We start from the raw sequence: 72,089 nt of genomic DNA on the forward strand, positions 1-72,089 counted from the left end.
TGGTAAAAGATCGAACGAGAGCGAGTTTTCTCCGAAAACGAGGGACATCAAGGCAACAGCAGCTTCAACATTTCGCCTACGTAACTCTGGACCACTTCAATCTTTTCTTTTGTTGTTGCAACATGTATCGTCCACTTGCACGTCTTTTCTCAAATAATAGCTAGGTCTTCAGGCAATAAACACTGAGAAAGTATTGTAATGTTTAGAGCCGCTATCTGCTCCGCATCTGCACGATACGTGAACTCCAGTCACAGTTATGATTCGCCGTAGATTGCAAATACACTCCTGGAAATTGATATAAGAACACCGTGAATTCATTGTCCCAGGAAGGGGAAACTTTATTGACACATTCCTGGGGTCAGATACATCACATGATCACACTGACAGAACCACAGGCACATAGACACAGGCAACAGAGCATGCACAATGTCGGCTCTAGTACAGTGTATATCCACCATTCACAGCAATGCAGGCTGCTATTCTCCCATGGAGACGATCGTAGAGATGCTGGATGTAGTCCTGTGGAACGGCTTGCCATGCCATTTCCACCTGGCGCCTCAGTTGGACCAGCGTTCGTGCTGGACGTGCAGACCGCGTGAGACGACGCTTCATCCAGTCCCAAACATGCTCAATGGGGGACAGATCCGGAGATCTTGCTGGCCAGGGTAGTTGACTTACACCTTCTAGAGCACGTTGGGTGGCACGGGATACATGCGGACGTGCATTGTCCTGTTGGAACAGCAAGTTCCCTTGCCGGTCTAGGAATGGTAGAACGATGGGTTCGATGACGGTTTGGGTGTACCGTGCACTATTCAGTGTCCCCTCGACGATCACCAGTGGTGTACGGCCAGTGTATGAGATCGCTCCCCACACCATGATGCCGGGTGTTGGCCCTGTGTGCCTCGGTCGTATGCAGTCCTGATTGTGGCGCTCACCTGCACGGCGCCAAACACGCATACGACCATCATTGGCACCAAGGCAGAAGCGACTCTCATCGCTGAAGACGACACGTCTCCATTCGTCCCTCCATTCACGCCTGTCGCGACACCGCTGGAGGCGGGCTGCACGATGTTGGGGCGTGAGCGTAAGACGGCCTAACGGTGTGCGGGACCGTAGCCCAGCTTCATGGAGACGGTTGCGAAAGGTCCTCGCCGATACCCCAGGAGCAACAGTGTCCCTAATTTGCTGGGAAGTGGCGGTGCGGTCCCCTACGGCACTGCGTAGGATCCTACGGTCTTGGCGTGCATCCGTGCGTCGCTGCGGTCCGGTCCCAGGACGACGGGCACGTGCACCTTCCGCCGACCACTGGCGACAACATCGATGTACTGTGGAGACCTCACGCCCCACGTGTTGAGCAATTCGGCGGTACGTCCACCCGGCCTCCCGCATGCCCACTATACGACCTCGCTCAAAGTCCGTCAACTGCACATACGGTTCACGTCCACGCTGTCGCGGCATGCTACCAGTGTTAAAGACTGCGATGGAGCTCCGTATGCCACGGCAAACTGGCTGACACTGACGGCGGCGGTGCACAAATGCTGCGCAGCTAGCGCCATTCGACGGCCACCACTGCGGTTCCTGGTGTGTCCGCTGTGCCGTGCGTGTGATCATTGCTTGTACAGCCCTCTCGCAGTGTCCGGAGCAAGTATGGTGGGTCTGACACACCGGTGTCAATGTGTTCTTTTTTCCATTTCCAGGAGTGTACATTGCCACAGTGCCACTTCGCATAGTCCCCTGTTCGATATTTCGGAGAAATACAACGTTGCGAATGGCGTTTCCAATTGTAAATTACGAAGTACTGGCGTCTCATCATCGTGGTATGGAGGTAGGTTTCCGTATACCACTGGACATTCAAAGGCCATCGAGTAGTACATCGTAAATTACGATTGTGTACCCATTTCTGTTCCTCCGATTATAGCGCCATCTGACGAAACGAAGGAAATGCTTCAGACAAAACATGTCGACTTTGCCATAGGATTATAATCTGCAATAAAAAGTGGGGGTTACCATTGAAGATTTCAAAGTTGGCCTCCATCACCAACGCATGAGGTGGCGTGAAGGGTCGAGTGTGGTATTGTGGAATGTCCCCTTCGGTGACAAACAAATTGGAATTATAGCATTTTTTGATCCGATGTGTAGTTTTCGAGATATTTCAAGATATTTCAAAGTTTTCACCCTGAGTACATAAAATCAATTAACAGTGCAGTACGAAGCATTTCAATCAAATCTGGGACAAAATTAGCACTGCAGGTTTTATTATGCCCTAGTTCCAATAGGACTGGAGCTTTGTGCAAAAAAATGTTTTTCCTCCCTTTGGTATATAGGCTGCTCTGCATGACAGGCATGTTCTGAGGGAGCAGTATCAGCGTGCTAAGTAACCCTGCAGAGCAGCCTATGTGTCAGGGTCAGGAAATGGTTCTTTAAACTGGCTGGATGGAGATAAGCTACACATTTTTTTAAATATCTATCGTGTATGAATATATATCTGACAACATATAAATGGGAAAGGTTGTTGCAGAAACCTCAAAAAATTCATGAGCAATTTGCTTCAAATTTTTATATGATATATCTGATAGATGTTCGGATGGGCAGAGGCTACATTTTCTAAAAATATATATGATAAACATAAATAAATGATCTACACTACTATATAAAGGCGAGTAATTGATTAATGTTGTTACTAAAAATACTGGAAAGTTCTTGACTGGTTTTTCACAATATTGTAACAAACCTTTGGATGAACATAGGCTATAAATTTTTTAACCTGTATGTGGTATGTGCTCTGGAAAAGCATCTAATGTGTATGGAGTCTTTTAATCCAAAAGTGATTGTAACAACAATATTGTGATAAAATGTAAAATATTTAAACAAAATTAATAACGACTTAGTGTGAAATCCATAGACATTGTTGAAATTAAAGCTTAATTTTTGTATGTTATAATCAAGTTATGCAGAAGATGTAATTATGTATTAGCTATGTATGAAATATGAAAACATATACAGGATGTAATGGAAATAAGTTCAGATGCTTCTATTGATGACTTAGGATGGTGTGCTGAACAATATTACACCAGTATTTACGTAATTTTCAGAATAATAGCTGTAGCTATTACAAACTGTATGTTTGTAGGTTGTGTAATACCTCAAAGTACACGAGGCACATGGACTTCACTAATGTTCATTTTTTCCCACAGTGGCAGGTCAGATACTGAGGTGTAGACACAAGAATGCAAAATGGGCTGCCTACACTGCCAGGTATCATTCACTGCTGGCCCAGTTACCGCCATGCAGAAAACATGAGGTCGAAAACATCAGGTTGTGGGAAGACTGTTAGACACAGTAAAAACACCCAACGCACACATATTAAGCTACCACATACAAAAATATGTGCATTTATATCTGTTAATGGACTGTGTGGCTGGTCCCAGCAGAGGTTCGAGTGATTCCTCAGGCATGGGTGTGAGTGTTTGTCCTTAGGATAAAATGGTTCAAATGGCTCTGAGCACTATGGAACTCAACATCTGTGGTCATCAGTCCCTTAGAACTTAGAACTACTTAAACCTAACTAACCTAAGGACATAACACAAATCCATGCCCGACGCAGGATTCGCACCTGCGACCGTAGCAGTCGCGCAGTTCTGGACTGAAGTGCCTAGAACCTGTCCTTAGGATAATTTAGGTAAGTAGTGTGTAAGCTTAGGGACTGATGACCTTAGCAGTTGAGTCCCATAACGTTTCACACACATTTGAACATTTCTGTTACACACTGTGTATGTTTAGTTTGTTTACTTGCAAAAGGCATTCTAACACCGAAATATTCGTTTACCACTCACTATGTAACCATATTATAATTAGTTAGTTATCGCTTACAAAGAAGTGTGTTACAAATAAATTTCTACTCGCTCTCCGTCTCATATGATGACACCCATTACATAGCACAATCTGCATTGTTCTTTACAGACAACATTGTAACACTCGTCACATTGTTCATTCACTCTCCTGTCCTTTGACCTTGGACAGAAATCAGATCTTTTTTCCTGGTTACCATGCAGCTTGCCTTTCACAACAAGTAAAATTGTATTACTCCTCGATGATGCAATTCATTGCAAGCAGTGTATCTGCTGATGAAGTCCATACTGAATAGTCTGAGACACACAGCGCTGAGTGTTCAAGAATCTGTACATGTGAGTAGCTCTCTGGGACTCACGTACCTCCGTCCGTGCCAGCGAGGGGAAGAGTCCGGGGATATCTGAGGTGGGCGGTGGGTCCCCGCCTGCCTCGAGAAGCAGCACCTTCCAGTCGGCGTTCTCCGAGAGGCGAGCTGCCACCGCGGACCCGGCGGACCCGGCGCCGACCACCACGAAGTCGTACTCCGGCAGCGGGCTCAGTGTGTCAGGCGGGTAGGCCCCGCGGTCCGACAGCAGGCACTGCGCTTGCGCCAGGGTTGCCAACAGCTGCGCGAACAGCGCGCCGGCGCTGCCGCCCAGGTTGCACGTAGTCGCCTCCGCTGCCCACTGCGGGGCGGCTGCAGGGCCAGTGCACGCACTCATCAGAGGCGATGCTGCACCGAAAGCAAGAATTCGTAAACTTTACAGACTAATCGCTTCACAGATGTAAACAACTAAAAAAACATCATTTTCACGAAACACGTTTTATTGAATTACCTAAATAGTATACACTGCTGATGTCTTACAGATGTATTGTGCTGGTACACAGATTCGTTTCGTTTATCAGATGACAGAGAGTTCAGTCATCAGTAATATATTCTCCTTCAACAGTCTGCCAACATTAGGTTAACTTTTCGATTCCGTTCTGTAGAAATGCCGTGGTTTTGAGAACGAGGAATGGGTTGATCCTTATTCGGTCCGCATTTTCATCCGGATAGGAAGTTCCTTACAGGTAGAAAGTGGAGAAGATGAACATTTGAGGGCATAAGATCGGGGTAAAGAGACGGGTGCGGAATGATTTCCTAACCCATCTCCCGTATAGTGCTTCTTGTCAGTGTATCAGAATGCGGCCGGGCGTTACCGTGGTGTAGCATCACTTCAAGTAATCTTCCTGTTCGTCGCTCTTGTATTGCATCCGAAAGACATCTCAGTTGTTGGCTATAAATGTCAGCAGTGATGGTTACACCTCGAGGAAGTAATACGTAATATATCACACTGTCGCGGTTCCACCAGATGGGTAACATTATCTTTTCTGGATGCTCGATGGTCTTTTAGGCGGGAATTGCTGCTTTTCTCTTATCTTTACGTTAGCATAAAGACACCAATTGTCGTTGCCAGTAACGATACGGGAAACGAGTGGTCGGTGTTATTCACGAACTAATTGATGACGAGGGAGCAGAAATGCACATATTGATACCCGCTGACTTTTGTGATTTGGACATACAACATGCGGTGCTCATAAATCCGACTTTCGAACCTTCCCCAGTGCATGCAAATGTCGCAGGATGGCGCAATGATCACAGTTCATCGCATTTGCCACTTCTCGAATACACTGATATGGACCATAGTGCATTAATGCGCGTAAACGATCTTCATCAAACCCCGAAGGCCTTCCTAAACTTGGAGAGTCACCAATGTCAAAATGATCCTCCTGAAGACGAGAAAACCATTTTCTTGCCGTGCTCTGCCCAATGGTATTGTCCCCATGCACGGGACAAATGTTTCTGGCTGCCTCCGCTGCTGTCACCTCTCTATTGAACCCAAACAAAAGAATATGTCGTAAGTGTTCCAATTTCTCCACTTGGCACTCCATTTTCTAGCGTCCACTGCTCCGTCCACTATCTCCAAATGACAAAATGACGGTATGTATACTCAAATAGCAACAGTGAACCACACATACAAAATGACAATCGATAAATACGCCCATAGCAAGTGAAATACCAATACGCAAAACAAAAACGATACGAAGTTACGCAGCAACCTAATACATTCGACAAATGAACATCACATATGTAATACGACGCTGGAAAAACATTTTTATCAGTTTTCAGTTGCAAATAAAGAACATCTAAAAGTCATGAATCTTTCCCAAAGCTGAACATCTACAAATTAGTTATTTTATAGCAGTAATTTCCAGTTTATTTTAACCTACTGGACAAATAAGAATTTAATAAACTAGTTCAATCAGATACTGTGCTTCATTATTTTATTTCCCATGCTCATCAGAACGCTCCATGGCTCACCCATTGAACTCTCGGGCATCTTCTGATGATGAATCAAAATATGTCTTTAGTTTCATTACTTCAGTTTTTTTTTATACAATCGCTTGCCTTCTAGGTTCTTTTTCAGGTGATCGATTATTGTCCTTGAAATTGTGTTAGTTTTCTTCTCTTCAACAATCATTGGAGTGCAAAATATCTTGTTTCGACCTTGCAGATAAAATTATCTTTGTCTTTTTGCTTACAAATAATTCAGCTTCAGGGATTCTGAATGGTAGCTTCTTTTTCATTAATCTAATAGCAGTGGTCTTGAAATCGGACATATTCCAGTTCTTGTTCGAACCATGTAGGTGCCACAGTGACTCCGAACCTCATAGTAGTCTTATGGTATGGTTATGGTCTCAAGTTTTCTCAATTCCTTTCCAGTGGTATCAAATACCGTATCAGGGGGCATATAACCGTGATCCCCGAGTGGGAAGTAGTGAGCAACTTTGTCGAAAACATATTATAAATGTCTAGTACAGACAGTAGATGTTCGCCTTTAGGAAAGTTCGTTTTTTTCTCTATGTTGAGTTTAGAAAATTTCACCGTTTTACGTCCAAGATTAAACAGACACATAGTAAGTTTCGATAAAACCAGTATACTGAAAGGGATTTGTCCCAATTAGAAGTACACGAATACAAATATAATTCATTTTTGCAAATTTTGTAGTTACTGAGTTTTATAAAAACGGTCCTTAACTATTCTAATGAAGATGTTCACTAAGGGCCTTACTTGTTCTTGCTTTATATTCTGTACTGCCCCAGAATTTGTTCTCGAAGCACAACTCCCGCCACTGCACCGGGTTAGACGCTGTATTCAAGTCACGTATTGTCGTAAAACAGTTATATAAATGGTAGTGAACTATTACTTCCAGTATACGCTTTATTTTCTCATCACATCCTCTCCTCTGCGTAGTTTCTAACACTCAGCCATTGCAGCGATATGTAAAACGACTTAGAGAGTGGTGGTCGCATTACCGGTGTAGCAGGAGGCTTCCTTTCGGAGACTGATACTCCGGAGACCGTTGCATGTTCATCCAACTGGGATGGCCGTTAGTCCACCATATCAGTTTCATAGGCACTTTCTATCTTTTTATTGGAGCTTTAGTATGCCGTTTCGCTAATACAATCGTCATCTCACTTTCTGGAATTGGAGTTCTAGTTTGGAACTCTGCTTGTATGTATCAGTAGTGATTTACGCTCGCTTTACTGGCAGTTATAGATCTCACTCTTTATTGTGTTTTATCATTGGTGACATGAATTCGCGATAGCCGCTGCACTGTTAGATTGCCGGCAGGTGTGGCTGAGCGGTTCTAGGCGCTTCAGTCTGGAAACGCGCTACCGCTACGGTCGCAGGTTCGAATCCTTCCTCGGGCATGGATGTGTGTGATGTCTTTAGTTAGGTTTAAGTAGTTCTAGGTTCTAGGTGACTGATGACCTCGAATGTTAAGTCCCATAGTGCTCAGAGCCATTTGAACCACTTGAACCACTGTTAGATTCTTGATCGAAGTGTCCACAGGTGTACTGTCCGTTTATAGTGTCCAACGGGCGCAATGTTTCGGTGATCATACGTATTGCCACCGTCAGGGCCGCTGACGAACTGAGCTCCAGATAATTTTTATTTTCTTTTTCTTTTTTTTATTGTCGTGTCATATATTGGGGAACGGCCCATCAGTTTCGCCGATTCGCCATGTATGGCTGTGTGCGTAGGGTGTTTAGGTTTTTTGGATACTCTTTATTTGGCTTTAGGGGAACAGGATTGTTATTAGTTTTGGATACAGATGTCCGCCAATCCGCCTGCGTAGACCGTGGTTTCTTCTTCCTTCTTGAAATGTGGAATTCTTCTTCTTCTTCCGCAGATTGTTTCCATTTTTGCTAACATGTTGCAAGTTTCTCTTTCCGTTCCTGTCTTTGCTGGTCCACACGAGTTTACGATGATGTAAAAGCATGGGTGCCTATTGTAATATGCGCTCTATTTGTCTAACATATGAGGTTCATTTCTATCTAACATAAGAGTTTAACTGTCTATGTAGGTCTGCAATGTGTTATAATCCTAATACTACAGTCCTAATATTACAGTGTCTCTCCTAATCATGTAAGTCTAGAGAAGGCTAGTGGAACACTTATATATCATTAATAGCACCACGGTCTTAATGTTGCAATCCTATCTATCCTAATGGTTCGAATATAGGAGGACATTTATATATCAATGACCTATACTATTTGAGATGAGCCTATTCTACTGGGTCTTCTGTCAAGCAGCGTGGAACTCTTTTCTTGTGCCAGCGTGTATGTTTACTGGTTCCTATGCTTGTAAGTCTAGAGAAGGCTAGGGGGACATTTATATATCATTAATAGCGCCACAGTCTTAATGTTGCAATCCTATCTATCATAGTGGTTTGAATATAGGGGGACATTTATATATCAATGACTTATACTATTTGAGATGAGCCTATTCTACTGGGACTTCTTTCAAGCTGCGTGGAACTCTTTGCTTGTGCCAGCGTGTATGTTTACTAGTTCCTTTGCTGTCTATGTCTACAGTTCTTTCCAGTGTTGTCTAATTTATTAAAGACTTTAGCTGCACGTTTTCTGATTATATCGTCTAATAAGACCAGCTCCAATATCTCGTGGAGGCCTCTGTTTCGTGCCCAAGGTGGAGCTCTTGGTATACGGTGTACTACTTTATTTTGCACTATTTGTAGCTGGTATCGCGTTGTTCTACTTGCTGTGCCCCAGGACGTGCAGCCGTAATTCCTTGTGGGCAGAACTGTCTTTTTGTACGGAATTTTTTTGGTCTCTTGTTTGGCCTTGATCCTGCAGATAGAGAAGAGGGCTTTGGTGAGGTTTTGAGCTTTCACCTTACTTTCCTTGATGCCATGGTGGTAGAGGAGCTTCCTGTCCAGTATGATGCCAAGGTACTTGACTTAGTCCCTCCAAGGCAGTTCCTTTGCATTGAGTCGAAGTCTTTCTCCGAAGATGGGTCTTTCTCCAGTGATGGGTAGACTGCTGCTAATTACTTTCCATCGATTTTCACGACGAAGTTCCTATTGGACAGGAAGCTGTCTATTAGTTTTGTGTACGTGGCAGGAATGGTTGTCTGAGTAATTTCCAGATTAGGTATCCAACCCATACCTTATCGAAGCCGTTTTGCCAATCGAGGAACATGGCAGATGTTGAATTTTCGAGATTCATGTTTTGGGATGCGTATTCAGTTAACCGAAGCACTTGAAATTCTACTGAAACCTTCCGCTGAAAGCAGAACTATTCGTCTCTAAGGGCGTTCTCTTCATTTAGGGTCTTCTATATTCGGTTGAGTACAGCCATCTCCAGAATTTTTGCCATGGTTTGGAGGAGACTTTTAGGGCGGTTTTTGGCCAGGAGACTGGAGTCTTTCCCTAGTTTAGTAACAGTTATTAGTTTAGCTTTCTTCCAAGCTGCTGGATAGTAGCTTAGTGGCAGTCATTTGTTTATGATTCGGGTGAGAAATAGCAATGGTTTCCTTGGAACGTTTTTGAGGTGCATATATAGTTATTATCCAGGCCGCTCCGTTTATGTATTTATTTTCTGATTTCTGTGGGTGTGGCAAGTTTGGAGGTATGTCTGGTGTATTTCTGAGTACTTCGATTTCCTGCAATAACCTGTCATTCTTTTCCTGGTCGTCTCGGCTGCGGACCTCGAATTTCGGGAGGCAAGTTTGCTCCTCGAACCTATCCGGGACGAGTTCGGTCTTCGATAGGGTGTCAAATACAGTGCCTTGATTGCCCACAAGAGCCGTCTTCCCTGCCTGCTGACCTTTCAGTTTCTGGACTACTCTCCAGTCATCTAGCGATTGAAGCTTGCATGATTCCATTCTGTCATCCCAAATTTCTGATTTTCATTCTAGAAGGCGTGTTTGTTACTTCCTTGTCCAAGTTGTTGATTTCTGTGCGGTCCCTTGGGTTGCGGGTGTGTTGCCACCGTTTTCTCGCTTTAGTCTTGGGGTAACGCAGGTCTAGTAGAAAAGGGACAAAATCATCTGTGGATTTTGTATGCATCGTCGTCTTGGTGACGTTTTTGGCTGCCTTTTGTATGTCTCTCGTAAGTTTCTGTATTGCATCATATCTTCATATTGGTGGTGATGTCAGCGGTTGGTTGGGTTGAAGCAGTAAGCACCGATCTGTATTGCTCCCAGTTTATTTCTACGGGTTTGTTGCGTGAGTGAGGCGGTGGCACGACCTTTGGGTAGTGTGTGAGCACTAGGTGGTGGTCTGAGAATAGGTGGCTGCATGCTTCCATGACCATATGTCCATTTAGGCCTTTTGTTAGGACAATGTTCGCGACGTCTAGTCTGTGCTCAGGTAGAAGTGCCTCGGGATGTCAGGTCCTCGCTCGATGAACTGTGATGTGTCTTCGATAGCTTGAAACATATCACTTTTGGACTGGGTACTCGAGAGTTCCAAAACGGATGTTTCACATTTAGGGCTGCCCCGAGAAACACCATCGGGTGTAGCCCCAATATTGTTTGTAGATCGTCTTCTAAAAGTTGGCGATTTGTGGATATGGCTCCGATCAATACCATCCCATAACTGGTATCTATTTTCGCGAGTATTAGTTTGGCGGTTTCTATTGCCGCGTGGATTATCGTGTTCTTCAAAAAGATCGCTGTGACACTGTCACGTTAGTTCCGGCGGTCGGACCTGTAGCAGGTGATATTTCTGAGTCGGAATGCGGACGCGCCACAAACCAGAGATCATCATCACCTGAGTCGGAATCTGTCGGACGGCCGCAGATGTGTCTCCATTCCTCCCGCCGGAGGTTCGAGTCCTCTCTCGGGCATTGGTGTGTGTATGTTGGTCTTAGCATAAGCTAATTTAAGTAGTGTGTAAGTCTAGGAACCGGTGATTTCTGCAGTTTGGTCCTTTAGGAATTCACACACATTTTGAACAGAATTTAATACATACACACTTTCCTGCTAAGCGCGCGAATCGTCCGTGACGGGAGAGCTACCGCTGCTTAGTGCAAATATACAAAAATGGTTCAGATGGCTCTGAGCACTATGGGACTCAACTGCTGAGGTCATTAGTCCCCTAGAACTTAGAACTAGTTAAACCTAACTAACCTAAGGACATCACAAACATCCATGCCCGAGGCAGGATTCGAACCTGCGACCGTAGCGGTCTTGCGGTTCCAGACTGCAGCGCCTTTAACCGCACGGCCACTTCGGCCGGCGCAAATATACAGAATGATACATTTTTGACACCAAATTTAATGTTTCGAATAGCGGCCAGTTCATGTAGACAGCTCGACTGTCCCACATGTAATTGTTACAAAGGGGACTAGATGAGCAAAATAAAGGCGTTGTTTGATATTACATTACAGACGACTTCCATCAATCAGGACTTCAATTGTTGAAATGAAATATTTCTTATACATACGTCATTTTATAACAAAACCCGTAGTATAGTCATTATCCTAATTCCTGAATATTTTGTGACCGTACAGCTTTTTTTTCGGTTGGGGCTTGACTGACCCTACCCAAAGTACTTTCTTCTATACTAGATTCAATGCCGTTACCTTCTCGTAATGAAATAAAAGTATTCGGTCCTAAACTCGATGAATGTGTGCATTCAATGCCTGATGAAGTAGAGGGTGAGTTCAGCTTCAACGGTGACGCAGATCTTGATCAAAATTATAGAAGCAAGCATGACAGTGATTCAGTTAGACGAGTAAGAGGAAAATGAAAATGAAATGGAAAAGTTGTTAGAACCAACTAGATCAAAAAACAGGAAAACAAAAGTTTACCATTTTAGTTCAAATGGTTCACATGGCTCTGAGCACTATGGGAGTTAACTTTTGAGGTCTTCAGTCTCCTACAACTTAGAATTACTTAAACCTAACTAACCTAAAGACATCACACACATCCATGCCCGAGTAAGGATGAGAACCTGCGACCGTAGTGGTCACGCGGCTCCAGACTGTAGCGCCTAGAACCGCTCGGCCACCCCAGCTGGCTTACTATTTTAGTTGTAGCACACCAGTGAGCAGTGAATGTTGAAAGAAAGTTTGTAGGAACTGCGTATAAAACTCTTTCTTTTGTTTACTTCTTGACTGAAGAAGTTTACAATTTATATTATTTCATTGCTAAGTACCCTATTTTTATAATCCATTAATAATTTCTGACTCAACCATTTTGTGATGGTAAGAAACATTCCAATTCTTTGTACACAAAATTTTTGTTAGTTAAAGTATTTATTCAAGAAGAAAGTAAAGAAAATTCGGACCCGGAAACACTGGAGCTTAGTTCCTCAGCACACCTGACGATGGCGACATGTCTGATCATCGAATTTTTGTGCCCGGTGGACACTATAAACCGGCAGTACACACATGAATTGTTCCATCAACAGATACACTGGAGAAACTGAAAAATCACATCATACAGGTATACCTTGTTAGAGTCTTGGTCGATTTGACTCTGACTTACGTTTTTTAGTCATATACGATGAATCTAACTATATCTTTAATTTACTCCGTGTATTGAGCAACCAGTCTCAATATTCAGGCACTGAATTTAGACATTGAATTTGGAATTTAATGCCTGAAAGTGAAAGCTGAAAGCGTTAGAGTTTTTCCACATACCTCGAAAGGGAATGAAGTGTTACTCCTGGGCAGCTGTAGCTTTTTAGGTTTACATTAAATTACTTGTCCGACTGTGCACCTTAAGGGCGTAGAATGGTACCTTACAAAACAGAGATGTAGCTTAACCTAATACACACGCCCCATAGTAATAGTCGGTCTGTCTGTGTTTCCAGGCGGTTCGTCGACATCGTGTGCGATGCGGAAAAAGCTGCCTGTGTTCCAAAGTGACACTGTAAATGTAGTTAAGAGCGAAACACGGGGAAAAATATTAGGTAAATTGAAGGGGGAGAGGCATAAAGGAAAGAGAAGGAACTGATTTTGTAAGTTTCATCGGGAGTTCGTGCGGAACCAGCGGCGACGAATTAAAATGTATACTAGACTGGAACTCCAACCGGAGCTCTCCTGCCTACTACGCAGTTGTGTTAACAACTTTGTTACACAGGCGTTTACTGCAAATGCTCTCCAGCCACCTACCCACAGTTCTTGTCCAATGTGCTTCGTGCTCGCTAATTTTAGATTCCTGCTGGAGATCCAACGTAATTGTGCATCTCACTGAAGCTTGTCGATTCATTGCTCATCGAGGTGAATCGGATATGTGAATGCGTGATGCCTTTTCTTTTCGACGTTTCCGAAAAGACAGACACCACGAACTCGTGTAATTCATACACGGAAAAGTGTCTAGACGATTTACGTGCAGTCGCCAGAAGTCAAATTAAGGCTATATTTTGGGGTCGGGAAGGACGCCCTGCCTTCTGTGGAATTGCACCATTTGCATATACCAGATTCTGAATCTGACACACGCTGTTAGTAGGATTTGATTCTCTGCTGTTTTGCGCCAAATAATAACTTTAAAATGTTGTATGCACACCCCAGGAGTTGGACCTGCTGTGCAGCAACATTTTCAAATGTGAGGCACCGAAGTCTATTAGACGCCATTCACAGGATTTCAAAACAACAGGGTGCTTTTCGTACAATACAAGCATTTTGTCTAGGTTTGCTTGAATTGTTGAACGTCACGTCTCCGAACAAACCGTAACTTCTAGTTGGTACATGAATAATAAACTATACTGCAACCTTTCTCTCTGAGGACCAACAACTAAGCGAATGACCTATGTTTACTCCACACACGATAGTGCAAAGGAACACACCAGTGTGTCTGAGACAGTATAACGAGGTATTTTACACGCAGTAACTTGGAGTTGGACACTGCAGCGTTACCGGTAACCGCAGTCTGCATTCCTGGCAACAGTTCCTCGCCCAAATACAGACTCAGGAGTTGCGTCGGTCATGGAAGACTCATACAAAAACCATGAACCTCTTAACTGAAGTGCAAGAAATTAATTCACTGACGAGTTGGATAAACACCAAATGCTTTGTATCTGTGAACGCATTAGATATATTTGGTTCTGTTATGGTGATGTAGTTTGCTAAATGCAGTTGAACAACGAAAGAGAAAATTAAGGCTATTTCTTAACCTAAGAAAGTACCAGCTTGTGAGCCTGATCTCTGTTCACATACTTTTTCCTAATCACACTTCTTATACCATTCTAAACTTGTTTTTTTTTTAATGTTTTGCATTTTGAACTTTTCAAAATGAAAAAAAAAAACTGAACCTGGAGTGGTTTCCCAACTTATGGTCCAAATGGCTCTGAGCACTATGGGACTTAACATAAGAGGTCATCAATCCTCTAGAACTTAGAACTACTTAAACCTAACTAACCTAAGGACATCACATACATCCATGCCCGAGGCAGGATTCGAACCTGCCACCGTAGCAGTCTCGCGGTTCCATACTGAAGCGCCTAGAATCGCTCCGCCACCGCGGCCGGTTTCCTATCTTAAAAGTCGTGTGTCGGTCTTAACATCGCAAATGGTGTACTTGCGGAAGCGCTATCTAATGAAATGAGTCTGAAATTGTATAACTGTATTTGAACAGGCCTTTACCAATATCGTCAGAAAACTTAAAACTTCGCTACGGAAGCTGTGCTGTGAAATTCTGTATTGTGCATTGTAGTAAGCAGTGCTGCAATGCGCGACCCCACAAGCCAACACCTGGAATTCCGATAAATAAAACTTAACAGAATGAAAAATGCTACATAAAATTACAAATAGAATTTTGAAATAATAAATAACCAAAGCCGTGTTGGTTAGCAGTGCGGTCTCAGGCGCCTCGGCACAGTTCGCGCGGCTCTCCCCGTCGGAGGTTGGCGTCCTCCCTCGGCCATGGGTGAGTGTGTTGTCCTTAGTGTAAGTTAGTTTAAGGTGGATTAAGTAGTGTGTAAGCCTAGGGACCGATGACCTCAGCAGTTTGGTCCCATAGAACTTGCCACAAATTTACAAAATAACCAAATGTTGCTGTTAAAATGCCCTATGAATTTACGTTCGCCAGCTAATTGAAGAAAATTCCACACATTAGATAATACACAAGCACATTATGACTAACACTACTGTAAGAAAGACTATCTGACAAAGATATGTAATCTCGGTTGAATTTTATCTAAACTGAACTTGATAATTGTGATGTAAAATATTTCACTATGAATGATTTTATTATGTTCTCACTGTGCTGTAAAATTGACCGTAACAAATTTTCATGGACAACCTGTGGCAACTCCGTACTGCTCCAAATGCTGCGCATAAAAAATAGAGCAGCAGCAATATAGGTAAAAGGAGAGAAAACCTTGTGCAGTGCAGTGCAAGGAGATGCAACTTTTCTAAGTAGATCATGCAATTTAATTCCGCAGAGTGTAGCACATAGACACATATAAATGCAAAAATGAAATTTTTCGTGAGGAAACGGTGTTGGAATTTGAGCTTCCTAAATGTATGAAAAGAATCTCCTTAAAAAACTATTGTGAAAACTAAAACTCATATTTTGACAGTCACAGTGATCTTTGCAAAAATTACCACTAGAACCTTGTTGTGTGCTGATCATTGAAAGGAGAAAAATTAATAAACAAATATTAACAAAATGAATGGGCAAGTGTACGGTATCGCTAATTGCTGCATTTCATTGCCGAAAATTCCGTGTTTCGCGGGACATTTTCACTTTGGAGTACTAAGAGGCTACTGCGCAATTCCACCGCAGCATAGTTTGTTAAACCAGATACTAAGCGATAAGATCAAGTGCTGTAAGGAACGTAAAAAATAGTGTTGGCTAATGACTACCCCTTCCTTTCCTGTAATGAAAACAAAGTAGCGGCACTTGTCTAACGCATCTCTATACATCTAAATGCTGATTCCATAGATATACCTGATCTCTGCTCATAGACAACAAATATTACTCTGCCGTAAAATTAATTACTGCATTGGTAAAGGGGTGGTAAATCTGTAAGCTCTGAGAGCAAGCCATGTGAAGTGATAACTTTATCTAGTCTCGCCTGAACAAAGAAATTAAGTAACCCAAAACAATGAGGAAAAATGCTGCTGAAACATTTCATTATTGAACACAGCATAACTACGTGTAAGAAAGCAGTGTAGAAACGACATTACCTCAAATCTTCACTCGTCAAATTAATTTGGACCAAATCATATTTCTAACATTCATTATCCTCTGTATCTTTATCTCTGTGCTCTCAAGTTCTTTCCAGATCGTTCAGTAGAATGATCAACACCCGATTCCCTCGCAAGTTTCTCATAGAATGCTAAAATAACGACAATGCTGCTAGCAACCAAAGATCACATTTCATGAACTCAGAAACTCTGTGGCGTAACGTATCGACTATTGAAAATTTATGTTTGAAAAAATATCCGGTATCATATGGAGTACGCAACATCAAATGAAAATAGGGCTTACATCACTTTCCTTGAATACCAAAAATTAACTAGAAACCTTATAATATGTTATGACGTATTCTGTGAACAGAAGAGAAAAGATTGTTACCTTTAAGATATCTCTCACACCACCGACGTTCAACTGGTTGCCACCGCGAGGAACTCTCTTCAAAGCAGTGAATCGGTTGCACGCAGACCGCCCATACCTTACGTCGGGCGTACACAGTTTGTCACAGAGCCGCTATCTCGGTTCTTGGTTCCGTCATGCACGTCGGCGACAGGTTTTCGTCTCGCTTCGTCGTTGTTCCTTGTCGCTTCTGCAAACGGTTGCCTTATCACGTCTTGTTTTGTCTCACTATGTGCTGAGCCCGCTCCAGCCAGGTGCAGCGGCAGCCAAAATCACCACGTGATTTGAGTGAACCCGCACACAACTTGAGCAACTTGTGTTCCCAGAAAACTATTCAGAGCGTTTTTACACTATTGTTTGTCCTGGCAGCATCAGAAGATTCTTTTAGAAAAATAAAGTTAACACACAAAAATTTACTGCAAGCTTTTCTTTTTAGTAACTTTTTATTTATTTCCTGATTTTCCATCCGTTAGTACACAACTGAGAATGATTTATCAAATTCTGTATCATATTATCTTTCTAAATATTAATAGTTTTGACGTTATTAAAATTACCAGCTTCGAGCCTCTCATCCCAACAGAAAGACTGAAAAGTGAAGGAAAATTATCTTTATCCTTTTATTCATCTCTTTTTCCATGTAGAACCTACATCAAACTGCTTCGAAGACACCACAATGTGAAATGTCTCTACTTTACCTTATTTCACTGTACATACAGTCATACATTTACGTTAGGATTGCGAAAAGACCAGCAACAAGTCAATCATATTTTATGTGAATTATTTATAGCGTTTCAAAAGCATTTAGAAAATGTTCCATGCTAGACATGTGTTTCGGAAGTGGGTGTATGTTAGACTTCGTGTTCTTTAAAGGTTAAAAGACATTTTGAAGTTTTCTCCTCAGTTGTATTTTTGATAAATATTTACATTACGTGTCGCACAATTTGTCAATTACGGCCTTGCGGGTCATTTTCAAGCTCAGTAGGTGTCTGTGTGTTGTGCAACACATCAACTGTGCTTGCAAACCGCCTGTGATGCCGAAAAGCCGGCCGGGGTGGCCGAGCGGTTCTAGGCGCTACAGTCTGGAACCGCGCGACCGCTACGGTCGCAGGTTCGAATCCTGCCTCGGGCATGGATGTGTGTGACGTCCTTAGGTTAGTTAAGTTTAAGTAGTTCTAAGTTCTAGGGGACTGATGACCTCAGTAGTTAAGTCCCATAGTGCTCAGAGCGATTTGAACCATTTTTTTTATGCCGAAACGGAGAAATCGTGCAAGATGTAGTAAACTGCCTATCTGTAAAACAGTAGAGGTGGAAAACTTCAAAATGTGTGAGCAAGCATACGGCATGTGAATGTGGTACCTCACATGAAGAAAGTGATTGTTAAGGGATGATCATCAAATGCTTCAAATGGCTCGAACACTATGGGACTTAATAACTGAGGTCATCAGTCACCTAGACTTAGAACTACTTAAACCTAACTAACCTAAGGACATCACACACATCCATGCCCGAGGCAGGATTCGAACCTGCGACCGTAGCAGCCGCGCGGTTCCGGACTGAAGCGCCTAGAACCGCTCGGCCACAACGGCCCGCTGGATTATCATCACTTATGACTATATAAATGCGAGTACGGTATATTCGAAACAAGATTACTGTAGTGGTAGGGAACAGGTAGGCAGGTGCTGGCCGGAAATTAAATGTCATTTGGACAGAGAGTTTATTACATTCAGTTTCAAAACACAGTAAAGGAATCATGGAAACTGATAAGTTGATAGCTTTAAACATTTGCATAAAATGATCACGGACTCTACTCTAAACCATTAACCTGAACACTCAAGCTGTTTTGTTTACAAAGATAAACTTTGACAGTCTACTATGAAATAAGGTAAGGAAGTAAATTAAAACAATGTAATGTGGCCAAACACAGAGTGGAGCTTAAGGCCACAGCAGCAATACAAGCTCAAATTCACTTAAAATTTAAACATGTTTCTATAAAGCCAATCTTAATTAACTGTAATGATAGTTACGTAAGTTTTCTAGGTTTCCCAATTTTTGATAAAAGCCTGAACTAGTAACAATACAAAAACGTTCTGTTCATTTGTACCAAATTTAAATATCTACACTTTGCATAAAACTCAGTAATATATCATGGGAGTAACTCATAGTAGTTTATACAGCCCTTAACCAAAGGCTGCATCCCGAAGCAGAATCTTAATGCTTAAAGACAATATCAAGACTCAGGCTTGCAACAAACAGAAAATAGTTAATGACTATAGATTTACGTAAATAAATGAGGCGACTCTCAAGAGCATAAATAAAGTAAATAACAAAATATTCAATTTATGCGGAAGGTGTCTTATTCAGCCTTTAATAATACGCGGGCCACACACTGTCAGCGCGGCCAACGTCATGTGAGGTAGTCACTTCCTGTAGTTCAGGATGAACTTGCAAGATTTTCAACAGAGCACGTCAACTACACAACAAATATTTGTAAAATAAAGCTGTTACTACAAGCAGCTAACCGCACACAAAAACGCGCAAGGTATATCATTCACAGGTTTAAAACGGAATCTTTAGATATCCGTACTATTGCATTTACAACAATTCAATTTCTACATGAACAAAAAATTTCGTAACCAGCTGCGAGGTCACTGTAAAGTTAAGCACGACTTAGAACGCTGCAGGTTACTTAAGTACGTAGCAAATCGTTCTGAGTCTTCACATAAATAAACACTCTGTAACGAGGACGCAATGCACTGATCTACCAACATAGGACAGTCCCTCAGCGCTTTTTAGTGGATCCGAATACTTTGGAACACTACACTTTTTACTGATTGTAACGATAGCATAAAGGCGACAGACTACCGGAACCAGGAAGTACGACTACCATTCACATGATCAGCGTATCACAATGATAAGAACGTGGCGTAGTACTGATCAGATTTCAGCTCTGAACTACACCACTGGCCATTAAAATTGCTACGCCAAGAAGAAATGCAGATGATAGACGGGTATTCATTCGACAGGTATAGTATACCAGAACTGACATATTACATTTTCACGCAATTTGGGTGCATAGATCCTGAGAAATCAGTACCCAGAACAACCACCTCTGGCCGTAATAACTGCCTTGATACGCCTGGTCACTGAGACAAACAGAGCTTGGATGGCGTTTACAGGTACAGGTGCCCATGCAGCTTCAACACGATACCACAGTTCATCAAGAGTAGTAACTGGCGTATTGTGACGAGCCAGTTGCTCGGCCACCATTGACCAGACATTTTCAATTGGTGAGAGACCTGGAGAATGTGCTGGCCCGGGCAGCAGTTGAACATTTTCTGTATCCAGACCTGCAACTGCGACCGTGCATTATCCTGCTGAAATGTAGGGTTTCGCAGGGATCGAATAAAGGGTAGAGCAACGGGTAGTAACGCATCTGAAATGTAACGTCCACTGTTCAACGTGCCGTCAATGCGAACAAGAGGTGACCGAGACGTGTAACCAATGGCACCCCGTACCATCACGCCGGGTGATACGCCAGTATGGCGATAAGAATACAGGCTTCCAATGTGCGTTTACCGCGATGTCGCCAAACATGGATGCGACCATCACGATGCTGTAAACAGAACCTTGATTCATCCGAAAAAATGAAGTTTTGCCATTCGTGCACCCATGTTCGTCGTTGAGTACACCATCGCAGGCGCTCCTGTCTGTGATGCAGCGTCAAAGATAACCGCAGCCATGGTCTCCGAGCTGATAGTCCATGCTGCTGCAAATGTCGTCGAGCTGTTCGTGCAGATGGTTGCTGTCTTGCAAACGTCCCCATCTGTTGACTCAGAGATCGAAACGTGGCTGCACGATCCGTTACAGCCATGCAGATACGATGCCTGTCATCTCGACTGCTAGTGATACGATGCCGTTGGGATCCAGCACGGCGTTCCTTATTATCCTCCTGAACCCACCGGTTCGATATTCTGCTAACAGTCATTGGATCTCTACCACCGGGAGCAGCAACGTCGCTATACGATAAACCGCAATCGCGATAGGCTACAATCCGACCTTTATCAAAGTCGCAAACGTGATGGTACGCGTTTCTCCTCCTCACACGAGGCATCACAACAACGTTTCACCAGGCAACGCCGGTCAACTGCTGTTTGTGTATGAGAAATCGGCTGGAAACTTTCCTCATGTCAGCACGTTGTATGTGTCGCCACCGGCGCCCACCTTGTGTAAGTGCTATGAAAAGCTAATCATTTGCATATCACAGCATCTTCTTCCTGTCAGTCAAATTTCGCGTCTGTAGCACGCCATCTTCGTGGTGTAGCAATTTAAATGGCCAGTATTGTACATTCCAGAGTGATGGGTGAACCGCACAAATGGAGCTCCCTGCATTAACAGGGTACCACCAACACACGCCCACCACTCGAACAGTTGTAGACTGCCCCCGCTACCACAGCTGATACCCGCAGGCACCGCCCTTTACTTGACACACAAATGGCGAGCCGGCTGTCCCGACACCTGTAGCAAACATGAGGCCTCAGCCACAGGAAACACGACGTCGTGCCTCTGGTCTGGTGATTGCCTACAACTCGGCTAATCTCCGGTGTCATCGTGCACGCACGTAAATAGCAGATCTCTCTGTCCCCGATACCATCTGGAGGCAAAACTAAAAACCACAACTTAACAAACCGTAGAAGGAGCGAGGCATGGCAAGTGCGACAAGGACGAATGGATGCCAAAATTGCTGGCCCACGTCTCGCTTGCTATCTGGCCTCTGTCCACTCATACATCCTTCGTTAATTTCTCGCTCTTACGGCTCAGAAAACAAGTATTTGTAACTTAAATAAAGTTTGCAATGTTGTCTGATGCCACCTTTACTTTAGCAGCCTTAGTAAAATTTTTAGCTGAAAACGAATGCAGAGTGCTGTAGCGACTTGCAACACGTTTTGTTTTACTTGTTAACATATTCTCTTTTCCTGAATACCCTAGGCCATGTTAAGACAAGTGCTCGTACATCGAACATCAAGGTTAATTACGGTCCTTGACAAAATCGTCGCCGCCCGAGGTGGCCGAGCGGTTCTAGGCGCTACAGTCTGGAACAGCGCGACCGCTGCGGTCGCAGGTTCGAATCCTGCGTCGGGCATGGATGTGTGTGATGTCCTTAGGTTAGTTAGGTTTAAGTAGTTCTAAGTTCTAGGGGACTGATGACCTTTTAAGTCCCATAGTGCTCAGAGCCCAGCCACAAAATCGTCAAAAAAGAAAACAATTAAATGTTTGTAACTTAATAATACGTTCGATGGTAACTCAGTTGAAAAAATCACCCACTCTATCTTTTACAATCACGTACCCAGACAGAGATGGAAATATGACCGTCCTGAAAATATGACAAAAATGTCCAGATCAACAATGCAAACTACTCATTTGCTACCTTCGTTACAGTACATTGTGTCAAAAGTGACGAGATGACATGGATATTGATGAAATCTCTGTTTTTGCGTCGTTGGTAGATATTAGGCAACAGCTAGACGTTAAGGTTCTCGTTCATCTATGAGCAGAAATCAGGTATATCTATGGAATCAGCATTTACATGTGTAGAGATGCATTAGACAAGTGCCGCTAATTTGTTATCATTAAAGGAAAGGAAGGGGTAGTCATTAGCCAACACTGTTTTTTACGTTTCTTACAGCAATTGATCTTATCGCTTAGTATCTGCTTTAACAAACTATGCTGCGGCGGAATTGTGCAGTGGCCTCGTAGTACTCCAAAGTGAAAATGCCCCGCGAAACACGGAATTTTCGACAATGAAGTGCACCAGTTAGCGATACCGTACACTTGCCCATTCATTTTGTTAATATTTGTTTATTAATTTTTCTCTTTTCAATGGGCAGCCCACAACAAGGTTTTAGTGGTTTTATCTGGCGCATTCTATGTATAAGTGTGCACTACATTACAGAATAAATGTTCCTGGTAAAAAGGGAACTAAAAATTCAACTAGATGCTAGATACTAGAAGTACTGCCTCGTTTGGGCACTACTTTAAGACAACCACAGTAGTTTGCAAATTGATGTAATGCGGAGGAAATATCTGAGCCTGTCATTTATAATTCTTACCTGCAAATTAACATTGCTCGAAGCGAGCAATTATTCGACGCATTAACTGGCAGTAAACTCGCATGTTACCGATTTTACACATCGCTTCTCTCATATATATATTATATGACAGTACATTCATGTAAATTAGTCTTTTGGTATGAACGATTTATTGAAATGTGTCAGTCAACTGTGTTAGCTTAAGAGATAGTCTTTTGTATGTTTGCGAGAAGTCTCGCTTAAACGGCTTTTTAAACAATCCTCGTTTTGTGCTTACCGTCTACATCTACATCTACATCTACGTCCATACTCCGCAAGCCACCTGACGGTGTGTGGCGGAGGGTACCTTCAGTACCTCTATCGGTTCTCCCTTCTATTCCAGTCTCGTATTGTTCGTGGAAAGAAGGACTGTCGGTATGCCTCTGTGTGGGCTCTAATCTCTCTGGTTTTATCCTCATGGTCTCTTCGCGAGATATACGTAGGAGGGAGCAATATACTGCTTGACTCTTCGGTGAAGGTATGTTCTCGAAACTTCAATAAAAGCCCGTACCGAGCTACTGAGCGTCTCTCCTGCAGAGTCTTCCACTGGAGTTTATCTATCATCTCCGTAACGCTTTCGCGATTACTAAATGATCCTGTAACGAAGCGCGCTGCTCTCCGTTGGATCTTCTCTATCTCTTCTATCAACCCTATCTGGTACGGATCCCACACTGCTGAGCAGTATTCAAGCAGTGGGCGAACAAGCGTACTGTAACCTACTTCCTTTGTTTTCGGATTGCATTTCCTTAGGATTCTTCCAATGAATCTCAGTCTGGCATCTGCTTTACCGACGATCAACATTATATGATCATTCCATTTTAAATCACTCCTAATGCGTACTCCCAGATAATTTATGGTATTAACTGCTTCCAGTTGCTGACCTGCTATTTTGTAGCTAAATGATAAAGGATCTATCTTTCTGTATATTCGCAGCACATTACACTTGTCTACATTGAGATTCAATTGCCATTCCCTGCACCATGCGTCAATTCGCTGCAGATCCTCCTGCATTTCAATACAATTTTCCATTGTTACAACCTCTCGGTACACCACAGCATCATCTGCAAAAAGCCTCAGTGAACTTCCGATGTCATCCACCAGGTCATTTATGTATATTGTGAATAGCAACGGTCCTATGACACTCCCCTGCGGCACACCTGAAATCACTCTTACTTCGGAAGACTTCTCTCCATTGAGAATAACATGCTGCGTCCTGTTATCTAGGAACTCCTCAATCCAATCACACAATTGGTCTGATAGTCCATATGCTCTTACTTTGTTCATTAAACGACTGTGGGGAACTGTATCGAACGCCTTGCGGAAGTCAAGAAATACGGCATCTACCTGTGAACCCGTGTCTATGGCCCTCTGAGTCTCGTGGACGAATAGCGCGAGCTGGGTTTCACATGACCGTCTTTTTCGAAACCCATGCTGATTCCTACAGAGTAGATTTCTAGTCTCCAGAAAAGTCATTATACTCGAACACAATACGTGTTCCAAAATTCTGCAACTGATCGACGTTAGAGATATAGGTCTATAGTTCTGCACATCTGTTCGACGTCCCTTCTTGAAAACGGGGATGACCTGTGCCCTTTTCCAATCCTTTGGAACGCTACGCTCTTCTAGAGACCTACGGTACACCGCTGCAAGAAGGGGGGCAAGTTCCTTCGCGTACTCTGCGTAAAATTGAACTGGTATCCCATCAGGTCCAGAGGCCTTTCCTCTTTTGACCGATTTTAATTGTTTCTCTATCCCTCTGTCGTCTATTTCGATATCTACCATTTTGTCATCTGTGCGACAATCTAGAGAAGGAACTACAGTGCAATCTTCCTCTGTGAAACAACTTTGGAAAAAGACATTTAGTATTTCGGCCTTTAGTCTGTCATCCTCTGTTTCAGTACCATTTTGGTCACAGAGTGTCTGGACATTTTGTTTTGATCCACCTACCGCTTTGACATAAGACCAAAATTTCTTAGGATTTTCTGCCAAGTCAGTACATAGAACTTTACTTTCGAATTCATTGAACGCCTCTCGCATAGACCTCCTCACACTACATTTCGCTTCGCGTAATTTTTGTTTGTCTGCAAGGCTTTGGCTATGTTTATGTTTGCTGTGAGGTTCCCTTTGCTTCCGCAGCAGTTTTCTAACTCGGTTATTGTACCACGGTGGCTCTTTCCCATCTCTTACGATCTTGCTTGGCACATACTCATCTAACGCATAATGTACGACGGTTTTGAACTTCGTCCACTGATCCTCAACACTATCTGTACTTGAGACAAAACTTTTGTGTTGAGCCAACAGGTACTCTGAAATCTGCTTTTTGTCACTTTTTCTAAACAGAAAAATCTTCCTACCCTTTTTAATATTCCTATTTACGGCTGAAATCATCGATGCCGTAACCGCTTTATGATCGCTGATTCCCTGTTCTGCGTTAACTTTTTCAAATAGTTCGGGTCTGTTTGTCACCAGAAGGTCTAATATGTTATCCCCACGAGTCGGTTCTCTGTTTAACTGCTCAAGGTAGTTTTCAGATAAAGCACTTAAAAAAATTTCACAGGATTCTTTGTCCCTGCCACCCGTTATGAACGTTTGAGTCTCCCAGTCTATATCTGGCAAATTAAAATCTCCACCCAGAACTATAACATGGTGGGGAAATCTACTCGAAATATTTTCCAAATTATCCTTCAGGTGCTCAGCCACAACAGCTGTTGAGCCAGGGGGCCTATAGAGACATCCAATTACCATGTCTGAGCCTGCTTTAACCGTGACCTTCACCCAAATCATTTCACATTTCGGATCTCCGTCAATTTCCTTCGATACTATTGCACTTCTTATCGCTATAAACACGCCTCCCCCTTCACTGTTCAGCCTGTCTCTACGGTATACATTCCAATCTGAGTTTAGGATTTCATTACTGTTTACGTCAGGTTTCAGCCAACTTTCTGTCCCTAGTACTATATGGGCATTGTGACCGTTTATTAATGAGAGCAGTTCTGGGACCTTTCTATAGACGCTCCTGCAGTTTACTATTAGCACATTAATATTGTTATTCCCTGTTGCATTTTGCCTACTCCTACCTTGCCGCGTCTCAGGAGGCGTCTTGTCGGGCCTAGGGAGGGGATTCTCTAACCTAAAAAACCCCCATGTGCACTCCACACGTACTCCGCTACCCTTGTAGCCGCTTCCGGCGTGTAGTGCACGCCTGACCTATTCAGGGGGACCCTACATTTCTCCACCCGATAGCGGAGGTCGAGAAATTTGCACCCCAGATCTCCGCAGAATCGTCTGAGCCTCTGGTTTAAGCCTTCCACTCGGCTCCAAACCAGAGGACCGCGATCGGTTCTGGGAACGATACTACAAATTGTTAGCTCTGATTCCACCCCGCGAGCGAGGCTTTCCGCCTTCACCAATTCCGCCAACCGCCTGTACGAACTGAGGATGACCTCTGAACCCAGACGGCAGGAGTCATTGGTGCCGACATGAGCAACAATTTGCAGTCGGGTGCACCCAGTGCTCTCTATCGCCGCCGGTAGGGCCTCCTCCACATCTCGGATGAGGCCCCCCGGCAAGCAGACAGAGTGAACACTGGCCTTCTTCCCCGACCTTCCCGCTATTTCCCTAAGGGGCTCCATCACCCGCCTAACGTTGGAGCTCCCAATAACTAATAAACCCCTCCCCCCGTGTGCCTGCTCGGACCTTGCTGAAGGAGCAGCCACATGTCCACTCACAGGCAGAGCGGGTGATGCCACACGGCCAGCCTCCACATTTACCCTCCGCCTCGTGCGCCGCGAACGCCGCTGAACCCGCCACTCCCCTTGGGGAGAGGGTGGCCCAACCGCGCCCTGTACCGGCGAAGATGTCTCGACAGCAGGGACAGTGTGTGAAGCATGTAACACCTGGGGTGTACCCTGCGACGCACCAGACTCTCCACTGCCGCTACACTCCGAGGCAGCAGCCTGAAGACGGCTGACCGCGGCCATCAACACGCTCAGCTGTTCGCGAACAGTGGCCAGCTCCTCCTGCGTCCGTACACAGCAGTCACACATCCTATCCATCCTAAGGAATCAATTTACTGAAGAGAGTTGTTCAAACTTTAACTAGACTGCTAATTCACTAAAGGCGGCTGTTTATTCACTAAACTGGGGTTGCTAGCCACTTCTTGTAGAAAACAATGAAAATTGCACTACCTGTCTCTGGACTGTATTGAAAACAAGCACTAGCACTACTGGCACTATGGTTGACTAAAGGGACTCTCTCTGACTGTATTCAAAACAATCACGAAATCTATGGAACACTATTAATAGCACCAGACAATTAAAGCTTCCTAAAAGCAAATACACACGGAAGAAGAAGTGACAAGTAAGAAAAATGCAGTTAATACTTAAATTAAGGTAGCTCGCTGCACAGCAGACGTGAAGCAGACGGCAGTTACGACGACACTGACTCTACTGGCACTAAGGCTGACTAAAGGGACTCTCTGACTGTATTCAAAACAAACACGAAATCTATGGAACACTATTAATAGCACCAGACAATTAAAGCTTCCTAAAAGCAAATACACACGGAAGAAGAAGTGACAAGTAAAAAAAATACAGTTAATACTTAAATTAAGGTAGCTCGCTGCACAGCAGACGTGAAGCAGACGGCGGTTACGACGACACTGACTCTACTGGCACTATGGCTGACTAAAGGGACTCTCTCTGACTGTATTCAAAACAATCACGAAATCTATGGAACACTATTACTAGCACTCGACAATTAAAGCTTCCTAAAAGCAAAAACACACGGAAGAAGAAGTGACAAGTAAGAAAAATACAGTTAATACTTAAATTAAGGTAGCTCGCTGCACAGCAGACGTGAAGCAGACGGCGGTTACGACGACACTGACTCCAGTGGATAAATTGCAATACCGACACAGCAATAAAATTCTTTGCTTTGTCCAGTTTTTCAAAGACAGAAATTTTTCCAAAGTTCAGAGAGATTTATAAAGCGTCTACTCGTACACTTTTGATGGTTCACATATTGTCAACCCAGTTGAATACACTAGCGTCATTTTTGTCCGCTCCATTATCTTCTGTACACGGTAGCAGTTTTTCCTATTTATGGTACAAGTCACATCGAACTGTGTTACTTTGCAGTGATTCATCATGCGAAAGATACTTTCGTCCTTAAATTGTACGCGCCAGTGTACGAACGCACTCCAGAGGAAGCTTAACCAGGTGGGGGAAAAGTTGATAATGTTAACAACTAGCGATACAGATGTGATTTGCGTTGAGATCGATCTGGCTAGATCTTTAATCGAACAATAGTGAGCATTGCCTCAATTTTTAAATGTAGTAAAGTGATACTTTTATCGTTCGCAGTTGCTGTGGTTGTATTGCAGCACAGCGCAGTACCCTCGCTGAGAAGGTTGCAGGTCCAATCTCGGGTAGGAACAGCGATTTTTCCTCGTTCCAGTCCCTCCAGTACGGCCCCAGGTACACTGAACCTGCTATCAGGCTGATTACCGGCTGTCTTTTCCTTTGAGTAATAGGCGTCCAGGGCGACGGGCTCGTCCGTCTCCCTCTGCTAGTGCTGGGGTGGGCGATACGTGCACCTTACCAGCTATCAGACCAACAGCCACGTCACGCTTTCAGTGCCACAGACTTTCCTCCTACTTTCTTTCTCTTTCGCATCTTTTGTTAACTGCCAAGCATATATCTCTTGTGCTTTATCATATGTGTATACATCGACTCATCTCTCGAGTTTGCTCTCTATTTTTGCTGCAATACCAGTCTCAACTGGGTACACAGATTTACTCATTTAGATGTGACCGGAAAACATCACACGCTGTAGAGGTGGATGTGTTACAGACTTGTGAGTAAGACGCGTGACTTTCTACTACTCTGTGCTCTGACCGACAGCCACAGCCACAGGCCAGAGAGGACATGTCCGCTGAAACACAGCGAACTACTTAGGTTGAAATGTCAGACTCTGATAAGTACTGTTGAGGTGCCTCCTGGTACAAATTCTGACTCGAACCAGCGACGAGAGCATGTGTCCACTTTGCGAATCGAAGCGAAACCGTAATGCAAGTACAGCGTAATCGTGTTCGAAGCGAAATCTGTACAATCAGTAACCCACAGAAAGCCAGCCCTATTGTCATTGTCAAAAAAATAAAGCAAGTCATTCTCAGCTTTGTACAAGTGAACTAACGAAATACCCGCTGCATGTGGAAATTCATCAACCCCTGGTGAGGGAGAATTTTGAATCCTGCCGTAACGCCTTTTCCTTATGTTCCGACGCCACATTTCTTTCATTTCTTATTGTGGTTCCTTCAATCTCCCTCCATATTAAATCTCTAGTCCCACATTTTTCGACCTTACCGCTTAATTTAGTGTCATGCGTTGGGAGTTACATTTGAGAAATACGGATAGTGGTGACCTAAATCTTCCCGAGAAATAAATAAACAGATACCTCTGGCAACGAGGCTGGAGGCTATCGTACGCCTTACTGGCGAAACCTCCGTGTGCGAGAGCCTGTAAAGCTCAAGTACTGGCGTTAGCATTCCTTCTACAACAAGAAATCTTCAATATCGTTGCTTTGTTAACTAACCATAGAGTGACACTTGCTTCTCATACTCGACTGCACAGTGACTGGAGCAGTTCTCAGTAGTTAAACAATAAACAACACTATACAGAGAGCGTGAACTGCCATGACTGTGTTGTCCGGACCATCTCTCAACACAGACTGCGCTCTTCAGTTAAACTTGTTAGTAGTTCAGACTTCGAACAGTATTCGTATAACTTCATACTTGTTTGGGGATTTCGTTTACTAACTTCAATTGTTTTCGTTATCAGTGGTGTGCTAATGTTCACATTTCATTGTGGAATGACAAACAAACAGTTTCTGAAGGATCGGAATGTTTAACTATCATACACATTTGGTAATAACAAATACTTAGTCTCGCCGTTTTGGCACCTAAATCCTTGGTAACTTCCCACCACAGTGTCCTGTCAATCGTACACCTTCAGCTGTGACCCTCCCCCCTGCCACTACTCCTGATTCAACCGAGGATGACCAGCGATGAACGGACCAGCTGACACGGTTCAGTGTGTGGACAAGATATGAGGCCTAGGTGTTAGCGAACCGACCTACTGCGAATCTTTGATGACACTGTATTCCCTGTGTCTGAGGTGCACAATATTACGAAAACAAAGTATGTTTCATGAAAGCTCATCATGGAGGACAAACCTTACCTGAAATCTAATAACAGGTTTAAATTATGATGATTCGAAAAATCATCAATTGGGCCATCACCAGGTACAGATGATATCTAGATGTTGTAGCAGTCTCAAACACTGGTCCATCACCGGGTTTGGGTGAAGTCAAGGTGACCCCATCACCAGGTATGGGTGATGCCTAGACATCGCGGGAGCTTGGGGCTCGCATTTGTTACCACATACCCAGTGACGGGATGGCGGACTGCTCTGGAGTACAAGTCGATGCCGTCCTGGCTCCATGTCAAGCACTTTTCCAGTGTCTCACTTATGTAGCACGCAGTATTTGGCCATGGGTCTTCAATGTGAATCTGCTGCAAGTTCTCAACGATGCGAAAGCACGTGGGAATGCTCATCATCTCAGCACTATTACAGTTGAGCCACCATTTGTCATCCTGGAGGATGTTGTAAGAACCTAATAGTGGGTGAAGGCCCAAAACGCAAGTGACCACCGCGTACAGTGCCTGCTGGACCCGGTTTCCAGCTAGTGCCAATGGCTGTCTGCACGGATCGACATCAGGTCTCTTGCATCTGATCGTACAGCGTCCGACCGGCCAGGTAGGTTGCTCCCAGGGTCAATGGCAGCTTCTGCCCCAGGAGCTGGCATCACGTAGTACGCCATAGCTTTACAGACAGTCCATTGCACTACAAATATCCAGGTCCCAACAGGGAGGGGTTGGCTCCTGTCAGGCTCTCAGAAGCCCTGGGGAACGACAGCAGATGGATTTTACGTTCCTACACTTGCCTTAGTGGATAGCACCTTGGGCCATAAGATATACAGAACGGAAACATGCACTGATTGATAGCTATACAATGAATCAAACCATCATACTAGACAAGGGGAAGTGTCATTAAAACCTTGGTGGCCCGAGCTAACAAAATCTGCTAGCCAGTTTACTTGCAGGATCAATTAAAACACTTATGGTTGAGCTTCAAGAGAAATGGATATGCTATTAAGGAGATTGACTGAGCACTCACTCCATCAAAAAAGAAAAGAAGCTGGGACTACGGAGCAACAACGACCGCCATCTGGAAAAGTTTTTCTCCCGTTCATTAATTAAATTACGGACCGCTTGGGGCAAGTTTTTGCCAAGTATGGAATCGAAACAAATTTCAGACCCAATAATAAGATATATTTAATAATGGAAAAAGATGCACAGCAAGCCCTAGCAACTAGTGGGGTATATAAAATTCTGTGCAGTTGGAGACAAGATTATGCTGAAACCACGAAAAAAAGCGTCAACACCCGCTCAGCCGAACACAAAATGCGTGTTATTGTGATTTTATTTGGGCAGGCAGCGCTGAGTCGGAAGAGGCCGTTTGCAAGTTGTTTCTATCAAATAAGCTGTTAAATCTTCTGCCACTCAGATGAAGGAGCTTTTAATAGGGGATTGGTATTGACAATGGCGACACTCCTATATCTTGAGAGAGCGATCTGTATTTTTTGAGTGATTATGACAATCACGTCACTCCAGTTTTTTTTATTCTGCTCGACGATAGGGGGTAAGGTGTTACTGTTTACCTCACTGTTTGATGTGTTATGTGGAGACACTGTGATTAGATTTTCCTGCGAGCCGTGTAGCAGAGTGAAGATTAGACTAAGATCAATATATAGCATTTTGATTACGTTCGCGTCCCATGTTTAGCCCGCGATGAGCAGTTAGTATGTGGACATCTTGGGTTGTCGGGTGTTCTGCCGGATATCAGCGTCGTACTTGCACGATATTTCGGTCACGTAGCTCGTAACCTTCATCAGGTGCGACCTGAGACTGCTCCTCGAGTGGACCTGGTCCAGTATTTATGCCTGTGGCCTTCCCCCTCCACCAACGGCTGCAGGCGCTTCCTCTGTGGTCCGCGCCTATTCCCTGAGACCTGCTGGAGCGCTGCTGCTCCGTTTTCCGTCCGCTGCGGTTCTGTGTGTCCCCTCTGCGGTCCGCGCCCACCAAACCAGTGGACCAGGTCCACTCGAGGAGCAGTCTCAGGTCGCACCTGATGAAGGTTACGAGCTACGTGACCGAAATATCGTGCAAGTACGACGCTGATATCCGGCAGAACACCCGACAACCCAAGATGTCATTAGATCGCCGGGAAAGCCTGAAGAGTTACAGTTAGTATGTCGTTACTTCATTCTACAGACTGGTAATATTTCTACATTTTCTTCAATATTGCCGATTCAAAATTTGACTGTATCAAGAGTAGCAGATAGTTCGAATTGTATTAACCTGTGTGAGGGTCCGTCATAGTAATTATCCTTTTGAATTTTCATTTTCATTATGTTTGTCAGACTTATGTTCACATCTCATGCGTTTCTGAAGTAACAGCATATAAACATTTTGTGATTAATGCTAGTTTGGATTTTAACTTATTTCTCCCTAAACAAGTTGTCTATGAGAAGTCACTCTTATGCAGTAGGGTCAATTTTTTAAGTGTGTGATAAATCACGCCACAGAACGACGAAACTGCGCTTGCCGAGTCCTTATGTCATTCTTTTCAGATGGCGTTGCACTGTCAGTCCGTCTTTGATCAAAGTGATGATAGAATGTACCATTGCGCAATATTTGTACCAGTATCTTTTTCAACGTGATTGTATAACAGATATATATCACTACGATTACTAGACTAGTACACTTGACTGTTAACAGACGCCATACATGCTACGATTTTGTTTTCCACGATTGAATTGAGCATTACTGTGAATCTTCTTGAAGCTTCGTGCAATGATCTGATGCAAATTTTTCAACAGGGAGTACTAATAATAGTTTTCAGAGCTGAAAATTGGCTTTTTCAAGTTCATATATTTAAAAAATTTGTAAGTTGTGGTTTATGAGATAATTTTGAGAGTATGGCTTTTTTGCTTTTTGTTGAAGTTTTTCATCAGTTTAACATAGAAAATGAATAACTGATCTGAATGAGACAAGGAGAATCCACTGTGAAGAAGATAGAGGAAGACGTTCGAAGTCTACATATCTTTCTGATTCAGAAGATTTTTCAATTGATTTGATTAGTCGAATCAACGATCAGTTAGAATGCATTACAGCTAGTGATCTTGCTACTGATAGTCAGGGTATCAGTAGGACAGAAAAAGTAGTAATGATGTGGTTCAACAGTCGGAAAGTAACAAAAAACATGAAGCAAACGGAGATGATTCTCAAGCTTGACAGTTTGTTTTCACTACAGAGTAAACAACGGAGTGTTAGTATAGATAAAGAACTATCATAGTTAATCTACATGTGAATTACTACTAGGCTTCAGGAAGGATCCCAGAGCAACCACCAGAATAATGGAGTGTTATGACAATCAGTTTTAAAAAATAGGGGAATATCATAGGGAACAAATAAAGGTAATTGAAGCTATTAGCGAAAGTAGTAGTGCAGATTTAGCGAAGTATCTATCACAAAAAACAGAAACTGGTACAAAGAAGTTTGATGAGAAATTAAAAGACAAAGTTAAGGCCATTGGAAGACACTTGACTGAAAAAGTAAGGACTTTCTAAGGACAGATAAGTAGTCATGAACAAAGGTATGAGTCCATGAGGGAAAACATCATACAAAGATTTACTGAAATGAATGTGCTTTCAGGGGGAGAGCTCGAAAGAGAGTTCGACAGTAGAATGTCTAGTGCTGAGAATAAGTCTGCCACTATTGAAAAATGCAAAAACAATACCAGTTAGGTTTTAAGGAAGAGGTTAAACATCTGCAAAATAATTTTCAAGATGTAAGACAGGAAAGTGAGGAAACAAAGTTAGAGGTATCACAAAGAACAGAGATTATGCCAGGTCAACTGGCTGTCATTCAAATAAGAGGATAAGTTTTGGATCTTATCATGTTTACACAAGGATTATAAGAGAATTTGAAGGAATTGAATCTTGCTGAAAAGGAGATGTGAACAAACGAGGAAAATGTAGATCATCAAGGTCATTTATTTCCTCACTTCGGGAATAATTCAAATCTGTCTTCGTAATATGCTCACATTCAGGAATGATGAACTGGAGAAAATAAAATCATTATTGATATTTAAGGTTAGGCAAATGTAAATCAGTAAGAGGAGTGGGGATTAGTGAAAGAACGTCAGACTATCAGAAACTGAAACGAAGACTGGAAAATGTGTTGGTGAAGAGCTGTAAAGTATTTCAGGTCAAATATCTGATGAAGGTATGAATTCATACAACGTAAGTGTGCCTAATTCTAGACGTCATTTTGAAAGGAATAGACTACAATCTACTAGTGGAAATTCTTATAGAAACGAGGTACATAGTGAAAAAATATCTAGTTTTCATTATAATCACTTTTCAATAATAAAGAAGTTTCAAGTGTTTAGAAATTCGCCCAGTGTCATTCATAATCATCTTGGTTGGAACAATTTGATTATTCCCTTTCATCTTCTTGGTTGGAGTAATAAGGTTGAATTAATGTGTGGCTACCTACAGAGTGAAATCACAGTATAAATCCATACATTAATATGAAGATGTGAATTATTTGTAGATCTTACAAAAAATATTTATCTGCATACTGGTCTGAAACAGCACAGACAGAATTAAATATAGGATCCTGATGATAAAAAATTTTAACAGTTCTGGTTTCAGCAATCCTACTAAATTCTTTGAACATATGTTGCAGAAGAATTGGTTTTTACATAATCCTATTAGTCCTGCTTCTGTTGATTCACGTCTGTCTTACGAAATTGCCACGACGCTTACACCACTGTGAATGACGATATACACAATTTTAAGAGTTTATTACAGGTATTGGAATATGACATCATGGAGCAATATTTTCAGAATAGCTGTATCAATAAATCTGAATTCTCAGATTCAGGGTTTCATCATGGAAGAAGTTGTGATAACAGGGGACATAATTCACGACATGTCAAATATTGGAATGACAAATGGAGGTGAGGAAATCATGGATACATGATGAATAAGAATGATTAAAGAGGAAGTAGGAACAACTGATGTGGCACATACATCAGCAATCAAGGTAATGGAGGTGGCATTGGAGCCAAGCACCGCAGTGATAAAAATTCTGGTCCAGAGATAGTGGATGTCATATAATCTGCTCCCAGGAATAATGTACGAACAGAGACTATGCCGCCACATGGTTGTCAACTGGATTCTGCAGCTGCACTGGGTTCTGCCAGCCATACGAATCATGACTATAAACTGGTGAAAATTTTGAACTGTGGGGATATGAGGGATACATTATTTGACGAGGTAAATGACTAGGTGAAAAGACTAGCGAGTTCACTATTTCAGTAAAATGGCAATGGAACGGTTCCCACATATGCGCTCAACACTGGTAGCCAAGTTTCTGTGTTGAGTGAAGCTGCATTTCGAAAGTGTAGCAGGGTAAGTTCCTTGCTGATGCTTTCTTTGCAGTGAACTAAGGTCAAAGGGTCGATTCACAGAACAAAACAGATGTGTGTAAGAGAAAATGTCTTTTTTTTTTTTTTTGCAAAGTTCATGACTTTGCTAAACCCAGTAATTTATTCTACAGTAGGTATCGACTTCTTGTCCATGTTCAAATCACTAATGGACTTCAATCTTGGTAAAGTGTTGCCAGGCTATAATAGATTGACACTGATGATATGCTTTGATAATTTTTCTATTAGAGAAAATAGACTAACTGATAAATTTTAATGAAGTCAAGATTATCATTTGAATGGAGATCTGGTGCGAAAGAGAACGTGTCTAATGCTAATCTATTACTGTATAGCAACAAATATCTTAATGCTGAACAAGGGATTCTAAAGAGGGTTGAACATTTAGAAGAGGCTGATTAAGTAGCGAAAAGAAATTTGTATAAGCTTCCATACCATCACTCTTCTTCAAAGAATATCCATGCTGTTACGGGTTTTTCATATCAAATCAAGTCAGATAATATAAGAGAGGTTTCGTTAAACCATATTCAATATCAATAATTTACAAAAAGAAAGTTGAAGCTTGAATTGAGAAACTGTTACAGCAAGGGGTGATTTAGCCAGAAGTTTGCTCTTACAATAATCCACTACTAGTTTTGGACAAGAGAGAAGGTGAAATCAGACTAGTATTAGAGTCGAGACCAGTTAATACAATAACAGTGCAAGAAACCGATAAACTGTTGACATTAGAAATTTCATGATGTTAAGGAATTGTCTGCAGCTGATCTACAACTAGCTACTGGCAGGTAGAATCGCATCCCTCATACGGGGTATATACAAGATTCTTATGTTGTGGTTGCTGTTACCATTTCCATGCAATACCATTCAGCTTGTATGTTAATTCAGCTGCATTTATTAGAGGTTGTAATACTATTCTTCCACTGGATCTAAAGAAAAGATTTGCAACATATTTTGATGACATGTTAATTACAGAAGAGGGCGGTGAGAATCATAATAGGGGTGTTGTAAAGGCTGCTAGGTGTTTTAAAGATTGAATATTAACTTAAGAATTTTGACAGAATCAAGTAAGGTTTCTTATTCATGTTGTAATATTAGAAAGGTTACCTAATCCAGAAGAAGTAGAAGCCATTAGTGACTTGCCAGTAATTAAGAAAAGGAAACATGTTCATGATTTCTTGCAGTTAATCAAATTCCACAAAAGTCACAAATTTGACTTTTTGCCACAACATGTTAGTGCACACTGACAAGTAAGAAAACCACTTGGGATTGCGATACACATTCACAGATAGAATTTGAAAGTATAAACCAGATTCTTATCATGGCACATCTTCTGACACGTCCAGACTTGGCTAAAGATTTTCGCTTAAGCCAGACAGTTCCAAGGTAGATCTTCGTGTTGATATGTAGCACTAGAGGCCTTAGCTAATTTGTGCACTTTCCTGGGTATCGTGATACATTAGTGTGATTATAATCTCTGATCTCTATGACCTGTTTAATTCTCATGACTTGTTGGCTGCGATACCCATAACACAGCACAGAATTTTGACTGGAGAAACATTCATCTATGACGTGATGTCAACGTCCTGTAAATAATAACATGGAAACGAGATTCTATAATACACCTGTCTGTCACCTCTAAAACTCCGCTCTGCACACTTATGGATTATATCTGATCCTATGTGGTACTCAGCTAACAGGGATAGATCATTTGGATGACTGCTGTAGGCGTTGGTATGTGGGCACTGAATCTTTTTTACGTTAATATTGTCACTTTGCACAATATGCTGTTACATCTTTGATGTTTTGCTATTTTTTAACACAGCCAAGATGGGACTACATTGTAATAGTAATAATAGGCTCTGACTGCAGGTGGGAAGAGAGAGTGATGTGTAATGAATTTATGTTTTTCTTTAGATAAATACCAATTTGAAAAACTCCACTTAACACGGAAAGACTGCTGCCTACACCTTCTGTAGCTTCACACAGGTATAAATGCTGCTCAAATAAGACTATCAAAACGATTGTTTCGATTGTGCTTGGAGCTCGTAAAATTCACCGTCTACTTCTTCCACCAAAAGCGTGTTATGCATTCTCTTCAATATCTGGTGTTTCTGACATGAAAAGACCCAGCTACTGTCCGTAAGTGATCATCTCAGTATAGCTTTGTTATGTGTAGCTATACAGTCGCGTTCAGAACCTGCATCTGGAAAACTTTTCTTTAAGCGAGTTATATATCACTAGTGTGGAAATTAGCAGGAGACAGGATGAAAAGAAGAGTAAATAAATGTACCCGAAACGAAAGCAGCTTCTAATATGTATTATTATTAAAGTCCATTACTTGCTTATTATGTAATAAATGGTGCCGCACTGACAGAAGCAGCAAGGGGTTTCTAGCATCAAGCTACATGGCTTAAGCAGTTGACATCTGTTTCCTTACGAATCTTGCTCCTCCCACCACCATGTGCCGCCATCATGGTGCTTACAACCCGAATATGATCTAAATTATAGACCAAAACCGGTTACCACTCAAAATAGACATCTGTTGCGATCGAGACTGTTTCACTGAATTTCAATACTTTACAGTAATCGCTGTTTTCATCCCAATTGAAAGAATGCTTCTTAAAATTTTAAATAGACGAAGGTTTCAGTGTCTTTTGGCGGGAAGATGTTAAACATCACATGCTTTATAGTACTAGAGACTTCATGAGTGACAAAGAAGAATGAGTAGATAGTGTACCTCATTCTACTGCAATCACATAATTTTGTCTCTGTATTTAGAAAGCAAAACACACCTACCTTTTTTAAAATGTAGCCTCCAGATGACAGATCTCGTATTATTGTCCGGATCATGCATAGTTTATGCAGTTTACTCGAAAGCAGTTTGTTAAATAGTATTTTGCACAATGTGATCATCGAAGCTGACTTGCACAGTGCCTGTGTAAATATGGCAGCGCGTTATTAAACAAGCACAATTTGCATGGAATTACTATTTTCACACTGGAACAAAGCACTGTAGGTTCCAGGTGAGAGAGCTGATGACTTCTGCCTGTGCAACTCGAATATCATCAGCAGCTGTACACTTCCAGCCAAGTACACCACAGCTGTGGTCTCGTCTCAGAGGCTTAGTGGTGGGTGATGTCGAAATCACAGCGTGCCTTACGTCCATGTGATATTGCGAAGTGACATCACTATGTGTTAAATTGTAACGATCTGTAGCACTTTTACATAAAAACAATAATGCTAAGTCTGCCACCCATGTGTGGTTATCAGATAGACGTACACTGTGTATAGTCTGGCTGGAGAAGTGCTCACAACTCCAGCTGCTGTTGCCTAAGTAAATTAACCGTAGTTATCCTCCCTACACCCAATGACTATTGAAATAGACTGGCTAGGGGACACGATAGTGATTGTTTAATAGCAGTTGTACTCCCAACTCCTATGCTTTGCAGGCAGAGAAAAATTTATTTATTAGTTAGGCATATACTCGCTTGGTGGCTGTCTTGCCTCAGGAGAGGAGGCAGTGGTAAGTAGATCTTCAGTTTTGATGCCTCACAACACATTGACGACCATTCGTCTAGAAAAGGTAATATATACCGCCATTTTGGCGAACATGCCATGATGTCATTATTGTATAACGCCAAAATGCCTTATTTTGTTATATATCATTGTTATAATTTACAAAAGAATCCAGCCCTTCAGTTGCTTAAAAGGAGGAGTTACAGCTAACGTGTTTTCTTTATGTCAGGCAGCTAATTATTTATAATTTCTACAAGAGTGGAAGCAATTACCCACATTTCCATTTTGGTCTGTTCTACGGATTTCCTGCCAATTTTTACGACCACTTTGCCAATTTACCCATTTTCTGGCCAATTTTATAACCTTCTACTGATTTTAGGGTAAATTTGACAATTTTACAGCGAATTTATCAATTTTACAGAAAATTTGCCTGTTTCCTGCCCATTATTATGGCCAAATTGACAAATCGGTCGTAAAAATTTGAGGGAACTTCGCCATACAATTGGTAATTTTTTCGTAAATTTGATAAATTAGCTGTAAAACTGACAGACTACCATAAAGTTTACAGCCAATTTATCAATTTTATGACCAGTTATACCAGTTTCAAGCAAATTTTTAAGACCAATTTGCCAGTTTTACTATAGTCCTTGTTGGTCGTCCCGATCCTCCGATTGTGAGGAGACTCATACACTTCCTCTAAAGGAATAGATATCAACAAATTATTGTTAACAAACAATACGTATTATTATTTATAAACAAATACATAAAAAAGCTTATCCTTCCAGTACAGACCTGTAGGTTTTTCACAACAGAGCATAGACTTCAAATGATCCCCACTGGCCCAGAGCGGTGTAGGGAACCTTGATGATTGGCTGAGAGTATTACGGCGACGACGTAATGCGATTGGTGGACCACGTCTCCCTTTCCTACGCTTCCCTTCCCCTGCACAGAGAGTGACCTTAAATACGACGCGCACAGTTCGCCGGAAGAAAAGTGTTAACATATTCTAGCGTCAGTGATTTGCGCCAGAATGCCCACTAATTACGTACTGCTTGTGTCGTTAGCTGTAAAATGTTCCACAGTGCTATGACAGCATTGTTTTAGCAGATCAATGAATGGTCGTTATTCAAAAACCGAGCGTTTATCATGCAAAAAGCTTACATACAGTCCCTTTCTGGAGAGAAGATGCCCCGTAACGCAAATTGCAGCTGTAACCGTCCTGGCAGCTTCCTGTTACAAAGCTGTGAATCACATTGATGGGTAACCATTTGTCAAGGAACGCGCTCCGCAGCAGAGTCGTTAACGCGAGTAAGAGCGTTCAGGCTTGGCCGGAATCCTACCGATCCAAGAAAGTTCGACAAGATCGACACAAGGAAGAGAAGTGGCGACGCTACAGTGTCTCTTCTCTTCGTCGGTCAAATTATGATGATGAAAATTCCAAGTACCACTACTTTTTGAAGTGACTAGCTTCGTTTCGTGCATCAGTTCACGATCACTAAACAGTGCACCAAAGCACTCTGCAGAAACAAGTGTATTAGTGGCTTGGTTCACTCACTGCAGATCTCCAGGTGATCGGACTTTAATTTCGCGTATGGTGCAAGTAAATAAATATCAGACAGGTATACATATACTAACTGTGCTGTGTGAGTATACACGGCGTTCGACGTAGGGGTAGCACGTGCGGGTGGGTGAGTAACGAGTGAGATAAAGCAATGGGTCGCTAAAATCAAAAATGTTTTATTTGCAACGTTTAGCTACATCCTCCAGTTACTTCTCTACAGAGCCGCCGCTGCGACACACACATATTTAGTAACATGGTAGCAACAAAAAAAATTTTCAAATTTGTGTGAAATCTTATGGGACTTAACTGCTAAGGTCATCAGTCCCTAAGCTTACACACTACTTAACCTAAATTATCCTAAGGACAAACACACACACCCATGCCCAAAGGAGGACTCGAAGCTCCGCCGGGACCAGCCGCGCAGTCCATGACTGCAGCGCCTTAGACCCATAGTACCATTATTCCGACTCCTTCGTCATAGAAGGCAACCGCCTGTCTCTGGTGAGCATCTCATTGTCTGTGTCTCAATGCTGTCCTCCTAATTAGAGTGTCATGTGATCAAAGAGACGGAAATCGGAGGGAGCCATGTCCGGGCTGTATGGTATGTAATCAGTCATTTCCCACTGAAAACGCTGCATGAACGTTTTTGTTGCAGCTGCAGCGTGCGACTGAGTGTTCCATGAAGAAGTACGTAATATCTAATGAAAACACTCCTCTTTGCTTGTTCTGAACCGCCTTAGTAGATATTGAAAAATCAGGCTGCAGGGAAGACCGTGAACGTTCCATGAATTCCACCAACGAACTCATTTCCGGTGGCAGAATGGGGTAGCCATATGATGTCTGATGGAGATGGTTCGCTTGCACTTCTTTGATTTACTCAGAGAATAAGACTGCATCAACTGTTTGGATTTCTCTTTCGTTTCTTTATTTTTGAAATGGACCCATGTCTCATCCCCTGAGACTACTTTATTCAGAAATCTTCTTCATCGTGATAGCGCTGGAGAAACGTTAAGCCAGCGAACATTCACGGTATTTTTTGATGGTCGGACATCAGCGAACCCATCTTGCACAGAGTTTTCGGTGCTGAATACTCTCACTTGCGGTGGCATAGAGAGCTGACACTTTCGGGAAACGAATCACTCAAAATAGTACTTGTGTACCCGACAATTTTCTCGGATAGCATTTTTCTCTCACTGAACTAGATCATCGGTTGATGCTCCCTTCCCTGACCGCCTGCATCATGAACGCCTGTACATCCCGCATCCAAGTTCCTGTACTGCCGTCAAACTTTGCTGTCACTCATAAACGTTTCACTATAAACGTTATTCATTCGTCGGTGTATTTCAGCAGCACTGCATCGAGACCTGAAGAAATCGAAAAGGGCCACGTATTCCACAAGTGACGAGGGAGACTGTTGGTGTATGCATGTTTACGTGCGCAGTCGGAACTGCCAAGTGTGACGTGGTACGATCGATGGACACACTAGAGACACTTCGCAACATGTGTAAATGCAGCCATCAGCTGCTTTTTCATTTTTTATTTCAAACCAAAGTATCGACCGGTTTCAGTCACAGACCATCTTCACGGATCAGGGTTAAAATAGTTAAAGGCACAACATCACATCTGTCATTACTTAAATAATGGTCAGTCTCATATGTAGAGCATGCCATGAATTTTGCCGTTAAAAGTCCTGTATGGTACATTGGAATTCATGACATGCTCTACGTCTGAGACATGGTCATCATTTGAATAATAATATATGTGATGCTGTGCCTTAAACTGTTTTAACCCTAATTCATGAAGATGGTCTGTGACTGAAACCGGTCGATATTTGGGTTTTAAATAAAAAAAGCAGCTGATGGTCAGACATGCATTTTATACATTACTTGACTGCTGTTAATAACCACCTTCCAAAAATGTTTAAAACTTCGCAACGTGACTGCGCAAAACTTCTTCAGATTTATTTTCGCGACCGATTGGACCTTGAAAAAAAATATCCCTAGTAGTTTAATAATTGAATCCACTAGCTTTGCAAGAGTTTTGATTACACATTGAAGCGCCAAAGAAACTGGTATAAGCAAAAACGTATTCAAATACAGAGATTCGTAAACAGGCAGAACACGGCGCTGCGGTCGACAATGCCTGTATAAGACAACAAGTGCTTGGCGCAGTTGTTAAATCGTTTACAGATGCTTCAATGGCAGGTTATCAAGATTTGAGTGAGTTTGGACGTGGTGTTATAGTCAGCAAAAGAGCGATGGGACACATCACCTCTGATGTAGGGATGAAGTGGGGATCTTCCCGTACGACCATTTCACGAGTGTACCTTGAGTATCAGGAATCCGGTAAAACATCAAATCTCCGATATCGCTGCGGCCGGAAAAAGATCCTGCAAGAACGAGACCAACGGCGACTGAAGAGAATCGTTCAGCGTGACAGTAGTGCAACCCCTCCGCAAACTGCTGCAGATTTCAATGCTGGGCCATCAAGCGTGTGAACCATTCAACGAAACATCATCGACATGGACTTTCGGAGCCGAAGGCACACTCTTGTACCCTTTATGACTGCACGACACAAAGCTTTACGCCTCGCCTGGGCCCGTCGACACCGACATTGGACTGTTGGTGACTAGAAACACGTTGCCTGGACGAACGAGTCTCGTTTCAAATTGTATTGGACGTTTATGGGTATAGAGACAACGTCATGAATCGACAGGCCCTGCATGTCAGCAGGGGAATGTTCAAGCTGGTGGAGGCTCTGTAACGGTGTGGGGCATGTGCAGTCGGAGTGATATGAAACCACTGATACGTCTAGATACGACTGACAGGTGACACGTACATAAGCATCCTGTTTGATCGCCTGTATCCATTCATGTCCATTGAGCACTGGGCAATTCCAGCAGGACAATTCGACAACCTACACGTCCAAGATTGCTACAGAGCGGCCCCAGGAACACTCTTCTGAGTTTAAACACTTCCGCTGGCCACCAAACTCCCCAGACACGAACTTTATTGAGGATATCTGAGATGCCTTGCAACGTGCTGTTCAGAAGACATCTCCACCTCCTCGTACTCTTACGCATTTATGGAGAGCCCTGCAGGATTCAGGGTGTCATTTCCCTTTAGCACTACTTCAGACATTAGTCTAGCTCATGACACGTCGTGTTGCGGCATTTCTGCGCGCTCGCAGGGGCCCTACATGATATTGGGTAGGTGTACCAGTTACTTTGGCCCTTCAGTGTGGATGAAAGTCAGCACCAATATTTTACTTATCAACACCTGGCTATATTTCATGATGAACCCAGTCATAACTGGAACGGTGCGCAATTATTGAAGTGTGTCAATTAGAATCGCTGCATACTATGAGCATTATCCGCAGCTTTGTACGCGACATACTGTCTTTATCTAATGGTAAGATGGCTCTGGAAGTGAGTGGAGCTTTTACGTTCCTCTAGTACGTACAATTTTTTTACATTTGTACCTCTCTCGCCAGCTTCCGGGACTCTATCAACTGCTCATCATCTTGTAAGAAAGTATTGGAAACATCAGTAGGGTTTGTGGTAAATGCAATATGTGAAACGTAGCAGTGGTGCTGTAAGATGTGTCTCCAAATGACACCAAGAGACATCGCCTAGCTGATGCAGCGTTTTGCGATTACTAACACTGTCAGCCATGATCTAGCTTTCGATCGCTACCGTGCGACAACGGAAAGGAGTCAGCTGACTTCAGATACAACAAATCTCAGTAATACAGCTGCCGTTTTTCCTTGTGGGAGCTGGGTTCGTCACTGTCTGAGGCTCGAGGTATTGTGCCCTGTCACGACCAAGTACAATACAGCATGCTGCGGAAATTCCAAACAGTGTCAGAAGAAATCTTCATAGAATCATTTAATTCGAAATGGCGGGAAGGACACTTTCCCGATTCACCTGGAGGGAGGCAATTTCGATACCATTTCGATACCTCTCTTCAAATCAGGAAAGGACCGATCATGTGCCGGTGGTTATTGGAGCGTCATATTAAGGAGCTGTGTAGGAAGGACTTTGTAGCGAATGATTAACGTGAAACGTATTCGCATTTGCGAACATGCATAACCGTCGACTGTATAATGGAAGGGTGACAATGAAATTTGTGCCGAACCAAGACCAGAACCCGGATATCATGCTTATCGCGAGCATTCGCCTAACCATTAGGCTATCCGAGCACGCTCCACAGCCAGACCCGAATTTCCATATGTCGTCAAATCTACATCTACATCTATCTACATCTACATTTATACTCCGCAAGCCACCCAACGGTGTGTGGCGGAGGGCACTTTGCGTAACACTGCCATTACCTCCCTTTCCTGTTCCAGTCGCGTATGGTTCGCGGGAATAACGACTGCCGGAAAGCCTCTGTGCACGCTGGAATCTCTCTAATTTTACATTCGCGATCTCCTCGGGAGGTATAAGTAGGGGAAAGCAATATATTCGATACCTCATCGAGAAATGCACCCTCTCGAAACCTCGACAGCAAGCTACACCGCGATGCAGAGCGCCTCTCTTGCAGAGTCTGTCACTTGAGTTTGCTAAAGATCTCCGTGACGCTATCACGCATACCAAATAACCCTGTGACGAAACGCGCCTCTCTTCTTTGGATCTTCTGTGTCTCCTCTGTCAACACGACCTGGTACGGATCCCACACTCATGAGCAGTACTCAAGTATAGGTCGAACGAGTGTTTTTTAAGCCACCTCCTTTGTTGATGGACTAAATTTTCTAAGGACTCTACCAATGAATCTCAACCTGGCAACCGCCTTACCAACAATTAATTTTGTATGTTTACAATCTGCACTCGTACATTCATTACGTATATTCCCGTACGGGGGAGTTATTTTAATGGAAAATCGCTTGCCCGGTGTCGGCGAGTAAATACCACAACAGTGCCTATGTTGTTCAGAACTACGGTGCAATGTCGCTTTGGACACCCATTCGTGCACGAAGCAGCATTGCATCATACTTATAAACAATACGAGCACTGCAGTACCATATGAATGGTTAATAGTCGTCTGGTCTAGGTGTTAGACCATGCAGATCCGTAACTGCTTCATTGTGGATTAAGGAGATGTCGACGCACTGTCGACAACCCGACCCTTCTAGAGGTGGCTATTCAGTTGGCTTTTCTGCGTAGACAGCACAGTATAACAATATGTTTTGACAATTATAACGTATACTGCAGTACTTGGAGGCACAATATTCTCGCACTGCTCAACCAATGCAGCTTTCATATACTCATTCACTTCATCTTATCGAAACGCGTTTTTCGGTAGCGAGGTGGACACTCGCTGTCAGATAGCTTAGAGCAGGAGAATGGCGATCTCCAGGGAAGTGTTTTAAGGGTCACCGTATTTGCAATCGCAATAAACAGTATAATGGCTAAGGTAAGAAGCGATATGCAGTGCTTCATAATTATGGACTTTTTTTCCAATACTGCAAAAGTGATTTGTCAGTTACAGCTTATAGTGAGGAGGTTGATAATTAGGCTGCAAAGACAGGTTTTATATTTTCTGCAGATAAACGTGAGTTAATTTTAATCGTCGACGACGTATTTTTAGTTTACCTGACTTGAATAAGGGTCAGTCAAAAGAAAATGAGTCGAATGGAAAAATGTAACTAAACTGGATATTATTTCAAAAGCAATCACCGTAACTGTTAATATCCTACTACGAGACAAGACGGTCAATTCCTTCATGGAAAAATGTTTGCGGCTGCCTATAGAGACACGATTGTACGCAGGCGTACACCTCTTCGTCCGAAGCAAACCGACGGCCACGAATGTCGCTCTTCAGTGCTCCAAAAATATAGAAATTGCATGGTGAGAGAACGGGGTGTAAGCAGAATGTTTAAAGGCTTACCAGCGAAACTTGTAGAGCGTAGTCGAAACAATTTTGGCAACGTGTGGATCCGCCCAGCCAGAATTACGTCATTGTAAACCGTAAAGCTTTTCATTCTTCTCCCTGAACTTTAATTCCAATTTCTCCTTGCTCAATGTACAGATTCCGTTCTCTGCTATGGTTGCCCTTTCATGTCCTTCGACTCGTATAACTGCAGTCTTATCTCTGTGCAAGCTGTAAATAAAGTTTCACTCCGCTAATTTTATCCCTATTACCTTCAAAATCTCAAAGAGATAGTTAGTTATTCCACAGAATATTTTTTTTTTATTGACACAATGTGGAACTAGTCAGTTCACAGGATATGTATATATGATTAGAGTTAACATCAATGAACATAATGTTTTTAGTCCTATTCACAGATCTACATTTAAAAGCTTTGTTACCTTTTAGGCATTATAACACGTTTGGCAAATGATCAAATATTTTGTTGTTACACATCGAACTCTTTTCTGAGCCACTGACAGCCTTGACAATCGGCAATAAAAATCACTTTTCACTCTGGTGTTGTAGGTCAGCCGCCGCTGCTCCCCTCAAATCCTGACGGTTTATTTATGGTGAATTTCATTAGCAAATATGTGTATTGTGATTGTGCAATGAAGATGTGTAGCTTCCTGAAAAGGTACCTACATGACGTCCTTGGGTGAACACGGCATATTCTTCTTGCTGTTCGCCTTTGTGCGATCAGTACTTTCTTTCTAAGTGCGAGTTACCCCATAATACATTACTGAGTGTACATATACAAAATACTCAAGAGCTTAGTTAGTTCGTTCCCAAGATTAGCAATTAAACCAAGATCAACAGTAGTTGAACTTAACGCTTCAGAAGCTCCGTAATACGCTTCTTCAAGTTCCAAGTTTTCATTAAAATGTAGACCCAAAAATTGGGAGCTTTCTGCCTTATTCAGTAGCTCCTATTCATATGATCTATCAGTTGTTGGTGTGACTATTTGTTGAACAGAACTGAATATAGTGTTTTTTTTTCAAAATTTAGGGAGTCTATTTTATGAGGATAAGTCGCATATATGTACAGTACTTAATAATCACTTTCTGAATATAGCAGGTGAACTAAATAGAAACCTAGTCCCAACAGGGAATCATATAGCGCTCTTAGAAAAAAGTGTTCCGAGACTGTTACCTGAAATGCTCCTCCATGATACTGACAAGAGGGAGATTGAGTTAATAATTAAATCACTAAAGACCAAGAACTCTCATGGATATGACGGGGTATCTAGCAGAATACTGAAGTATTGTTCCACGTATATTAGCTCAGTACTTAGCCATATCTGTAACTTTTCCTTTAGCAGTGGTCGGTTTCCTGACCGATTAAAGTACTCGGTAGTGAAGCCACTTTATAAAAAGGGAGACAGGGATAATGTTGACAATTATAGACCTATTTCTATGCCATCGGTGTTTGCTAAAGTTATCGAGAGGCTTGTATATACAAGGTTACTGCAGCATTTAAATTCACATAATTTGCTGTCAAATGTACAGTTTGGTTTTAGAAATGGCTTAACAACTGAAAATGCTATATTCTCTTTTCTCTGTGAGGTTTTGGACGGATTAAATAAAAGGTTGACAACGTTAGGTGTTTTCTTTGATTTAACGAAGGCTTTTGACTGTGTTGACCACAAAATATTACTGCAGAAGTTGGAACATTATGGAGTAAGGGGAGTAGCTTACAATTGGTTCGCCTCCTACTTTAAGAACAGAAAGCAGAAGGTAATCCTCCGCAATATTGAGAGTGGTAATGATGTTCAGTCCCAATGGGGCACTGTTAAATGGGGCGTTCCCCAAGGGTCGGTGCTGGGGCCACTGCTGTTCCTTATTTATGTAAATGATATGCCTTCTAGTATTACAGGTGATTCAAAAATATTTCTGTTTGCTGATGACACCACCTTGGTAGTGAAGGATCTTGTGTGTAATATTGAAACATTATCAAATAATGTAGTTCATGAAGTAAGTTCGTGGCTTGTGGAAAATAATTTGATGCTAAATCACAGTAAGACTCAGTTTTTACAGTTTCTAACCCACAATTCAACAAGAACTGACATTTTAATCAGACAGAATGGGCATGTTATAAGCGAGACGGAACAGTTCAAGTTCCTAGGCGTACGGATAGATAGTAAGCTGTTGTGGAAAGCCCATGTTCAGGATCTTGTTCAGAAACTAAATGCCGCTTTATTTACCATTAGAACAGTATCTGGAATAAGTGACATTTCAACACGAAAAGTAGTATACTTCGCATATTTTCATACGCTTATGTCATATGGTATTATTTTTTGGGGTAATTCTTCTGATTCAAAAAGGGTATTTTTGGCTCAAAAACGGGCTGTTCGAGCTATGTATGGTGTAAGTTCGAAAACCTCTTGTCGACCCCTATTCAATAGTCTGGGAATTTTGACATTGCCCTCACAGTATGTATTTTCTTTAATGTCGTTTGTTGTTAGCAATATTAGCTTATTCCCAAGAGTTAGCAGCTTTCACTCAGTTAATACTAGGCAGAAATCAAATCTGCATGTGGAATGCACTTCCTTGACTCTTGTGCAGAAAGGAGTGCAGTATTCTGCTGCATCCATTTTCAATAAGCTACCACAAGAACTCAAAAATCTTAGCAGTAGCCCAAACACTTTTAAGTCTAAACTGAAGAGTTTCCTCATGGCTCACTCCTTCTATTCTGTCGAGGAGCTCCTGGAAGAGATAAAAAATTAAGCAAATTCCAGTGTTACATTCTTGATTTTCTTTATTTAAACTAACGACTTGTTTCATTTTATGTGTTTCTACAATCGTGTTATAATTTCATGTATTGACTCGTTCCATGACCATGGAGACTTCTCCTAAATGTGGTCCCACGGAACAATAAATAAATAAATAAAAAATAAATAAATACTTGGGATAATCTCTTTTGTTGCTATCCCTTCGGAAAAGAGATTGTAATGATATATACATCCACAGAAAATAAATCGTAGAACCAAAACATAATTAATGTAGAGTAACGAAATTTCAGAATACATTTGCCTAAGTAACATTAGTAATGTGTGTAACCGCCAGAAGGTTGAATGAAAACATATAAAAGTGCATGCATTGCGTTGTAGAGATAGCGGATATCAATTTGTGCAATGGGGCTCCATGACTGTTGCACTTAGTCGGTTAATGCCTTTTATGGATGACGCTGGAGTTGTGCCCAACTGGAGACAGATATACTGATGTAGCAAACCGAGGCAATATCTCGACATTGTAGAGCATGTAGAATTACAACAGCGATACGTGAGCGAGCATTATCCGCATGAAAACATCCCCTAGAATGCTGTTCATGAATGGCAGCACAACAGCTCGAATCACCAGACTGACGAACAAATTAGCAGTCAGGGTTCGTGGGATAACAACAAGAGTGCTCCTGCTGTCTTACGAAATGGCACACCAGACCAAAAATCTAGTTGTAGGTTTAGTGTGTCTAGCAGATAGACAGGTCGGTTGCAGGCCCTCAATAGACCTCCTTCTAACCAAAACACGGCCATCACTGGCAGCGAGGCAGAACCAACTTCCAACGGAAAACACAATAGGCCTTCACCCCGTCCTCCAACAAGCTCTGGCTTGACCACTGACGTCTGAAATGACGGTGGCGTGGGGTCAGTGACTGCACGCGACAAGGCGTCTGGCTCGGAATTATCCTTGAAGTAATCTATCTCCAACATTTCGTTGTGTCACTGTGCCAACTGCAGCTCATATTGCTGCCACAGATGCAGTACGATTCACCAGATCCACACGCCGACGATCTCGATTAAACTCAGTGATACACTCCTGGAAATGGAAAAAAGGACACATTGACACCGGTGTGTCAGACCCACCATACTTGCTCCGGACACTGCGAGAGGGCTGTACAAGCAATGATCACACGCACGGCACAGCGGACACACCAGGAACCGCGGTGTTGGCCGTCGAATGGCGCTAGCTGCGCAGCATTTGTGCACCGCCGCCGTCAGTGTCAGCCAGTTTGCCGTGGCATACGGAGCTCCATCGCAGTCTTTAACACTGGTAGCATGCCGCGACAGCGTGGACGTGAACCGTATGTGCAGTTGACGGACTTTGAGCGAGGGCGTATTGTGGGCATGCGGGAGGCCGGGTGGACGTACCGCCGAATTGCTCAACACGTGGGGCGTGAGGTCTCCACAGTACATCGATGTTGTCGCCAGTGGTCGGCGGAAGGTGCACGTGCCCGTCGACCTGGGACCGGACCGCAGCGACGCACGGATGCACGCCAAGACCGTAGGATCCTACGCAGTGCCGTAGGGGGCCGCACCGCCACTTCCCAGCAAATTAGGGACACTGTTGCTCCTGGGGTATCGGCGAGGACCATTCGCAACCGTCTCCAATAAGCTGGGCTACGGTCCCGCACACCGTTAGGCCGTCTTCCGCTCACGCCCCAACATCGTGCAGCCCGCCTCCAGTGGTGTCGCGACAGGCGTGAATGGAGGGACGAATGGAGACGTGTCGTCTTCAGCGATGAGAGTCGCTTCTGCCTTGGTGCCAATGATGATCGTATGCGTGTTTGGCGCCGTGCAGGTGAGCGCCACAATCAGGACTGCATACGACCGAGGCACACAGGGCCAACACCCGGCATCATGGTGTGGGGAGCGATGTCCTACACTGGCCGTGCACCACTGGTGATCGTCGAGGGGACACTGAATAGTGCACGGTACATCCAAACCGTCATCGAACCCATCGTTCTACCATTCCTAGACCGGCAAGGGAACTTGCTGTTCCAACAGGACAATGCACGTCCGCATGTATCCCGTGCCACCCAACGTGCTCTAGAAGGTGTAAGTCAACTACCCTGGCCAGCAAGATCTCCGGATCTGTCCCCCATTGAGCATGTTTGGGACTGGATGAAGTGTCGTCTCACGCGGTCTGCACGTCCAGCACGAACGCTGGTCCAACTGAGGCGCCAGGTGGAAATGGCATGGCAAGCCGTTCCACAGGACTACATCCAGCATCTCTACGATCGTCTCCATGGGAGAATAGCAGCCTGCATTGCTGCGAAAGGTGGATATACACTGTACTAGTGCCGACATTGTGCATGCTCTGTTGCCTGTGTCTATGTGCCTGTGGTTCTGTCAGTGTGATCATGTGATGTATCTGACCCCAGGAATGTGTCAATAAAGTTTCCCCTTCCTGGGACAATGAATTCACGGTGTTCTTATTTCAATTTCCAGGAGTGTATATGGATATAAGTGTATAGTTCTGTCAATAGCGGCCATGACCTTCTTCTTCTGTGCATATTCCCCGAACTCTTACGGGGCTTGGTAAGAATGTCTTCCACGAGTAATGAGTGTGGTGGGGTGGGACACTACGAATGTAGTGTGTGGACGTACAAGGTGAGGATATGGGTCTCACGGGAGGCGTACGCGAGATAGTCTCTGCAGTCGCATTGTCCTCTGTGCCCTCGGTTGCTGAGATGGATAAAGCGTCTGCCACGTAAGTAGAAGATCCCGGGTTCGAGTCCCAGTCGGGACACACATTTTCACCTGTCCCTGATGATATATATCAAAGCCCGTCAGCTGCTGAAGGTATTAATATAATTCTAATTTAAACCCAATGAGGTGTTGATAATGTCATCATTGTCGCCTTAAAGGCACTCTCGACTGGTACCAACTCAAAGGTAACTAATGCTCACGACCACTGCAGAGTGTATTTAATACAATCGTCATACTGGTGCTACTGGCGCCGCTCTTGTGCGACTGGATTGATATTTGAACAGAAACATTCCCACCAACTTTCGTTTCCGTCGCAGAATTCCTTCTTGGTGCTGCGATTTTTTTTTCTTCGGTGTATGAATAATAGTTTCAGTGAAAGTGTGTGTAATACAATGTCAGTTCTGATGACAATAATATCTGTTACTGTATTATTTGTGCCCCTTTATTTATTCCAAGCTTACGTACAAGAATCTTACACTGTTTCTGGTATTATCCATCAAGACTCCTCTGCCTTTTATATTGTTAGTGAGACTGCTTTAATTTGAAACTCTGTATTAATAAAATTTTTAAGTAAACGCGGTCGTTCCTAGTGAAAGTAACTTGAGAAGGGACCCTTTTCGTTAAAGGTAGAGGTCCACGGAATTCACACTGAGAGGAGCAAGGAATTTGATTGGCTACAGCAGTCTGTGTTTTCCGCTGACCTTTCAGCAGTCCGGCGTTTCCCTTTCCGTTGCTCGTAGCACGGCTCTGGGGAACTTTTGCGGCGCCCCCTGCGGAAGAGTGTCATCCGTGAGGACGCGACTCCATCGGAACGATTCCGTGTAATCCGGAAGGCCGCGCGCTAATTGGATGTCACAGCTGTAGTTAGCAGGTGCGGGGGAGCGCCGCCGCTTAGCCGTGCGGAAGGGGCCGCCTCCGGATCTCATTTAAGCTGCGGGTTGCCGGAGAGAAGCCGGCGCCCCACTGCCCTCTAATTGCACTGCGGGTGCAGACGGCCCACACACCTCACCGCGCCAACAAATTCTGCCACGGAATGACCGAGCCTGCCGCATCACTCTAACATTTTGCTACCAGCTTTCGGAGTCGAATTTTCTGCGTACTACCGATATAATTTACAAAAATCGACGCTGGAAGTGTCCTACCCTATTCCTAGCTCGGTATGAAGAACCGAGCTTTATGATAGACCAGCTCTGAAATACCCCACCCTGTCCTTCAAGGTAGAGAAGGAAAATTATTCCAAAGGAATACAGTACCTTACAAAAAGATTGATCTGGGTTCACAAGACTATATCTTCTACATGAATGAAATTTAAAAACTCCAAAATTTTCACTTATACATGTTGATTATATGCTACTGGCCATTATAATTGCTACACCACCAAGATGACGTGCTACAGACGCGAAATTTAACCGACAGCAAGAAGATGCTGTCATATGCAAATGATTAGCTTTCCAGCGCATTCACACAAAGTTGGCGCCGGTGGCGACACATACAATGTGCTGACATGAGGGAAGTTTCTAACCGATTTCTCATACACAAACAGCAGTTGACCGGCGTTGCCTGGTGAAACGTTGTTGTGATGCCTCGTGTAAGGAGGAGAAATGAGTACGATCACGTTTGCGACTTTGATAAACGTCGGATTGTAGCCAATCGCGATTGCAGTTTATCGTATAGCGACATTGCTGCTCGCGTTGGTCGAGATCCAATGACTCTTAGCAGAATATGGAATCGGTGGGTTCAGGAAGGTAATACGGAATGCCGTGCTGGATCCCAATGGCTTCGTATCACTAGCAGTCGAGATGAAAGGCATCTTATCCGCATGGCTCTTACGGATCGTGCAGCCACGTCTCGATCCCTGAGTCAACAGATGGGGACGTTTGCAAGACAACAACCATCTGCACGAACAGTTCGACGACGTTTGCAGCAGCATGGACTATCAGCTCGGAGACCATGGCTGCGGTTACCCTTGACGCTGCATCACAGACAGGAGCGTCTGCGATGGTCTACTGAACGACGAACATGGGTGCACGAATAGCAAAACGTCATTTTTTCGGATGAATCCAGGTTCTGTTTACAGCATCATGATGGTCGCATCCGTGTTTGACGACATCGCGGTGAACGCACATTGGAAGCGTGCAATCGTCATCGCCATACTGGCGTATCACCCCGCGTGATGGTATGGGGTGCCATTGGTGCCATTGGTTACACGTCTCGTGCACCTCTTGTTCCCATTGACGGCACTTTGAACAGTGGACGTTACATTTAAGATGTTTTACGACCCGTAGCTCTACCCCTCATTCGATCCCTGCGAAACCCTACATTTCAGCGGAATAATGCACGACCGCATGTTGCAGGTCTTGCACGGGCCTTTCTGGATACAGAAAATGTTCGACTGCTGCCCTGGCTAGCACATTCTCCAGATCTCTCACCCACTGAAAACGTCTGATCAATGATGGCCGAACAACTGGCTCGTCACAATACGCCAGTCACTACTCTTGATGAACTGTGGTATCGTGTTGAAGCTGCATGGGCAGCTGTACCTGTACACGCCATCCAAGCTCTGTTTGACTCAATGCCCAGGCGTATCAAGGCCATTATTACGGCCAGAGGTGGTTGTTCTGGGTACTGATTTCTCAGGATCTATGCACCCAGATTGTGTGAAAATGTAATCACATGTCAGTTCTAGTATAATACATTTGTCCAATGAATACCCGTTTATCATCTGCATTTCTTCTTGGTGTAGCAATTTTAATGGCCAGTAGTGTAATTGAAAATCCAATTTCAAAATGCTGTTAAAAGAGAACCGTTGCTCAGAAACACGGAAAATTTGAACGGAAATGTGCCGTGCGCTCGCCTTTAATTTCGCGTAATTACCTCGGATTTGGGATCCCTCTGGCCGCAAGAACGTGTGGAGCGTTACTATCGCCGGTGGAGGGCAGGTCGGAAGAGAAGGTAGCTAAGGGCTACATCGACCTAGAGGAGAGTGTGATACGGGTGACGAAGAGCGCAAGTGAGGCAGCGTGTTGTGGCCAAGCGTCTGCCGTGGTCCATTGGCAGGAGTGGTGCCTTTGCTCACTGCGGGTTTGGCGGGGCCGAGTGGTGGTCGGAAGCGTGAAGATGGCTCGTTAAAAGCTGCTTCGGCAGGACACACATTTTTTTGGCTTGTCCTCTGCTATTGAAGCTGCAAGCACTTTGTGTCATTGTGGTGCCGGGTTGGAGGCCGGTGTGACCTTAGCAAGCAGTGGACACGGTGGCGTCTGCTGGACATGGGTTTCCGACTACGAGTAATCTTAGCTACATCCTTCTCTCGGCGCTCTCTAAGCAAGCGTTTGCCGATGGGCGCTGGATTTTCCGAGGAATCACGGTAAGCATCCGATTAGTGTGCACGTCACTTGGTGCCGTGTGGTGGCTATTTTGACTCCGTATCCTCGTTGCCCATTGTTATGTAGATCAATGTTTTATTTATGTAGATTTTGCCTGATACTACGTGAGTCCAGTTCTGTCAATGTGTGTAGGCTTGTGGATGTCGCTATCCCATAGTATTTTTATAATATAAGGGTACAGAACGCAGATGTAATTCTTCTGATGTAGGAGTTGTACTTCATAGTTAATGAAAACTGTTGAATTTAGCTATCTTGTTTCTGAGGCATAACTATAGTTAGCTGTTGGCTAGTATCACGAACTCGAGCTGTTTACCAAATTGTTTGAGTCTACAAAAAATAAAAAAAATAAAGTAAAATAAAAAATAATAAAATAAGAACTAAAGAATTTCTGCATTTGTAGTATGTTAATTTTTACTAAATAATCAACGAGTTGTCTCTGTATTACAGGATAGGTGACTTTATTTCTTGTTAACTGTGATCTTGTTAAAGATTCCTGAGTACCATGACTGAAACTATTAATAAAACTTTGTAGTACTGTGGTAGCGGCAACCGCCGTCCTATGATAGTAGAGGAGCAGGAATTATTGCTACTGCCGTCGCCTCTGCCACCGCCTCCGTCATCATAAATTTGAACCACTTTTGTAAGTCGTTTTTATTATTACTGGCAACAGCCGCCGTTTGAAATTTGTGACAATCATTTGATCATATATTTTGCTGTTTGTAATTAAATGTATTTATTAATAATCTTTAGAAAATGGAAGTGATGTTTTACTGTTGCCCTTTTGAGGTGCTTGCTATCAGTTATTTGAAGTTAGTCTTTTCGGTCAATGTTATTCTTAGATTTTCGCTTCGAAAATAAAATCGTTAGAGTTTTTAGAAACGTTAATAAATTTATTATGGCTCAGTACCTTTCCATGCAACACCAGCTCCCTACCGCATTTCAGTAATCTTATCGAAGAAGGGGGGAAACGTTATGGAAACAAAACAAAAATTAACGAAAATTTTACCCTTATATGGCGATGTAAGCGGCTGAATATGCAAAATTAAAGAGTAGGGATACACGGCTGTTCCTCAGTTTGTGTCTGAGACGCTCGGCATGACTATCTCTCAATTCAGAATGGCGCACTGTCAGTGAGTTCTTTTGCAAGCACGGCGACGGTACACCAGTAGCTCTGCAGAAATTCCGACCACCCTAGGGGATGATAAAAGGGGTTTCTCCGATATCTACCAAGGCTCTGGAGAACATGATTACGGAATTCGATAAGTCAGGTTCTTTCGAAGTGCAGTGTGACAGAGGTAGCAATACAACTGATCTAACGTCAATAGAGGACGCGGTCGTAACACTGCAGTAGGGGCTGAGCGTGCACAGATAGTGCACGATGAATTGCCCGAATGCACGATGAATTGCCCGAACTTTCGACATGCCTGTGAGTACTGTGAATAAAATCCTACGAAACATCTTGCATTGCTATGCATACCAAATCTCCAATATTTAGGAGTTACTTCCTGCTGACCTGAACCAAGACAGACATTCGTTGTGAAACTTTTGCTGACATGGAAGTGGACAATGAATGGCCATGGAAAATCCTATGGACTGACGGAGTCCATTTCCAACTCCAAGGACATGTCAATACACAGAACTGCAGAATACGGGTAATGGAATATCAATCGATACCGCTTCATTCTGCAAAGGTGATTGTGTGGTGCGTGCTGACGGGATCGTTTATCGTAGGGCCATACTTTTTCGAGCAGATGCTTCCTGCGGGTTCTGTTACCTGCACCGTTACTGGTAAACGGTATCTGAATCTTTTGCGCACCAACGTCGTTCGAACCCTTCAAAAGAGTGGATGTGTGGGCAGGATCATTCATACACAAGATGACGCTCTTCCAGACATTGCAAACTGATTGCTGCAGAGGCATTTTGAAAATTCTACAATTATCAGTCGTCATTTCCGGACAAATTGGAAATTGGAAATTTGTGATAAGTTCCTAGAGGACCAAACTGCTTAGGTCATCGGTCCACAGGCTTACACACTACTTAACCTAATTTAAACTAACTTACACTAAGGACAACACGCACACCCATGCCCGAGGAGGACTCGAACGTCCGACGGGGGAGCAGCGCGAACCGTGGCTAGACGCTTCAACCCGTGCGACTACCCCTCGTGGCATTTCTGTACAGTCTCGCCGTCCAGATCACCAGATGTAAAACTGTGTGACTTCTGTCTGTGGGATACTCTAAAAATTGCTGCGTCCAATACTCCGATTACAAACGTAGGTGAATTCAAGGCGTGCACTGCATAACACATTCTGAATGTGACCCCTGAGACTAGGGATGGCGGTATTCGCCGAAACAACCGGTTTTCAATTATATCGGTTCTTTTCCACGCCATTTTAACCTGACTGTCAAAACCGCTCAAAATAACAAGTTTTTAAAATAACTGATTTATTTGTCATTCCTAATATTCCCTGTAATAAAAGAAGAAATCGAACAAAGGTTGAATAATTTTGACTCTCTCAGTTTCAAGATACACAGATTCAAAACATTAAACAGGCAAATAAATAATATACGTAATTCGACCATCATTTGCTGCTTCTCCCGAAAATACTGCAAAATATTTGAAATTTGTGGTAAGGTCTACGGGACCAAACTGCTGAGGTCATCGGTCCCTAAGCTTACAAACTACTTAATCCAACTTAAACTAACTTACGCCAAGGACGACTCACACACCCATGCCCGAGGGAGGACTCGAACCTCCGAGCGGAGGGGGGTTAAGGGGGGGGGGGGGGGGAGCCGCGTGGACCTTGACATAGAGCCCCAGACCCAGCGGCTACCCGCGCGGTTGCAAAATATCACCAGTATTCTCCTCTTGACTTTAATTCTTTGAAATTTTGTTCAAAAATCCTGTTGTAGTCGGGCCTCTGTTTGAGCATTACGAATAAACAGTGCTAAAGGCTAAACACAGATGTTGAGGAACTCTGTTATTCGTGTTAATTTGTCCATTTTCAAGGGAACAGCAGATAAAGACATATTGTGCAGATTTAGACAACATATGAGCTACTTTCTGTTCTTATTATACACTATGAATGAACTGATGCTAAGTTTTTACTTTATTATTGTTACCATAATATACTTTCTCTTTTACTACACTCCTGGAAATGGAAAAAAGAACACATTGACACCGGTGTGTCAGACCCACCATACTTGCTCCGGACACTGCGAGAGGGCTGTACAAGCAATGATCACACGCACGGCACAGCGGACACACCAGGAACCGCGGTGTTGGCCGTCGAATGGCACTAGCTGCGCAGCATTTGTGCACCGCCGCCGTCAGTGTCAGCCAGTTTGCCGTGGCATACGGAGCTCCATCGCAGTCTTTAACACTGGTAGCATGCCGCGACAGCGTGGACGTGAACCGTATGTGCAGTTGACGGACTTTGAGCGAGGGCGTATAGTGGGCATGCGGGAGGCCGGGTGGACGTACCGCCGAATTGCTCAACACGTGGGGCGTGAGGTCTCCATGTCAAGCACTTTACCAGTGTCTCACTTATGTAGCACGCAGTATTTGGCCATGGGTCTTCAATGTGAATCTGCTGCAAGTTCTCAACGATGTGAAGGCACGTGAGAATGCTCATCATCTCAGCACTATTACAGTTGAGCCACCATTTGTCATCCTGGAGGATGTTGTAAGAACCTAATAGTGGGTGAAGGCCCAAAACGCAGGTGACGACCGCGTACAGTGCCTGCTGGACCCGGTTTCCAGCTAGTGCCAATGGCTGTCTGCACGGATCGACAGCAGGTCTCTTGCGTCTGATCGTCCAGCGTCCGACCGGCCAGGTAGGTTGCTCCCAGGGTCAGTGGCAGCTTCTGCCCCAGGAGCTGGCATCACGTAGTACGCCATAGCTTTACAGACAGTCCATTGCACTACAAATATCCAGGTCCCAACAGGGAGGGGTTAGGTCCTGTCAGGTTCTCAACTCAGAAGCCCTGGGGAACGACAGCAGATGGATTTTACGTTCCTACACTTGCCTTAGTGGATAGCACCTTGGGCCACAAGATATACAGAACGGACACATGCACTGATTGATGGCTATACAATGAACCAAACCGTCATACAAGGGGAAGTGTCATTAAAACCTTGGTGGCCCGAGCTAACAAAATCTGCTAGCCAGTTTATTTGCAGGTTCAATTAAAACACTTGTGGTTGAGCTTCAAGAGAAATGGATATGCTGTTAAGGAGATTGACTGAGCACTCACTCCATCAAAGAAGAAAAGAAGCTGGGACTACGGAGCAACAACGACCGCCATCTGGAAAAGTTTTTCTCCCGTTCATTAATTAAATTACGGACCGCTTGGGGCAAGTTTTTGCCAAGTATGGAATCGAAACAAACTTCAGACCCAATAATAAGATATATTTAATAACGGAAAAAGATGCACAGCAAGCCCTAGCAACTAGTGGGGTATATAAAATTCTGTGCAGTTGGAGACAAGAGTATGCTGAAACCACGAAAAAAAGTGTCAACATCCGCTCAGCCGAACACAAAATGCGTGTTATTGTGATTTTATTTGAGCAGGCAGCGCTGAGTCGGAAGAGGCCGTTTGCAAGTTGTTTCTATCAGATAAGCTGTTAAATCTTCTGCCACTCAGATGAAGGAGCTTTTAATAGGGGATTGGTATTGACGATGGCGACACTCCTATATCTTGAGAGAGCGATCTGTATTTTTTTAGTGATTATGACAATCACGTCACTCCTCTTTTTTTTTATTCTGCTCGACGATAAGGGGTAAGGTGTTACTGTTTACCTCACTGATATGTTATGTGGAGACAATGTGATTAGGTTTTCCTGCGAGCCGTGTAGCAGAGTGAAGATTAGACTGAGATCAATGTATAGCATTTTGATTACGTTCGCGTCCCATGTTTAGCCCGCGATGAGCAGTTAGTATGTGGACATCTTGGGTTGTCGGGTGTTCTGCCGGATATCAGCGTCGTACTTGCACGATATTTCGGTCACGTAGCTCGTAACCTTCATCAGGTGCGACCTGAGACTGCTCCTCGAGTGGACCTGGTCCAGTATTTATGCCTATGGCCTTCCCCCTCCACCAACGGCTGCAGGCGCTTCCTCTGTGGTCCGCGCCTATTCCCTGCGACCTGCTGGAGCGTTGCTGCTCCGTTTTCCGTCCGCTGCGGTTCTATGTGTCCCCTCTGCGGTCCGCGCCCACCAAACCAGTGGACCAGGTCCACTCGAGGAGCAGTCTCAGGTCGCACCTGATGAAGGTTACGAGCTACGTGACCGAAATATCGTGCAAGTACGACGCTGATATCCGGCAGAACACCCGACAACCCAAGATGTCGTTAGATCGCCGGGAAAGCCTGAAGAGTTACAGTTAGTATGTCGTTATTTCATTCTACAGACTGGTAATATTTCTACATTTTCTTCAATGTTGCCGATTCAAAATTTGACTGTATCAAGAGTAGCAGATAGTTAGAATTGTATTAACCTGTGTGAGGGTCCGTCATAGTAATTATCCTTTTGAATTTTCATTTTCATTATGTTTGTCAGACTTATGTTCACATCTCATGCGTTTCTGAAGTAACAGCATATAAACATTTTGTGATTAATGCTAGTTTGGATTTTAACTTATTTCTCCCTAAACAAGTTGTCTATGAGAAGTCACTCTTATGCAGTAGGGTCAATTTTTAAGTGTGTGATAAATCACGCCACAGAACGACGAAACTGCGCTTGCCGAGTCCTTATGTCATTCTTTTCAGACGGCGTTGCACTGTCAGTCCGTCTTTGATCAAAGTGATGATAGACTGTACCATTGCGCAATATTTGTACCAGTATCTTTTTCAACGTGATTGTATAACAGATATATATCACTACGATTACTAGACTAGTACACTTGACTGTTAACAGACGCCATACATGCTACGATTTTGTTTTCCACGATTGAATTGAGCATTACTGTGAATCTTCTTGAAGCTTCGTGCAGTGATCTGACGCAAATTTTTCAACAGGGAGTACAAATAATAGTTTTCAGAGCTGGAAATTGGCTTTTTCAAGTTCATATATTTAAAAAAATTTGTAAGTTATAATTTATGAGATAATTTTGAGAGTATGGCTTTTTTGCTTTTTGTTGAAGTTTTTCATCAGTTTAACATAGAAAATGAATAACTGATCTGAATGAGACAAGCAGAATCCACTGTGAAGAAGATAGAGGAAAACATTCGAAGTCTACATATCTTTCTGATTCAGAAGATTTTTCAATTGATTTGATTAGTCGAATCAACGATCAATTAGAATGCATTACAGCTAGTGATCTTGCTACTGATAGTCAGGGTATCAGTAGGACAGAAAAAGTAGTAATGATGTGGTTCAACAGTTGGAAAGTAACAAAAAACATGAAGCAAACGGAGATGATTCTCAAGCTTGACTGTTTGTTTTCACTACAGAGTAAACAACGGAGTGTTAGTATAGGTAAAGAACAATCATAGTTAATCTACATGTGAATTACTGCTAGGCTTCAGGAAGGATCCCAGAGCAACCACCAGAATAATGGAGTGTTATGACAATCAGTTTTAAAAAATAGGGGAATATCATAGGCAACAAATAAAGGTAATTGAAGCTATTAGCAAAAGTAGTAGTGCAGATTTAGCGAAGTATCTATCACAAAAAACAGAAACTACACTCGTGGAAATGGAAAAAAGAACACATTGACACCGGTGTGTCAGACCCACCATACTTGCTCCGGACACTTCGAGAGGGCTGTACAAGCAATGATCACACGCACGGCACAGCGGACACACCAGGAACCGCGGTGTTGGCCGTCGAATGGCGCTAGCTGCGCAGCATTTGTGCACCGCCACCGTCAGTGTCAGCCAGTTTGCCGTGGCATACGGAGCTCCATCGCAGTCTTTAACACTGGTAGCATGCCGCGACAGCGTGGACGTGAACCGTATGTGCAGTTGACGGACTTTGAGCGAGGGCGTATAGTGGGCATGCGGGAGGCCGGGTGGACGTACCGCCGAATTGCTCAACACGTGGGGCGTGAGGTCTCCACAGTACATCGATGTTGTCGTCAGTGGTCGGCGGAAGGTGCACGTGCCCGTCGTCCTGGGACCGGACCGCAGCGACGCACGGATGCACGCCAAGACCGTAGGATCCTACGCAGTGCCGTAGGGGACCGCACCGCCACTTCCCAGCAAATTAGGGACACTGTTGCTCCTGGGGTATCGGCGAGGACCATTCGCAACCGTCTCCATGAAGCTGGGCTACGGTCCCGCACACAGTTAGGCCGTCTTCCGCTCACGCCCCAACATCGTGCAGCCCGCCTCCAGTGGTGTCGCGAAAGGCGTGAATGGAGGGACGAGTGGAGACGTGTCGTCTTCAGCGATGAGAGTCGCTTCTGCCTTGGTGCCAATGATGGTCGTATGCGTGTTTGGCGCCGTGCAGGTGAGCGTCACAATCAGGACTGCATACGACCGAGGCACACAGGGCCAACACCCGGCATCATGGTGTGGGGAGCGATCTCCTACACTGGCCGTACACCACTGGTGGTCGTCGAGGGGACACTGAATAGTGCACGGTACATCCAAACCGTCATCGAACCCATCGTTCTACCATTCCTAGACCGGCAAGGGAACTTGCTGTTCCAACAGGACAATGCACATCCGCATGTATCCCGTGCCACCCAACGTGCTCTAGAAGGTGTAAGTCAACTACCCTGGCCAGCAAGATCTCCGGATCTGTCCCCCATTGAGCATGTTTGGGACTGGATGTAGCGTCGTCTCACGCGGTCTGCACGTCCAGCACGAACGCTGGTCCAACTGAGGCGCCAGGTGGAAATGGCATGGCAAGCCGTTCCACAGGACTACATCCAGCATCTCTACGATCGTCTCCATGGGACAATAGCAGCCTGCATTGCTGCGAAAGGTGGATATACACTGTACTAGTGCCGACATTGTGCAATGTCTGTTGCCTGTGTCTATGTGCCTGTGGTTCTGTCAGTGTGATCATGTGATGTTTCTGACCCCAGGAATGTGTCAATAAAGTTTCCCCTTCCTGGGACAATGAATTCACGGTGTTCTTATTTCAATTTCCAGGAGTGTATGTATACGCCCAAGTAGCGGGTTACCGTCATTCTCTTTATGTTGTTGTTCTGTATTTTAATAGATGGATTGCGTCTGAGTTGCCCTTTGAGCAGTGTGTATGTTGTTTTGTTGCCCGCTATCTTGAGCTTGTTTGTGTTGCACCATTGTGTTATTGTTTGCAGTGTGCCACTCGCCTTCTCCTCGAGCTGGGCTCTTGTATTTGCTGAGATAACCACCAGTAGGTCATCTGCATAGGCGACAGCACCGTCTGTCCTCATATCCTCCTCCAGCAGTTGCAGGAGAGGTTCAAAAATTATGTCCCAGAAGATGGGTCCACAGATCGATCCCTGCGGACATCCCTTGGTAATTTTCCTTATTACCTTCCGGTTGCCCACGCGCCATTCCACTATTCTGTCTCTGCAGTAGTCTAAAAGACTGTTGTATAGGGCTGCGGGTACTTCCATCTGGCGTAACCTCAGAAACAGTGCTGGCCACCACAGGTTGTCAAATGCTCCTGCGATGTCTATCATGATTGCCAAAGAGTATGTTTTATCTGTGTTTTGTGTAATTTCTAGAGCTCTGTTTATTGCATCATCGATGCTTTTCCCTTTCCGAAATCCAAACTGGTGGGGATTCATTCCAAGTAGGGTTCTGTGAGCCTGCAAGCGGTCACACAGTAGCCTCTCTTGGATTTTTGCCATGGTGTTTATGAGGCATATTGGTCTGTAGGATTTCGGATCTGATTGGTCTCTGTCTGATGACTTTCGTATGATGACTGCATTTGAGGTTTTCCAGACTGTCGGTACACGGCCTAGCCTTAAGGCGTCGTTTAGTAGTTCTGTTAAGTATGGGGTGATCTGTGGTGCTAGCCTCTTAAGCACTTCTGCATGGATCCTGTCGGGTCCAGGTGCTTTTTTATTCTTTAGCTCTCTTATCGCTACCGCAACTTCCTCGTGCGCAAAGGGACAGGTGACGGCGTCGGTGTTATACTGTTCATGAAGTTCTTGTCTGAGTGTGATCTGTTCCTGTGTGTCTGAGTCTGTGGCATCTTCCGGGAGGAGTTTGTTCAGCAGATATTGTGCTGTGTTTCTCCATCCCACTGTCATTGTGCCGTCATCCTGCCGTAGCGTGCTTAATGCCAATGGGGTCTTTATTTTTTCTGTCAGGATCTTGTATTGTTCCCCCCAGATATTCTGTTGTGTGTGTGTGGTCAAGTAGCTCTCCCAATGTTGTTTCCTGGTCTGAAATAATGTCTTTTTGAAGAGTTCTTTGGCTTCCCTATATGCAGCTAGTCTTAGTAGTTTGTCTCTTTGTATCCATGTCCTCTGGTATAGTTTTCGTTTCCTTGTCATGTCACGTTTGGGTCTGGTTAATTCGTCTGACCATGGTGTTTCCCGTTGTTTGCTGTGTGTGTGCGTAGGTATTGCTGTTTCTTGTGCTGTTTGGGTGATTTGTGTCAGTTTGTGTGCTCTGTAGTCCACGCTTCCCTGTATGTTGTATGTACTCTCATTTTGAACAATTTGTTGTAGTCTGTCCCAATTCGCTCTTTTAAAGTTGAAGTGTGTTGTATTGTGTGTGGTGCGATAATTGTTTGTTGTGAGACTTATTTCTATTATGTTGTGATCACTTGTGGTCAGAGAGTCGTGTATGGTCCATCTTTGCAGTCGTCCTAATGTTCTGTCATTCGCCAGAGTAATATCAATTTTGGTGGCAGATCCGCCTGCACCTCTGTGTTTAGGTGTAGGTCCGTCTTCATTTATAATATGTAGTTGCGTCTCCTGTATGACGTCGTTGACTTTCCGTCCTCTGTCGTCCGTTCTGTCCGAGTGCCATAGTGTGGATTTAGCGTTGATATCTGTACATATAATTAGGTTCTTATTTCTAGAGTACTCAGCAATGTCTTGTATCATATGTAGGTATGGCTCTATGTCGTCACTGTACTGTGCGTATAGTGATGAGACCACCCATGTGTCTCGACCCTTAGTTATTTCTGCCGTGGCCAGATGACTGTTACATAGCTGCGTAATCTTAGTGATATTTAAAGTTTTGTTGAGGACAACTATGGCAGCCTTGTAGTTTCGTCTGTCTGAGATTGTGACAGCGTCCCAGGGTAGGTTAGTTAAGTTTCCCTGGGTTGTCACATAAGGTTCTTGCAGGCAGAGAATATCCGCCTGCAAGTCCAGAGCTACTCGCGGCAGTTCTGCACTAACGAGTGTGCTTCTATTAGCATTAAGTTGTATTATTTTCATGGGTGTTTCACAAGAAGGTAGAATTTGTGTCCTGTTTGCGAGTAGTCAAAGTCAGTTCTGCCATGTGCCCTCACTTGGTCCTTGTACACTTGGTGTGGGTTATATGTTTCCCCCCTCCGACTACACGCTAGTATGACTAATTTTTCTAGCTCTGCTGGGTCTGTAGGTATGTTTGCGGTCTTTAAAGTCATTCTGTCAGATTGTTCAGTGGTCGGGAAGCATACATAGCTGCCTAGTGGGTGAAGTAGTCTGGTTAGCAGTCTTTGTGCTGTGATGAAAGTATCCTTATATTCTAGCCTACTTAGTCTTAAGTTTAGTTCTACATTGTTGTAGTCAGCATGCCATGGTGTTTGGCCGACTTTTCCCTTCTGCTCTTTTTCTACATATGGGATGATTCCGCTATATTTATCTCGAAGTGGCTCTGAGCACTATGGGACTTAACATCTATGGTCATCAGTCCCCTAGAACTTAGAACTACTTAAACCTAACTAACCTAAAGACATCACACAACACCCAGCCATCACGAGGCAGAGAAAATCCCTGACCCCGCCGGGAATCGAACCCGGGAACCCGGGCGTGGGAAGCGAGAACGCTACCGCACGACCACGAGATGCGGGCTATCTCGAAGTGCAGATGTCACCGGTGTGGTGTCTTGTTCCGTCTTCAATGGTGGTGAGGCTGATGAGCTGCTACCTGCGGCTCTTCTTCTTTCACCTTTACTTTTTCTTTTGTTTACACTACCTATTGCACTGTCGTCACCTTTCTTTTTGCTATCACTATCTGTACACTCATTGTCACTATCGTGATCACCCGTAAGTAGGTTTGTGTCAAGGACTACTACCTTTTTCTTATATGTCTCGTTACATCCGGTCATCTGTTGTGTTTCATTATGTTGTTGAGGTGTTATGCGTTGTTGTGTATGATCTGCAGGGTTAATTATCCCTCCAGATACAAAATTAACTGGTTTTATATATCCTATACATCTTTTTGTATTATACCTTTTTGGTGTGTTGTCGTTTATTCTTTCTTCGCTGCTAGCTTTGGCATAGTCAGGTGTTGCGTGAGATTTCTGTGTATTGTCCATTTGTTCGTTTTCCGTGTGTTTGTTTAGGTTTACAGACTTGTCTGTGTTCGTGTTTGTTTGTGTGCTATTGTTTTGTATTTGATCGGTGTTGCTGTGTGCATTGTATAGCACTTCAAATTCCAGCTCGTCAATTCTCGCCTGCAGTGATTGCTGGTAGCTGACCCAGTATTGCATCTGTTTTTTAAGTTGTTTGGCTATGTTATAATGTATAGCTCCATTAAGTACCATGTCGTCGATGAAGTCCATGGTATTTATATAACTGTCATGTAATGCGTGCATGCCTTGAAGAGATGGGATATCGTCTGTGTGTGTGGGGTGAGTGGGAAGCAGTCCCATCTGCCTGCGCCAGCTTATAGCTCTTTGGTGGTTTCGATTAATGGTCGATGGTGATTTATAGTTCGTTTTTTGCATTCTTGATTGGGGCAGTGTTGGCCTCAGGACAGTTAAAAACCGACTTTCCCCATCTGTTGTACGATCTTGCTGTGGTGGATGGGCTTACCTAACTAACAATGCCATTGGTGTTAATATGCTAAACTTCTGCGGTTGTCATATTGCACGGTGCGGTTGGTTTAATGTGCGACTCACATCATAACCGTTTTACTGCAATTCCTCTGTTATTGTACTGGAATTTATTCACGGTATGACGCGTACAGAGCCATCACGTGGGAAAATTTCCGTTAAATTAATTTTGTTTCCATAACATTTCCCCCTTCTTCGATAATATTCCATTAAAATTTGACGTCATACTGAGCAGCGGTTTTATTTTTAAGCAGCGTTTTGAAATTGGAACTTTAATTATAATTACCCTGTATATAGGATTACAAACTTATTATTTCAAAATGAACCTTCGATAGGAAAAGTTTGGATTAATAAAAAGATGGAGAAAAGTTAAGATGGCGGTTTTAATGCTTCAGCTGTCCTACGTAGCCTCCTGTAGCTTGAGTACAACGCACAGAACGTTCATAATACGATATGAAACTGTCAGAAAAGTCCTACGTGGGGATGTTGTTCAATTCGCGCGTCAGTTGAATGTCACATATGTCGTCCAACCGATGACCCTTCGTATGAATTTATACACTTTATCATTTTATTGTACTCTCGTATTGATAACACTAAGTCTCGGTACCGGTGATGATTTTTTTCCAGACAAGCGTATTATCTACATTTTACATCTCCATCAAGTCGTGCCAGGTGTCGTATTATGTTGTATGTCTGGGTAATGAATTAGAGTTTTTGAGTTGGAAATGTTTTATAACTTTTAACTGTGAAGTCATAAATGGAAGTTAATGAAATGTTTTTAAGGCCGGCTGCTGAACAGAAACCATCAAACATATCTGAAATAAACTTTCTAGGAAACTTAATAGTAAATGTTCTTAGTTGTATTTTCTTTTCAGTGGGAAACTACCTCTTCTTTCTGCTGCGATGGTCGTCTTGAATATAGTCTTCGTAGATGTTGCTGATTGTTGACCGAATCGCCTAATGAAAGAAACTCGTATTTTGATTTGTTTTATTTACTTCTTTATCATACTCGTAACCTTTTGGTAAATAGTTCTTCCCTAGAAAGTGACCATAGCCATTTCTGTGTAAATAATTTCTTATGTATATAGCTTCTCACGCTGATATATCTTTCTTCTTATACATAGTCTTACACCTACATACGGTTGTATGTGTGAAGTTGGTTTTGAAGTTTGTCACATAATGACGTGGCAAAATGGACATGTTATTAGATAAAATGTTTCATACTAACAAAATCTGCGTAGAAAATACAAAGTGTTCAGTTATAATATTCATTGTATATGTTTATTCTTCTCGTTGGCGATACGTGCTACCAAATATGCTCTTTGCTCCTGTAACTAGCTGTATACGTAACAAGGAAAAATAGCGGTTTCACTTGTTCGAATTTCCTGTAATTTTGTCATACGTATGTGTCAGTTTTTTCATAATGCGGTTTAATCATAGCATACCCTTTGCGCAATTAAGTCTTATTTTGTCATTTTCGCTAGTTAATCTTTGAATGGTGTGCTGTGTCTCTCTCACATTCAATCCTGGTTTGTTAAGCAGCGAGCAAGCGCATTGCATATAGCGCAGATGAAAGAATATGGCCACTGCGGAATACGTCAAAAGTAGGAAGAGGAGAGGATGGAAATTTTTACCACCTGCAACTTAGTTAACTCCTCCCCTCATACTGTGCCAAGTGGAAGCTGCCAGGCTGTATTGTTGCCGTTCATATTCACTGTTTGCAGAAATATGACAACAAAAGGGGCGTCTAACAGTGGCATACATCTGCAGACATTTAAAAAACGCGTCATACGAAGATCATACATATTTCACTCCTCCTTTTTCCATCAGAAAATGTCCTGTTGCATCGACTGATACGAGGTCAAGGGATTTTACTGGTATAATACGATGAGATTCATTGAAACGTGATCTGTCTAAGAGTTTGGTCTTTCGACAAATTACACATTTGTTGTTGACCTGTGGTACTCTACGTCTAATGTTAGGGAAGTAGCAGTATGGCATTATTTTCTGAGCACACTTGGCTACACCCTAGTGACCTCATGAGTTATGAGTATACCTGATAAAACTGTCTACATATGCTTCGGGTAAACAAACACTCCAGTTACCAGAGTGAGGTGTTCGACGATAAAACAGAACTCCGTTATGTAACTTATAACGTGTTCTCAACTCTTCATCACCAGTACCTGTTAGTTGTTGCCTTACCTTGTTCCATCGAGTGTCTTCCTCTTGAAGCTGACCCCCACTTATACACATTTTCACATATAGGTCCTTTATGTGCCATCACACATAAGTACAATTCTAAAGTCGGATGTTTGTTTTGTTCATTCTCTATATTTATTTAATCCTTATTGAATTCTAGACAGGGCATCTGCCAAAATATTCTGTTCACCTTTGATATAAATTATGTCGCAAAGTCTTACTTGACGTATCAGTAAGAATTTAAGTTCTTGATGATCACAACATACTTTGGTTTGATTTCCCCATAGAAAGCTCTTGAAGTTCGGTTACAGAATAAGGTCTTTCACATTCTGTCAGTGTGCGACTAGAAAAACTTATTATATTTACATTCTGATTTTCATTATCATGGTTAATCTGAAACAACATTATCCGCAGACCCTGGAATGACGTATCGGTACTGAGGCAAAATTCTTGTGTCATCGCTACGAACATACAAATAATAGAAGTGATTATGGTTAAAGCGAAAGTTATTGGACTATACGTTTGTAACTTGATGCCTTTTGACTTATTTGCTACAGCTGTTAAAATGCACAGCTACAGTGGGTAGGTTTAGTTTCATTTTAGCTTCATTGGAAAAGCTGTGCGAAACAACGTTCGCTCCTGTCTCCAGTATCACTTGCACATCTATTCTTCCTATTTTGGCATTAACCATCGCCTGTACTTCATCGTTTATTCTTTTTATGCTATTTGTCTTATCTGTATATAGATCATCTCGCATATCGATTTCTTTGTGATACCTTAACAAATAATTATTTATTAGCATGTAAAACAATAAACTGGTAGCCAAGATTGCAGGAATTCTTTTTATTCTATCTTTACCGGTTTCGGCGAAACTAAAGCCACCATCATCGGATCTAGGGAGGACAGAAAAAGATGGCTCTGAGCACTATTGTACTTAAGATCTATGGTCATCAGTACCCTAGAACTTGGAACTACTTAAACCTCACTAACCTAAGGAAAGCACACAACGCGCACTCATCACGAGGCAGAGAATATCCCTGACCCCGCCGGGAATCGAACCCGGGCGCGGGAAGCGAGAACGCTACCGCACGACCACGAGCTGCGGACGAGGACAGAAAACACTATAAAAGTGGATTTGGATTCCACTTATATATAATGTAAACATATAAATTTAGTTACATAGCTTAGAACACATACAGGTTACAACATTAAGTCAAACAATGGTGAGATTAATAGTTGCTTATAACACGCAGGCCTTACAAAATTGTCGTAAGTAGCACATAGGCGTCCAAGAGAGATGAGATTATAACGCTAAGTGTCTCCATCAAATACAAGCGCAAGCTCCGGCTTTGTTCTTACACTACATGGCCGAGCGGTTCTAGGCGCTTCAGTCTGGAACCGCGCGACCGCTACGGTCGCAGGTTTGAATCCTGCCTCGGGCATGGATGTGTGTGATGTCGTTAGGTTAGTTAGGTTTAAGTAGTTCTAAGTTCTATGGGACTGATGACCTCAGATGTTAAGTCCCATAGTGCTCAGAGCCATTTGAACTATTTGAACCATTCTTACACTACAGGCCGCGTCACGAGATGGCGCTAGCAGAAGAGGCGCCAATGAAAATCACAGCCCGCGTCATAACGGCTCTGTGTGTGTGGTAACACTACGTCATTAGGGCTTGTACATAATACTAGAGATTACTGTAAACATATACAAAACTTATGCAAGCTGCAGACCTACACAAACGCGCATCTGCCTGGTCGCATATACGAATATCGAAAAGCAAATGCAAATTTTGTAAGGCCTGCTTGTTATAGGCAACTATTAATATCACCATTGTTTGCCTTGATGTTGTAACCTGCATGTGGCCTAAGGTATGTGACTAAATTTATATGTATACGTGTTATATAAGTGGAATCCAAGCCCACTTTCATAGTGGTTTCTGTCTTCCTTAGATCCAATGATGGCGGCTTTAGTTTCCCCGAAATTGGTAATCATGGAATAAAAAGAACTCCTGCGGTACAAAATTATTTATTAGGCGGCTTTAGTTTCCCCGAAATTGGTAATCATGGAATAAAAAGAATTCCTGGCCTTATGCCGACCGATCGCCGTTTATCGTCTGCGGGACGATATGCTGACACTCCCGTCAGTCACATACACAGTGTTTACAGCGTGATCAGTGATTGGGGACGGCTTGTCGCTGATTTTGCTTTATACCGCCCTCATAGCCCTTGTTTACCGTAATTTTTATTTATGCGTGGGTGTTCATTCCCGATCGTAGATCCTTGATGTCTATTATCGCCAGGACCGCACCAATTAATCTGACCATTATGGTTATTTCTTGATGGTGAGCCACGGCACCCTGATTAGTAGGTTCTGTTATCTCTCTCTCTCTCTCTCTCTCTCTCTCTCTTGGAAGCCGTTACTTTGATCATTTCTGAACCCAACATTTCGTGCCGCGCGGGATTAGCCGAGCGGTCTGAGGCGCTGCAGTCATGGACTATGCGGCTGCTCCCGACGGAGGTTCGAGTCCTCCCTCGGACATGGGTGTATGTGTTTGTCCTTAGGATAATTTAGGTTAAGTAGTGTGTAAGCTTAGGGACTGATGAC

The sequence above is a fragment of the Schistocerca piceifrons genome, chromosome 4 (genome assembly GCF_021461385.2).
Source record: "Schistocerca piceifrons isolate TAMUIC-IGC-003096 chromosome 4, iqSchPice1.1, whole genome shotgun sequence".
Taxonomy (NCBI): Eukaryota; Metazoa; Arthropoda; class Insecta; order Orthoptera; family Acrididae; genus Schistocerca; species Schistocerca piceifrons.